Here is a 70228-nt window from a genome sequence, read left to right as displayed (position 1 = left end):
TCTTGTTCAGGTTTGCAGCTCATGAAATACTGCATGATCAGCTGTGTTGTGTTCATAACACTTATCACAAGACTGGTGAGCAGTGCAGGATCCATGCTTTCAGGCAGAGATGTTGGGTGTACAGTTTACAGGGGCTGTTGAAAAACAGCACAAAATGTAGTCGGAACCAATGGAATGATGGGACAGAAAAAATTGCATCATGGGAGGGTCAGCCTACATCCGTGATGCACTGCAATCCATTCCCACAACTCCTAGCAGCAGAAGGTGAAGAGTTGCACAGTTGGATAGCTACCCATTGTTCACTGCTCTCTCTCTTGATGCTAGATCAACAACTGTGCACACGCTCCACCAACATGAGGAGTGTTGTGTGACCATGCACAAGCGATGCAATTATATCCATTGATGAATGTTGGCGTAACTTGCATTATTTAACTCTGTGGTGTAGACATAGCCTCAGCGGGACTTGGGAGTGGGGTCAGTGGCCTCTGATGAACTTTCAAGTGGGGCGTAGTAGAAACCCTTGACAGTTCCACATCATTGTGACGGGTTGGAACACAGAAACCCCCTGGGAGCTGTCACCTGATGTGCCAAGACTACTTCTGCTCCTCCTTTCCCTGACAGCTCGAGACTCCGGCACCCTGTCTTGCTGAGCCAGACACTCCTGTCTGCTCCAACAAAGACCCAGGGTCTGAATTACTTGCCCCAAAGCTGCAGGTTTACCTGAAAGCAGCTCACAGAAGTGTGCTTGTCTTTAGCACTCAGATGTCCAACTCCCAATGGGGTCTAAACCCAAATAAATCCATTTTACCCTGTATAAAGCTTATGCAGGGTAATCTGTTTGCCCTCTATAACACTGATAAAGAGATATGCACAGTTGTTTGCTCCCCCAGGTATTAATACATACTCTGAGTTACTTAATAAGTAAAAAGTGATTTTATTAAATACAGAAAGTAGGATTTAAGTGCTTCCAAGCAGTAACAGACAGACCAAAGTAAGTCACCAAGCAAAATAAAATAAAATGCGCAAATTTATGTCTAATCAAACTGAATACAGATAATCTCACCCTCAGAGATGCTTCAGTAAGTTTTTTTCTCAGACTGGACACCTTCCAGGCCTGGGCACAATTCTTTCCCCTGGTACAGCTCTTGTTCCAGATCAGGTGGTAGCTAGGGGATTCTTCATGATGGCTCCTCTCCCTCCCTTTGTTCTGTTCCACTCCTTTATATATCTTTTGCATAAGGCGGGAATCCTTTGTCTCTCTTTGGGTTTCCTCCCCCCCCNAGAGCCCATGCTCCCCCCCAAAAAACTTTGGCATAGAGAGAGTGGTGGCCCCAGGTTGAGCAGAAGTCGCTGGGAAAGTTCTTGGGAGCAGGGTCCCTCTGTTCAGCTGGAGGTAGGGGCATTGCCTGCAGCCCTCCCCTGAGGAGGTGTCTGTGGAGGCGCAGGAGCTCCGGGAAGACACTGGTGCTGTGAATCTCCCCAGGCCAGGGCCAGCCCCATCCCCAGCCCAGCCCAGAGACATGTGCTCCCAGCACTTGTGGCCCCAGCCCCCCAGGAGCTGGCATGATTGGCTGCCCTGGCCCAGGGGAGGTGGGGCAGGAAGGTTCCTCCCAGATGTGACATATGTGGTGGTCACGGTGACCCCCCTTTACATTGTGCCCTCCCCCACCCCAGTATCAGCAGTCACGGGTCATCTCTGCAAGAGGGTAATTAACCATTGGCACAATCTACCAAGGGTTGTGGTGGATGCTCCATTGCTCACAATTTTTAACTCAAGATGGGATGTTTTTCTAAAAGCTCTGCTCCAGGAATTATTGGGGGGCAGGTCTCCTGCCTGTGTGATCCAGGAGGTCGGGCTAGATGGTCACAGTGGTCCCTTCTGGCCTTGGAATCGATGAATCTAGTGAGTACTGACTCCAATCCGGCCATAGAGCCTGCTGTGGGAGTTGGGGGTGATGGTCAGGAATGCGATATGGGGCGCTGCCCCTTTTGGGATGCCAGCTCCAGTCCTGCTCCATGGCATGGGTTCTTGCTGGCTATGAAGGGGATACAGGACCTTTCCCCTCTCGGTGACACCAATTTCTCTGTGGCCATAAGCTGGGTGGCTCAGTGGGGGTAGGGAAGGGGCTACAGTGTGTCACAGAGTGTGGGGGGACTCAGGGCCCTGCACCCCCGGCTTCCTGCGATTCACCATGACTCTCAGCCAGCAAGTAAAGCAGAAGGTTTATTTAGATGACAGGAATACAGTCCAGGACAGGTCTTGCAGGCACAGACAACAGGACCCCCCTCAGTTGGGTCCATCTTGGGGTCTCAGGACACCCCAGCCCCCTGGGAGGTCAGAGCCCCATCTGCCTCCCAGCCATGTCACCAGCCAGCTCCTGAAAACTCTCCCCTCAGCGACCCCCCCCCCCCACAGCCTTTGTTCAGTTTCCCGGGCAAATGTGTCACCTGGCCTCTAACCTCTTCCTGGGTTCTCATGTTACATGCTCAGGTATTCTCCGTTGGTCAGTCTCCCATCCCCCAATGCAGACTATCCTAGCCACACTCTCCTGTTAACATTCACAGACCACAGTAAGAACAGTCCCAGTTCATCACACAGGGATTTTTATCTCCGGAGTATCAGGTGCGATGTTGTAGGACAAAAGCCTAATGGGAAGAAATTGTCTCAAGTAAAATTGTGCTCCATTTTGTTTATTTTGCCTTATACTCCATTTTGCTAGCTTTGAATTAGCAAGAAGAAATTGTTCTGGGTTTATTCTTTACTGATTGTGTTAATGATTGTTTCTAGAAGGATAGAAGTTTTATGGCTGTAATTGCCTTATTTACTGTTCGTGTGAGTGAAGAACGTGTGGTGATTAACTGAGACAGGACAACTGGCCTGGATGGTCAAGGGAGTGGAATGATCCAGGATGGCAGACTGACGACCCTAAAGCAAAGGCACCCCCGAAGGACGAGATAAGGAGTTGAGCCAGAGGGACGAGATAAGAAACAGCTGCGGATCCTCCCGGTAACAACTCAAAATAATGCTAAACAGAGCAATCTTGAATCCCTCATGATTGACAGCTCCGGTGTGACACAGCAAGGTCCAGAGACTTGTATGGGAAGTTATCACTATAAAAGAAGGGTGTATGGCCATGGGACTTTGGGTTCGTTCTGAATCAACACCGGAGCTTCAAAAGCATTCGACAGAGCCCAGCTCCCCTCCCTGGTTGCAGTTTCAGCTGGCCACTGAAACTGAACAAGCAACACTAAGGATGTAACTATAAGATCCAGCTGCAGAACCTTTTTTTTTTTTTTTTGGGGGGGGGGGGGTTATGAATGGAAGCATATGCTGATTTCAGTGCTTAAATTGTACGCTCAGTAAATGTGGTGTGTTGCCTTATCCCCTTTTAAAAGACTCTGTGCTTCTTCTAAGCATAACAATGTGGCTGCAGCTCAGCAGGGTCTGCCTGGCTGCAGATGTGAGTCTGGGAGGGGATCTGGGAGCATAGAGGTTTCATCTGAGGTCTGGCTCATCTGCTTGCAGCCAAAGTTTCCATGGGGCTGGAAGGGTCCCCGTGCCCCACAGCCACCTCTGGGGCTTTGTCCAGACAGGTTTGCAGTGCAGAGGCAGAGCTGGATTCTCCTACCCCTGCTCCTTTCACCCCCTGCTCTGCAGCTCCCACAAACAGCAGGGCATTTATTCAGCCATCACCACAGCAGTGCCCCTTTGCCGTGATACAGCATCCGGCATCCATGCCAGGCACCTCCAAGCCCTTTACACAGACCGGGCCAGAATCTTCACCCCCTTCTCACAGGCGTGGGGAACCGAGGCAGAGACGGGAGATGGAAGAGGGCCCATGACGCTCAGTGCGGTCAACGTGAGAGGGAAATATTAATGGGGATGAGCCCTGTGACTCAGAGTGCTGAGCTGGTACATTGCGGGTTATGGGGACAGGGTGAAACGCCTCGGGATGGGGGTCACTTTTCACTGCCTTTGCCTGCGTGGACATCTAAAGGATTGCTGCAGGAGAACGGGGGGGATGCAAGTGGGGCAATTTGCCCCAGGCCCAGGGCCCGCAGGGGCCCCGCAAGCCCTGGCCCGGTGGCAGTCCGGGTCTTTGGCGGCATTTCGGCGGCAGGGGGCCCTTCAGTGCTGCTGAAGGGTCCCCCGACGCCGAAATGCCAACGAAGACCCGGACCGCCGCCGGGTGAGTACAAGCGCCACAGCTCTCCCGCTTTGCCCCAGGCCCCCTGAATCCTCTGGGAGGCCCTGCGATTGCCCCAGGCTGTATCATCTCTGGGGGGGCATCTCGCCCAGCTGAGATCTTCCTGTCGAGGTGCCCTGGTCCCTTCGCAGCTCTCACAGCCTCCTGGGCTGCAGAAAGGTGTGTAGTGCCCCTGCCCCTTTCACTAGCCCGGTTCTGGGGCAGAGGCTCTATGTCTCCCCTCTCCTGCCCCTTTCATGGGCTCCTGACTGCACCACCCCCAGTTCCCCAGGGCCCAGCCTGCTTTCCAGGGGCATGGAGTGGCTGAGAGGAGCGGAGAGTGGGTGTTCGGGGGGGTCAAAGCAACAGGGGGATGTGATGGACACTCAGCGCAATCAGCACAGTGGAAGGGGTGCTGGAGGAGCAGGGGTTGGGGAGTCACAGCAGCTGTGTGGACATGGGGGTCGGAGCAGAGCGGGCGAGTGTTGGAACAAAGCTGGGGTTAGCGGGGTGGAAAGGCCAGGGTGAGAGAGGTGCAGTGGGAGTTGTTGGAGGGGCTTCAGCTCTGTCCCCCACCCAATACCTCCACATCCGTCCATCTGAGGTTTCTGGCCATTAGCCACATTTCCCAGATGGGAAACTGAGTCACATAGTGTCAAAGGGCTTGTCTACATGGGACATTACACTGCCCCCTGTGCCCCTCCATGTTCTGCATGGCACACCCAGGGGAAGCTCTCACAACCCTGGGGCCAAGGGCTGAGGAAAGTGGAACGGGGAGGGGTGGGAAGGGGGGACTTGAAAAGCCTTCCAGCCAAGCCCTTTGAGAGATGGTGGATGAGACGGAATAATGGAACATCCCATCTGAGCCGAGAGCCTGCGGCAGGGAGTGACTGGGCCCAGTCAAACAAAACACTCCTGGGTTCTAGCCCCCGGCTCTGGCAGGGAAGTGGGGGTCTAGTGGTTAGAGCAGGGGGGCTGGGAGCCAGGACTCCTGGGTCCTCTCCAGGCTCTAGGAGGGGAGTAGGCCCTAGTGGATTAGACCAAGGGGGGGCTGGGAGGTGGGACTCCTGGGTTCTCTCCCCAGCTCTGAGAGGGAAGTGGGGTCTAGTGGTTAGAGCAGCAGGGGCTGGGCGCCAGGACAATGGACACCTTAAGGAAGCCTCATGAGAAAAGAAAGCTACTCCCAGCAGGAGCTGGCAAAGGGAGCAGAGGGTCCTGGGGAGAGGCAGAGCCCCTGGGAAATGGGCTGAGAAGGCTTCAAAGGGGAGGTCTCCTCAGGGGGCAGCTAGTGTGGGGGACCACCAGGAAAAGAAACTGAGTTAGGATGCTCCCAGGAGGGAGCTGCTTTGAAAGGGAGGCGCTATGCAACCCAAGTCCCAGGGGAACCTGCTCTTGCCACCGGCAGAAGGATATCACCAGGGAGCAGCGCCAGAGCAGAGGGAAGGTCCATGCAGTTTGATCCCAGCAGGAGGGTCTCTTCACCAGCTAGGGGCAAGAGGCCCTGACTTCAGAAGGGTATTCTTTGCCACTGGGGGCTGGCCAGTAAAGCACCTGGACATACGTGAGGTTAATGGACTAAGGTTAACTCGCCCCCTCACTCTCCCGCTGGAGATGCTGGGGCAAAGGCCTATTTGCAAAACGCCTTCGGGTTAAAGAAACTAGGCTCTGCTCAATATACGTAAGAATCATTGGACTTATTGAAAACCCACCAGAGCAAATGAGGCAGAGATGGAATGACAATGTTGCACTGGGCCACCAGGGGGAGCTCCAGGGGTGAAGGCCACCATTCTGCTTCTCTTTCCATAACTCCATGAAAAGAGGAAAACTACGGTTGCCAATTTTGGTCAGACGTATTCCCGGAGGTAGGAGCACCCTGCTCTGAGCTCCTCTGGGACAGGAAAGACGAGACTAGCTTAGTTATCCTGGGGCAGTGTCTTGTGCTGCAAGAGTCAGGACTTCTAGGTTCAATTCCTGACTCTGCACGTGGGGCAAGGCACGTCCCTTCTCTGTGCCTCGGTTTCCCATTCTGCACAATGGGGTTGCAGTAACAGTCTCTTTCCCAATGTAGGGCCTGATCCACAGCCAGGGAAAGACTCCAGTTGGTTGCAATGGGTCTGGGATAAGGCCCATAATTTGCAAAGCCAGGCAGTGTGGGCTAGAGGAGAGGGAATGGGGCTGGGATCCAGGACACGTGGGTTCTGTTCCCAGTTCTGGCCTGTTGTGTGACCTTAGCCCTGATGCTTTGCTGCCAATGCCTCAGTTTCCCCTCCCAACCTTTCTCTCTCTTCTCTGGAAGCTCTTCAGGGCAGGGGTTGTCTCTTACTCTGACTGTGCAGTGCCCTGTACAATGGGGGCCCTGATCTCAGTTGCAGCCCCTAGGTGTTCCCAGAGCACCAATGTGACGATGTGGTTCTGGCGGAATCCAACTGAGAGTGCCAACTTAGGACAAATTGCTCAAACAGGGCAGTTACAGCCCAAGGCTGGGGTTTTTCCACCTCTAAGGCAAACCAAACTAGCCAGACTAAGAGGACTTCGGTCTCACCCCACTGGCTAACCGCAAGTCTCACAAGCAATTTCCTTAGACACTCCAGTTTCCCAGTATCACCACCAGTACCACTCGTTATGGGGACAAATGGTTATGAAAACCAATACCCCAGTAAAAGAAAAAAAGGTTCTCCTGATCCCAAAGGACCAAGACCCAGACCCAGGTCAATATACAGATCAGATCTTACCCACAAATCACGCTGTTGCCAATCCTTTAGAATCTAAAATCTAAAGGTTTCTTGATAAAAGAAGAAAAATAGAGATGAGAGTTAGGATCAGTTAAATGGAATCAATTACATACAGTAATGGCAAAGTTCTTGGTTCAGACTTGCAGCAGCGATAAAATAAACTGCAGGTTCAAATCAAGTCTCTGGAATACATCCCCCGCTGGGATGGGTCCTCAGTCCTTTGTTCAAAGATTCAGCTTGTAGCAAAGTCTCTCCAGAGGTAAGAAGCAGGATTGAAGACAAAATGGAGATGAGGCATCAGCCTTATATAGTCTTTTCCAGGTGTAAGAACACCTCTTTGTTCTTACTGTGGAAAATTACAGCAAAATGGAGCCTGGAGTCACATGGGCCAGTTCCTGCATACTTTGCTGAGTCTGAAGGCATATTTGCCTTCTCTCAATGGGTCCATTGTATAGCTGATGGTCCTTAATGGGCCATCAAGCAGGCTAGGCAGAGCTAATCCCAGCTTGTCTGGGATGTCACCCAGAAGCATAGCGTAAATTTGTCATACGGACAGTATAGAGCCAATATTCATAACTTCAACTACAAAACTGATACACACATATAGACAGCATAATCATAACCAGCAAACCATAACCCTGTCGTAGACACCTCATTTGACCCCCTTTATACAAGATTTGGGTGCCACTACAGGACCTTGGTTGCAACAATGATCTATATGGTCCCAGTTTATGTCAATAACGTCACAACCAATAACCAATTCCTAGGAGACTAACAGGGTATCACAGGTGGCTCCATGTCTACAGGGGGGAGAGAGTTCATTGCTGTGCTAGAGTCCCAGCGTTGCCTGTCATGACTGGGTCCCATGTGCTCGGTGCTGAACAAACACAACGCCAGGGACAAGCCTGGCAGCAGAGACCCTACAGTGTAACAGCCACCGGCAGAGAAAGGGGTGGGGATGGGGACAGAACATGGAGGCCAGAGACCATGGTGATGGGTGTCCCTGGCATGTTAGAGACAGGCATTGTGGCTGCTGGGTTGAATGGGGGGTAGAGGAAGGATGTGGAGGAATGGGAGGGGGCCATCGGTCAGGACTGAAGGGTGCTGGTAAAGCTGTGTTGGGGGCAGAGCTGAGGTAGGAGGATGCTGTGGACAGGGACTGAGGGGCACTGGCAGGGCTGTGTTGGGGGCAGAGCTGAGGTAGGAGGATGCTGTGGGTAGGGACTGAGGGGCACCAGCAGATCTTTGACACTTGACAGCAAATATTTACCAAACCTGGTGCCCACTTTTTATGGCCATTGACTGGGAGTCTCTGCTCCCCAGCTGTGTTTGCTGAGTTGCTCATTGTGTGTCTCCCGCCCTCGGGCTCCATATAAGGGCCCCAGAGTGGGAGGAGGCTCAGATGCTTTCCGGATCCAGCTCCCAGACGAGCCCCAGGACAAGGTGAGGTGGCGACCCAGCTGGGGTCAGGTTCTGAGGTGTCTTCCTAGCTCTGGGGGTGCATTGGGGCTGGTGAGTCAGAGCAGGTGGGGGCCATGAGCCAGAACTCCTGGGCAGAGCTGGGCTAGAACCTTTCAGCCGATAGTCATTTGCTCTCCAAACAAACGCCCTTTTGGTCGACACGAAATGAGCTGCGAATTCCTGTGTCGGCTGAACCTGAGAGAACAAAACGTGGCAGAAATGGCCATGTGAGAGGCTCTGCGTCAGGTGGGAATTTTTCATTTTGAGGCTGGGTATTCTGATAAAAGCAGCGGAAGATGAGAGATACAGGATGGCTGAGGAGAAAATACCGGCCCTTTAGCCCCGAGGTTCGATCACTTACCAGGGATGTGGGAGATCTGCCTGATGAACAGAAAGGATTTGAATTTGAGTCTCTCTCTGGGTCTCTCCTCTTGCAGTTGTTTTTCTTGGACTCAATAATGAGCCATTGGAGCAGGGATTTGAACTTTACTCTGATAAATGGCACAGCGCTGAGTGAAGGTTGCTTGGCAGTGGGTCGTCCCCTGGCAGAACTTTGAGCTGAGCAAAACTCAAAGGTCTGTAAAGCGGGAAATGCACCTTTAAGGCTGCCCATATAACCTTAACTCAGCCCACTTTTAGCACTGCCCCGCTATGCCCTGTTAACACGTGTGTGCACCAAGCATGCCTGTTGTAAACTCCCTGTGCAGAGGGGCAGGTCTGCCCCAGACCCTGGTTCACATAGGGAGTAGAGTGGGGCTCGGACACCCCCCAGAAAGACGAGCCCCCTCCAGATTCTGGCTCACATGAAGGGGGCAGGGATAAGGGGTCAGACGCCCATAAATGTGCAGTTCCCTTTCCTAGATCCTGGCACACACACAAAGGACAGGGAATGGGGCTCAGACACCTCTGGGGGACAGGGACCTCCAGATCCTAGCTTACACACTGGGGTAGAGAAAAGGACTCAGATGCTCTGAGATAAACAAGCCCCCCGGAATCTGGTTCATGTGAGGGGGGCAGAGAAGGGGGAGGTCACACCCCTGTGGGGAGGCCGGGGGTCCCACAGAGGGTGGCACATATACAGGAGGGTAATGTGGGGCTGACAGGATCTCCTTCCCCAATGCTCCCCCAGTCTCCTTATAATTCCCCCCAATGTTCCCCTTTTCTGTGTCCCACCTCTCCTCTTCCCTTAATACCCATGAGCCCCCAACATCTCTTCCACTACTACTACCCCTCCCCATTTATCCCTCTCCCCTTGCTGCAGCCCCCCACCCTTCCTTCTCTCCCCCCATTCCTCTGCCCCCTACTTACTCCTCCCCTCCCAGGAAGTAAACATGTCACATTCCCACCCCCCAAAGACTTTGACCCCATACCCCTCACAATGCAATGGCCACCCAGCTTCAGCAGGAGAGAGACCCCATGACAGTATCCCACAGCCCCAATTCAACTCCTGCTCCTTGGCAGGCAGAGGGGGGACTTGAACCCAGCCCACTGGGCGACAGGTTAAAGGGGAGCCCGACTCCAGCCCTTCAGGAAATCTCCTCCTCCTCCGCTTTAATCCAAGTGCCGACACGGACGGGAAACCTGTCCCGCTGGGGCGCAGCGGCAGGTTTGGTTTCCACCTGACATGACTTGTTTTCACCTTGTCGGCTGATTGAAAGTTTAAAAATATTGTGTTCTCCCGCTGCCCCCAACCAAAGACACATACTGAGCTGTGTGTGACGGCCCCAACACCCATTATTCATCAAGTTCTGCTCCTGGGTTCTAGCCCGGCTTGGGGAGGGAAGTGGGGTCTAGTGGTTAGAGCGCGGGGGGCGGTGGCTGGGAGCCAGGACTCATGAATTTTCTCCCCAGCTCTGGGAGGGGAGTGGGGTCTAGTGGTTAGAGCAGGGCTCTTTGGGGTTGACGTGGGAGAGGCAGGGCTCTGGGGGCAGAGTGGGGGGGCCCATGGGAGGGGGCACAGGTTTGGAGGCAGAGTGGAGAGATAAGGGGAGGGCACATGGGAGGGGGCAGAGCTGTGGGGGCAGAGTGGGGGGATAATGGGATGGAGCAAAGATTTGGGGGCAGAGTGAGGAGACTAATGAGAGGGGGCAGACTGGGAGGATTATGGGAGGGGGCGGAGCTTTGGGATCGGGGGGGGGGGGGATTTGTTGCCAGGGTGCTCCACACTAGAAGCAGCTTCCCGTGGTGTCTCCGCTCTGCAGGCCCCTTTCTCTCCGCTGCAGACAAACCTAGGGCTGGCCCCGCCATGGCCCTGAAGGCACCACGCTCGGCTCTTCTGCCCCTGCTCTGCCTGGCGGCCTCCTGCCTAGCACTCTCAACAGCCGACGCCCAATACGATAAATTCCTGAAGCGGCATCTCGACTTCCCCAAGTCATGGGCTGAGAACGACCATCAGTACTGCACCACCATGATGGGGAGGCGGAGCATCCGCTGCCAGGGCAAGAACACCTTCGTCCATGCCAATGAGGCCCAGCTGAGAGCCGTCTGCAGCTCGGGGACAAGCCATGGGCGAGACACCCGCAACAGCCTGGGAACCTTCCGGCTGACCGTCTGCACCCGCCTGCCCAAGGGCCTATGCCTCTATCAGGGCAGCTCCACAACGGCCCGTATCCGCCTGGTCTGCCGCAATGGGTCGCCCGTCCAGTACTTGAGGCGTATCTAGTGCCGCCCTGCCAGTTGGTGAACTTTGCCCAGGCGCTGTACTGTTTTAAGTGTGGATTTCCCAAATACAATAAATAATCTGCACTCCAATGGCTTCTTGATTAGACCGCAGGCCAGTAAGGTCATTGGAGTCCATGGCACATAAAGCATCTCACCATTTGCATAGCCATGATATCAGAAGCTTTGCACTTAGGTGAAGTATTTGCAAACAGGCATCTCCCAAGAAGCTAGAGCCGTTTCAAGCATATAAGTAGTAATCAAAGCTTGCACCATTGGTGGAAACAGGCGTTAAAGAGAAGTCACCCATATCCTCTGCAAAACATTTTCCAAGCAGCAGCGTCTTTCTTCAAATTGCAGGGATACAGCCTTTGAGAGAGCTTATAGAAGGTTTTACTTTCAGTAAGACATTAGTAAGGGTTTAAATGGAGGTTTATTGCTATAAAGAGAGAAGGGAGAAGTTCCCGCTATTAGGGCTTCTGATAAGGATCTTCAGTGTCAGCCTCTTTGATACTGAATATAGAGCATTTAGACATTCCTTTCAAGTCAGGACTCTCTTTAAACCACAAAGATCCTCCTTGCTTTGTTCTCCAGATAATCTCATCCCTCTACTAGACTGCTGTCCTGGTCTTTGATATTTGCCTTTTGACCCTATTGGCTTTAACACCTGCCATTCCCAGTGTATTTACAACTTGCAACTAAAGACTTCAATTAATTATTGCTCATGACAAACAATGCTTATCTACCCATTCAAAAAATAACACAAAGGAAGACAGTCTACAGAGATAAAGGAAGATGCAAGTTATGTAAATTATGTTTTAGAGCCTGTGTAAACACACTTGAGTGTCATAAAGATGGTTTTATGGCTGGCCAGAGACATGCGGCCTTCCTTAGAAAGCTATCACTTCAAGTGCAAGGGGTTCCCCGATCCAGCTGACAAACTAGGGGGCTCTGGAGGGGAGCATTTGATCTGGGTCTTCAGCACCATCTGCAGACAGCCTGCCTGGAGTAAGTTGGGTGAATTGTGCCTTAGGGAGCGGCCTGTTTTCTCTCTCTCTCTGTGTTTTGGATTCTTGTGGGTTAAGGTTCTGGATTATAAGAAATAAAATTGCTTCTTTCTAGCAAGAGTATAGTGTGTTTTTATCTAACTTCTCGCTGTGTATGCAATGAATGTAACAGGCAGAAAGTAAAATCCTCCTTGAATGTATTTAATTCACATGAGCAATTAAAAATCTAGGCATGTCAGTTATTACATTCTCCAAACATCCTGGATAAAAATAATTGTGAGTATCTCTGTTGTTCAGTGAAGGCACAGGCAAGTTTGTAATGAGGTAACATTATTAAAAAAAATTGTTTTATGTCAAAACTGAGGTTTACCCTCCTCCTTCTGCTCAATATTCCTGCTGGGGTTTGGTTCAGAGGGAAATTTCCTGCTTTGGCTGCAATAAAAGGTTTTACTGCTGTTTCAAACTGGCGTTGAGTGTGTTTGGGGTGGGAGCGGGGCTAGGACGCCCAGGGCTGGACAAGTGGCCCATTTTGCTCAGTGCTGCACAAATACGGAACAAAAAGACTGACAAACTTCTTCTGAATTGCAAAACCAACACCATGGATGTGCCTGCCCTCTGCAGATTTCCCTTTCCAGAAAAAGTTGTATCTGAAACTAGGAATATGAAATATAACTCCTAGGTCCTATTGTAATTATGCAAATCCTATTGTAATTATGCAAAGTGTGGGCCATTAACGGTGGTTTGGAATCTTGATGGCTCCCATTCACTAGGACAATTGGCTGTACACTGCTCTGCTAACTTGCAAACCTTCCTATATACATGTGTGCCAGCCAGTGGGTAATGAAGTCTCACAGGACAATTCAGAGAAAGACAAAGGATTCCCGCCTTGTGCCAAAGATATAAAAGGGGATGGAACAGAACAAAGGGAGCTTCCAGTCATGAGAAAACCCCTAGTTTCTAAGATGCCTGCTGGAACTGACAAGGACTGTACCAGGGGAAAGGATTGGGCACAGACTAGGAAGAAGTCTAGTCTGTGAAAGAAGCTTATTGGAACATCTCTGAGGGTGAGATATTATCTGTAATCAGTTTCTTAATATATTAGGCTTAGACTTGCGTGTTTTGTCTTATTTTACTTGGTAACTTACTTTTTTCTGTCTGTTATTACTTGGAACCACTTAAATCCTATTTTTTATATTTAATAAAATCACTTTTGTCTATTGATAAATCCAGAGTAAGTGATTAATACCTGGGGGAGCAAACAGCTGTGCATATCTCTCTATCAGTGTTATAGAGGTCGGACAATTTATGAATTTACCCTGTATAAGCTTTTTACAGAGTAAAACTGATTTATTTGGGGTTTGGATCCTATTAGGAGCTGGGTGTCTGGGTGCTGGAGATAGGTGACCTGCTGAACAGTTTTTGGTTAAAGCCTGCAGCTTTGGGGGCGTGGTTTAGACCCTGAGTCTGTGTTGCAGCAGGCTAGCATGTCTGGCTCAAGAAGGCAGGGTTCTGGAGTCCCAAGCTGGCAGGGAAAATGGGGTCAGAGGTAATCTCAACACATCAGGTGACAGTCCCAAGGAGGTCTCTGTGACCGAACCCATCAAAGGATTAAAGGCTGCCATTCTTTCAGCATGTGCTGAGTCCATTGGCTATGTCACCCACCATCACCAAGATTGGTTTGATGAGAATGATGCTGAGATTCAAGGCCTGTTCGACTGGAAAAGAAAACCTCATTGCATTTGGCGAAATGATATATTACACCATCAGAAGAAAGAGAGAAAAGGGAGAGAGAAAGAAGGAAAAAGAAAGATTTTTTTCCCAGCAGGCAGCTGATCCATCAGGAAATGTTTGTACCTATGCGGGTGGATCTGTGATTCCAAGGTCGGACTCCTGAGTCATCTCAGGACCCATCTGTAAATCAGTGGTAGAGATCATCCTCGAATCTAGGGCTCGCCGACAAATAGGACAGTGTTAGAAATGTGCATCATGTCTACTAGGTTGAATGGGGAGTAGAGGGAGGGTGTGGAGGAATGGGAGGGGGCTACGTGTCAGGACAGAAGGGCACCAACAGGGGGTGGGGGGATTGCAGAACCCACGGCTGGGATAGCAGAGAGTTGTGGATTGGGATTGAGGGGCACTGGTAAAGCTGTGTTGAGGGCAGGCCAGTGCAAGGAAGTTTCGCGCCCTAGGCGAAACTTCCACCTTGCGCCCCCCCCGCTAACCCCCCCCCCCCCCCGCCGCCCCTCCCCCCCCCCCCCCCCGGGGCCCCCCGCCACCCCCCCCCCCGGGGCCCCCCCCCCCACGCCCACCCCCCCCCCCTCCCCCCCCCCCCCCCCGGGGGGGACCCCCCCCCCCCCCCCGTGGCAGCTAACCCCGCCCGGGGAGCCCTCCTCCACGGCAGCTAACCCCGCCTGGGGAGACTCTCCCCGCCCCCATGCAGAAGCTAACTCCACCTGGGGAGCCCCCCCGTAGCAGCTAACCCCGCCTGGGGAGACCCCTGCCACAGCAGCTAACCCCGCCCAGGGAACCCCCCTCCCGTGGCAGCTAATCCCACCTGGGGAGCCCGCCCCAGCTCACCTCGGCTTCATCTTCTCCGCTGAGCACACAGGCACTGGTCTAATTCTCCTCCCCTCCCAGGCTTGCAGCGCCGATTGGAGGAGAATTAGAGTGGGGGCTGTGTGCTCAGCGGAGGAGGCAGAGTGGAGGTGATCTGGGGCGGGGAGCGGTTCCCCTGTGTGCCACCCCCATTACTGCAGGCGGCCCTCCCCCCTCCCCCTCGCCCCAGTTCACCTCCACTCCACCTCCTCGCCTGAGTGGGCTTTTAGGCGCCCCCAACCACTAGGCGCCCTAGGCGGCTGCCTAGTTTGCCTAAATGGTTGCACTGGCCCTGGTTGAGGGGCAGACCTGGGATAGCAGGGGGCTGGAGGGTGGGATTGAGGGATGTCGGCAAAGCTGTGTTGGGGAGAAGGGCACGGATAGCAGGGTGCTGTGGGGTGGAATTGAGGGGCACTGGTAAAGCTTTGGTGGGGGGTGAGGCAGGGCACGGATAGCAGGGTGCTGTGGGGCGGGATTGAGGGATGCTGGCAAAGCTGTGTTGGGGGCAGAGCTGCTATAGCAGGGTACTATGGGGTGGGATTGAGGGGCACTGGTAAAGTTGTGGTGGGAGGTGAGGCAGGGCAGGGATAGCAGGGTGCTGGGGGGTGGGATTGAGGGGCACTGGCAGAACTGTGTTGGGGGCAGGGCTGGGATAGCAGGGGGCTGGGGGGCAGGATTGAGGGGCACTGGGAGATCATGGGCAGATACCAGATATCTGATAGCAAATATTTACAGAATGTGGTGTCTACTTTTTATGGCCATTGATTGGGAGTCTGTGCTCTCCAGCTGTGCTCGCTGAGACGCTCACTGTGTGTCTCCCGGACCTTGGGCCTGTCCAGGCTCCATCTAATGGGCACCAGAATGGGAGGGGGCTCAGTTGCTTTCACCTCAGCAGGGATCTGGATCCAGCTCTCAGACGAGAGCTGCAACCTCAGGACAAGGTGAGGTGACAACCCAGCTGGCGTCAGGTGCAGAGGGGTCTCCAGTATTCAGGCAGGAGATCGCAATTTCAGAGTCAGCTGGTGTCCGCCTGCTTCAAGTGGTGAGATTGGGGGGAGGGGTTAGAAGCCAGGAATCCTGGGTTCTCACCTTGATCTGTGGGGTCTAGTGGGTTAGATCAGGGCATGGTGGGAACCAGGAGGGGTGTGTTGCCGGCACAGAGGGCCCGAGGGGGAAACAGCGGGGTTCATTGCCCAGTGTGCTTCGCACCAATAAACACACCAGGGTGGAGAAGCAGACAAAGTTTATTCAAGAGCTCTGAATAGGCCCTAGGAGACCAGCATGTCTCAAATCAAGCGCGCTGATATAAGCAGTTTTTCCCTTTTTATCCTTTCCTTCCTCCCCCACTTTCTTCCCTAGCTCCCCCTGTAGCAGTTACATTAAACGACCTTGGCTGTGTAGCTTGTTCGCAATGTTCCCTTCTGCAAGTTATTTTGTCCTTCAGCTAGAAGCCTGTAGGTTCCTCTTATCCCTACCGCTTTCCAGCTGCTGGCCTGTGAGGTTAGTAAAGTTTAACATGGAGGGGCTTTGGTTCACTTTGGCCTAGAGCGGGGGGGCTTCATCAACTCTCGTGGTCTTCCACTCCCCCCCCCCCGAGTTACCTAGGGTGATTCCTAGTGACACCAACAGGTGGGTTCTAGTCCTGCCCTGCGATGGCTGCGGGGTCTAATGGGTTAGATCAGGGAGCTAGGACTCCTGGGTAGAGTGGGGCAAAATTTGTATGCATTTATTCACCCAAATTGTCCTGCATGGTGATGCTGAGTAGCCATTGGGCCTGGGACCGCCCGTGAGAATGACTCTGGTTAATGCCTGCACCTCAGATGTGAGCAACCCAGTTTCCAGGCCCTGCTCCAACAGTGATGCAGCAAAAGTGGAGCAGGGCAGCTCTAAGCAGAGTGAGTGAGGAGTCCCTAGCTGAGAAGTGGCAGATCGCTGGTCTAATCCCCTCCCCTTGGCAGGCAGAGGGGGGATTTGAACTGGGTTTTCCCACAGCCCTGGGTGAATGCTGTAACCACTGGGCTGAATGTTAACAAGGGAGCCCGTCCCCAGTGGCCATGTTGTGGCTTTAGTCCTCTGCTTTTGTCCAAATGGCCCAGACTGGAAAGAAACCGAAACCTTTCAAGTCAGGCCAAACAGAAACTTTTCCTGTCCAGGTGACGTGGAATTTTTTGACTTTTTATTTTGCCAAAAATTTTGAACAATTTGGGGTTTGGTTCAACCCGAGAGAAAACTAATTCTCGGTGGCTGGGAACTGAAAACTCCATAATTCACCCAGCTCTATGCCTGGATTGTGTGTCTCATTCTGGGAGGGAGTGGGGTCCAGCGGCAAGTCGGGAGGGACTCGTGGGTTCTATCCCCAGCTGTGGCAGGGGGGTGGGGTTGAGTGGGTTAAAGCAGGACGGGGGCTGGGAGCCAGGACTAGTGGTTTCTATCTCTGAATGAGGGAAAGGAATGGGCTGTAGTTGGTTAAATCAGGGAGAAACGACTTGTAGCTTCTATTCCCACCCCCAAGAGCAGAGGGACCTAGGTGTTACAGTAAAGGGTCTATCAGCCAGGTGATGGTAAATTGGAGCTGGGCAATGGTGCGTAGATGGGTGGGACACCCCACACTTATACACCTCCAGCACCCAAAAAGTTTTAGGAACTGTGTTCCAGGTTGGCCGTGAGACTCTGGCGGAAGATGAATGTCCCTATACCTTACCTGTTTCCTGTGTGGAGAATAGTGATAGTGAAGGAAATGTGCCTGTATCTGTCAGGGGTATTGACTTGCCTATGGAGGAAGCTACCTCAGTCTCCAAGCAGTTGTCTGTGAACAGCCCTGTGTGCTGGGACAAGGGACAAGGGAAATGAAATCCCTAGCTGTGTGTCTGGTAAAAAAGGTGTCTCCAGCTCTTCTTTGTCTGTGGAGCAGACAGAAGGTGCCTTTCAGCCTGTGATGGTTGAGGTTAGTGCAGTTGTCTCAGAATTGGTTCTGAATTCAACTAAAGCCCAGGAAGGGAATGGTCCTAAGTCTGTGTCTGCTGGGGAGAATGGCACTGTAACTAAGTCGCATCCAGTTAGTGTCTTAGCAAAATCCCAGAGACCAGACAATTCTGGTGCTTATATTTTGCCTATTGCTAGTGTGTGGTTGGTAAAGGGTGTAGCAACTCTGTCTAATCAGGGTAATACCCTAGCCAGGGCACAAGGAGAGCATGAAGGTGATTTGGTTGTGTTATCTACTGATGGTGTGGAAACTTGTAGCAAGAAGGAAAGGATTCCTGAACTTGTGTGTGGCAAAGGGAAGGGAAATGTTTCTAACCTTTTATCTAGGAAATCTATGGGTTTGCCTGAAAGGGGATTATGTAGAAATCTGCCTGATGGGCCAAAGGTGATCCTGGATGTAAGTAAGACCCAGAAAAAGTCTGTCATTTGTCAGGAAAGTGTTCCTTTAGAGCAGGCCCTAGATGAAGAGGGTAAGGGCAAAATTTCTGTGAGGGGTGATTTGCTGCTTAGAAAAGCTCCTGGGGAAAGAAATCCTCATGGTAATCTGTTCAAGCAGTTCCCTGCAACTGAAGGATGTGAGAGTGATTTAATCAAGGAAGTTTCAGTTCCTAACAGCCAGAAATTTTCTGTTGTGAATGGATCCACTGACTTTCCTTTCGAAAGATCCAGTGTGGGTAGCTTTGAAAAGGTCTCAGATGGAGTAAGAGCTGTTAAGAAAGTTAAGCAGCCCTATAACCAAGTGGCTGTGTGTGGCCAGCTTATTGGGAAGACAATGGTGTTGGAACAGGAATGTCTCCATGCTGATTCTGTGAGTGAGCAGTCTGTGCTTCAGGGTCTGAAGACAGATTCGGTTAATGGGGTTTCAAAGCAGAACAGTTTTATGGCTAAAGGCTTGAGGATGCAGGGTAGAGCAAGCAAACTCTCACCCTCAGACTCTTTGGATTTGTGTGGTATCTCTTTAAGACAGAGTCCAGCCTTGGAAATGATAACAGTTAAGGATATGAAAACTGGTGGACTGGCTTCTGTCTGTGGTAATGCAAATTACTTGTCTGGCTGGGAAAGGGAGGACTTGCTAATAGCTGTTAGCACAGAGAGCCCACCCCATCAGCCAGTGAATTCTGGTAAGCAAGAAAAATCAGGGTGTAATCCTGCAGGACAAGGAGGAAAGAGAAAACTGAATTTTGCAAAGGAAAGCCACAGGTTAACCCTAAAATGCCCAAACTCCAATGGTATTGAGCCAAAGGTGTGGCATGACAACCATGATTGTAGATGGACACTTGCAATGGATTTGTTGTTAATGCTAATGGTGATTTTGTAACTAATGTGTTGCTATTACCAAGAACTGTAAGAATGTACAACGTTCCTAATCTGTTGGAAAATCCCTTGAACATGTTAAAAGGAATACATGAGAACACACTTTATGTTAAAAGGCCTTGCTATACTAATGTTTCACAGTTGATGCCTGTAAACAGTATTGGAACTTTCACAGGAGAAAAGACATTCCAGACCTAATGTACTGTATGAGAAGGGAAACAGAGGCACACTACCACATTGCTTTCATGGCTAAATGCCAAGATTCCTGTACTATGAACATCATTAATATCTGCATTTATTTGATGTTAATTGGGTTCCAAACATTTGCCCGAGCTTGTATGGATAAAGTAGCTGTTTTCTTTAGCTCTTGGCAAGATCACATGACACATACAGGAACCATGCTGCAAGGGCAGATCCAATCCACTATTGTTCTAACCAAGTTTTACCTTGAGTTTGTAAAAAGGTTCAATCATGTTGTTGAACACAATTTTGATAAACCATTTCTGTTGTTCTTTAGCCAGCTAAGCCATAGTGCCTAACCCCGATATTAGCCATAGTGAGATGAAACCCAAGGATGGGGAGCTCTTGGGATGCAGTCAGTGATGTTTGTGTCATCCCTTCCTGCATCAATTTTGCGTTGGGGGTGTGACGTTATTGATATAATCTGGGACCATATAGATCATTGTTGCAACCAAGGTCCTGTAGTGGCACCAAATCTTGTATAAAGGGGGTCAAATGGGGTGTCTAAGACAAGGTTATAGTTTACTGGTTATGATTATGCTGTCTATATGTGTGTATCACTTTTGTAGTTGAAGTTATGAATATTGGCTCTATACTGTCTCTATTTCAAACTTATGCTATGCTGCTGGGTGACATCCCAGACAAACTGGTGTTAGCTCTGCCTAGCCTGCTTGATGGCCCATTAAGGACCATCAGCTATACAATGGACCCATTGAGAGAAGGCAGATAGCCTTGTAACTCAGCAAGGTATGCAGGGACTGGCCCATGTGACTCCAGACTCCATTTTGCTGTAATTTTCCACAGTAAGAACAAAGAGGTGTTCTTACACCTGGAAAAGACTATATAAGGCTGATGCCTCATCTCCATCTTGTCTTCAATCCTGCTTCATATCTCTGGAGGAACTTTGCTACAAGCTGAAGCTTTGAACAAAGGACTGAGGACCCATCCCAGTGGGGGATGTATTCCAGAGACTTGATTTGAACCTGCAGTTTATTCCATCGCTGCTGCAAGCCTGAACCAAGAACTTTGCCATTACTGTATGTAATTGATTCCATTTAACCAATTCTAACTCTCATCTCTATCTTTTTCCTTTTATGAATAAACCTTTAGATTTTAGATTCTAAAGGATTGGCAACAGCGTGATTTGTGGGTAAGACCTGATTTGTATATTGACCTGGGTCTGGGGCTTGGTCCTTTGGGATCAGGAGAACCTTTTTCTTTTACTGGGGTATTGGTTTTCATAACCATTTGCCCCATAACGAGTGGCACTGGTGGGAGTACTGGGAAACTGGAGTGTCTAAGGAGATTGCTTGTGAGACTTGCGGTTAGCCAGTGGGGTGAGACCGAAGTCCTCCTAGTCTGGCTGGTTTGGTTTGCCTTAGAGGTGGAAAAAACCCCAGCCTTGGGCTGTAACTGCCCTATTTGAGCAATTTGTCCTGAGTTGGCACTCTCAGTTGGGTTCCGCCAGAACCGCATTGTCACACTAGGATGAATGATTAAGACCATTTGGGGTATGATCAGAGACATGGGTTGATCCCGAAATCTGTTTTAAAAGAATTGGTAGAATCAGTCAACCTTAAAGAAGCTTTTTTCCCAGGGTTGTATCCCAGGAACCACAGCATCAAGTGACCTCAAATTTGGATTAATAATCTTACCCCATGTTCCCATGAAATGAAACACATTTCAAGTCCATCTAAATAATGGAGCAAGTTTTAGAAAAGTCATCAATGTAACAGAAAGGAGTTCTTAACAGCAGTTAGAACAGAACTGGTGCTGCATTAAAATCCAGGTTTCAGAGTAACAGCCGTGTTAGTCTGTATCCGCAAAAAGAAAAACAGGAGTACTTGTGGCACCTTAGAGACTAACAAATTTATTAGAGCATAAGCTTTCGTGGACTACAGCCCACTTCTTCGGATGCATATAGAATGGAACATATATTGAGGAGATATATATACACACATACAGAGAGCATGAACAGGTGGGAGTTGTCTTACCAACTCTGAGAGGCCAATTAATTAAGAGAAAAAAAACTTTTGAAGTGATAATCAAGCTAGCCCAGTACAGACAGTTTGATAATAAGTGTGAGAATACTTACAAGGGGAGATAGAGTCAATGTTTGTAATGGCTCAGCCATTCCCAGTCCTTATTCAAACCGGAGTTGATTGTGTCTAGTTTGCATATCAATTCTAGCTCTGCAGTCTCTCTTTGGAGTCTGTTTTTGAAGTTTTTCTGTTGTAATATAGCCACCCGCAGGTCTGTCACTGAATGACCAGACAGGTTAAAGTGTTCTCCCACTGGTTTTTGAGTATTTTGATTCCTGATTTGTGGACACAAATTTCTGCTCCAGGTCAGCCTGATTGACAGGATAGGCAGGCTAATGAGGGAGTCAGGAGCCGAGGAGGTTCCCATCCTGCAAGTGAGTTGGAATTGCCTGGAACAGAGTGGAGCCAAGCTCAGGAGAGAGTGGGGGCCCCGAGCTGAGCTGGGGAGCAGAGCTGTGCCAGCCAGCCAGAACCAGAGAAGCAGCCCAGGGGGAACAGGTCAGTGCTGGGAGCAGAGCAGAAGCAGCCCAGAGAGCAGACCTGTGCTGGGAGGAGAACTGCACCAACCAGAGCCAGGGGGGCGAGAAAAGCAGCCCAGGGAGCTGGAGGCAGAGTGGAGCTGGAGCTGGATAGGGTGATCAGGTGTCTGGTTTTCCACTAGAACACCCGGTCAAAAAGGGACCCTGGCGGCTCCAGTCAGCACCGCCGACCAGATCATTAAAAGTCCAGTCCGCCATGTTGTGGGTCTAAGGCAGGCTAGTCCCTACCTTTCCTGGTACCGCGCTGTGCCCCGGAAGTGGCCAGCAGCAGATAAGGCTCCTAGGCAAGGAGGCCACAGGGCTCTGCGCGCTGCCCCCACCCCAAGCATCGGCTCCACACTCCCATTGGCCGGGAACCGCAGGCAAGAGCAGAGCGCGGAGCCTTCTGGCCCTCCCCCGCCTAGGAGCCGGAACTGCCGGCCGCTTCCAGGGCGCAGCGCGGAGCCAGGACAGGCAGGAAGCCTGCCTTTGCCCCCCACTCCACCACTGTGCTGCTGACCAGGAGCCACCAGGGTAAGCCCATGCCCCAACTGTGAGCCCCAACCCTTGCCCCAGCCCTGAGCCCCCCCAAACCCGGAGCCCCTTCCTGCACCCCAAACCCCTCATCCCTGGCCCCACCACAGAGTCTGCACCACCAGATGGACCCCTCACCTCCCCTGCATCCCAACCTCCTGCCCCAGCCCAGAGCCTCCTCCCATATCCTAAACCCCTCTTCCCCACCCCACAGCCTGGCCCCCCTTCCTGCACCCCAACCCCCTCATCCCCAGCCCTACCCCAGAGCCCACACTGCTAGATGGAGCCCTCACCCTTTCCTGCACCCCAACCTGCTGCCCCAGCCCAGAGCCCTCTCCCACACCCTGAACCTCTCATTTCTGACCCCAGCCAGGAGCCTGCACCCCCAGTTGGAACCCTCACCCCCTCCCGCACCCCAAGTCCCTGCCCCAGCCCAATGAAAGTGAGTGAGGGTGGGGCAGAGCAAGCCACCGAGGGAGGGTGATTGTAGTGAGCAGGTGGCAGGGCCTTGGGTAAGGAGTGGGGCAGGGGCGTGGCCTCAGGGCAGGGGCGTGGCTAGAGTGTTCAGTTTTGTGCAATTAGAAAGTTGGCAACCCTAGACCTGTGATTCAAGTGCAGACAAGCCCTGGAAAAGACGAGAGCCTCCTCTCCAAAGATGGTGATGGAGAAGAGACAGTCGTGGCTATTCAAATGTAGTGGCTGTCTTTAAGATTTAATAACGTTTATGTAAGTGGGGGAATGGTCCAGTTATTGTGGGGAACTTTCCTGGCTTATACACTACACCGGTGAAATGGGCTAGCGAAAGGATCTGACTCCTCGCTTCCACTTCTTTACCCAGAGCCCTGGCTGTCCTCGAGGGCTCCCCTTCCAGTCTCCTGTGTGGCAGAGTCCTTGTAACCCCGACAAGGCTGGGCCCAGGATTTCTGGGGGGCTTGACCCCCAACCCTGCTGTGGTCACCCAGGACAGGGGCTAGGGTGTCCCCACTCTGGGGTGCTCTCTCTGCACTGGAGGCTTCCCTGAGCCATTGATCATCACATACAGCTCAAAGCAAATATAATTTATTAAACAGCAATCAATTTTTTGAAAAAATAAGGAAAAAATGGGAAAGGTTAAAGGAAAACACATAACACTGCTCGGTGGCACAGGGCCATCACAACCAGCATCTCTGGAATGTCAGGGCAGTTCACAGTCTGTCCCTCACATGTCCCAGGCCTCAGCTGTGCTGCAGGGATGCTGCGAGTCAGACACTTGCTCTGGCGGTGGCCACACGTCCTCAGGCTCTAGGGGGCAGGACCCTTCTTCCCAGAGTCAGCCTCTCCCCCTCCCCCCTTGGGGTTTTGAACCCCCTCCAGGTCTTGCCTACAAAGCATCTCTTGGCTGGGGGCATCTCCCTGCGCTGGACCTGCTACCCAGGGTTCCCTTTGCTCTCCCAAGCTGCTCACGCACCCAGCTCTGGACTGTTCCAGCTACAGGTCTAGGGTTGCCAACTTTCTAATTGCACAAAACTGAACACTCTAGCCACGCCCCTGCCCTGAGGCCACGCCCCTGCCCCACTCCTTACCCAAGGCCCTGCCACCCGCTCACTACAATCACCCTCCCTCGGTGGCTTGCTCTGCCCCACCCTCACTCACTTTCACTGAAGCTGCGCCACTGCATTGTTTTAAGGGTAGGTTCCCCAAGGATGATAAATAGTCTACACTCAGATGGCTTCTTGATTAGACCATAGGCCAATAAGGTGACTGGATTCCATGGCACATAAAGCATCTCACCATTTCCATAGCCATGATATCAGAAGCTTTGCACTTAGGTAAAGTATTTGCAAACACGCATCTCCAAAGAAGCTAGAGCCTTCTTCAAGCATATAAGTAGCAATCAAATTTTGCACCGTTGAGAGGAAACAGGAGGTGTAGCGAAGTCACCATATCCTCTGAAAAACATTTTCCAAGCAGCATGTCCTTCTTCAAATTGCAGGGATACATACCGCCTTTCAGAGCGCGTACAGAAGGTTTTACTTTCAATCAGTAATTAGTAAGGGTTTAAATGGAGGGTTATTGCTAGAAAGAGAGAAGGGAGAAACTCCCACTTTTACAGCTTCTTTTTATGGCTTCTGATAAGGATCCTTTCTGATGCTGAATACAGAGCACTTAGACATTCCTTTCAAGTCAGGACTCCCTTTAAACCACAAACATCCTCCTTGCTTGTTCTCCAGATAGTCTCATCCCTCTATCAGACTGCTGTCCTGATCTTTGATAAGGTCCAAGTGGTTTGTTTGCCTTTTGACCCATGTGGTTTTAACACCTGCCATTCACAGTGTATTTACAACTTTCCACTGAAGACTTCAAGTAATTATTGCAGATAACAAACAATGCTTATCTACCTTTACAAAACATAGCAGAAAAAAAAGATAATCTAAACGGCTAAAGGAAGATACAAGTTGTATAAGTTATGTCTTAGAGTCTGTGTAAACACACTTGAGTGTCATAAAGACGGTTTTATGACCAGAGCCATGCTGTCTTCCTCACACGCGACTTATCCCTGGGTGATGGTGTGGTGTGTAGAGAGCTGTCACTTCAAGTGCAAGGGGTTCCCCGATCCTGCTGACAGGCTAGGGGGCTCTGGAGGGGAGCATTTGATCTGGTTCTTCAGCACAGTCAGTCTGCAGAGAGCCTGCCTGGAGTAAGGTGGGGTGGATTGTGCCTTAGGGAGCAGCCTGTTTTCTCTCTCTGTGTGGTTTTGGATTCTTGTGTGTTAAGGTTCTGGATTCTAAGAAATAAAGTTGCTACCTTCCAACAATAGTATTGTATGTTTTTTATCTAACGTGTCTGTGTGCGTGCCATAAACGTGACAGAAAGCAAAATCCTCCTTGAATTTCTTTAATTACCCTGAGCAATTAAAAATCTAGGCATGTCAGTTGTTACATTCTCCAAATATCCTGGATAAAAATAACTGTGAGTGTCTCTTTAGTTCAGTGACGGTGCAGGCAAGTTTGTAATGAGCTACCATTCAAACAAAAAATAATGGTAACCATTTTTGCATCAGTACTGAGGTTTACATGCCCCCTCCTTCTACGCAATATTCCTACTGGGGTTTGGTTCAGAGGGAAATCTGCTGCTCTGGCTGCAATAAAATATTTTACTGCCATTGCAAACTGGTGTCGTGTGTGTTTGGGGTGGGAGAGGGGCTAGGATGTCCAGGGCTGGACAAGGGGCCCATTGTGCTCAGCACTGCACAAACACAGAACAAAAACACCATCTGGTTTCTGTCTCTCTGCAGAGCCAGGCACTATTTCCTCATTGGCAGCTGAGTTAGATCTCTCTGCTGTTCTCATTCACACACACGCTGGCATAGGTGGGGCAGGGGCACACTGCTCTGAGCTCTTTGGGAAAAGGAAGAATGCCACTAGCTTGGTTGTCCCAGGGCAGAGTCTTGTGGCAGGAGAGTCAGGACTCCTGTCCAGCGCCTGTCACAACAGGGGCCCTGATCTCTGTCGGGGTCTGTGCAGCACCTGGCAAAACGGTGCCCTGACTTCGGTTGCAGCCCCTAGGTGCTCCCAGAGCACCCATAACCAATTCCTAGGTGATTAACAGGGTGTGACAGTTGCAGTCTATATGTTTTTATAAAAATTTGATGATGAGTGAATATAATGTAACTGGAATATGCTTCATGCAAAAGGTCTCTTGTAAGGTATCATTACAAAGTTTATAATCTACTGAGTGTGATCATCCTATTTGTATAAATGTACCACTCTTGTATCTGGGACTAGAAATATGAAATATAACTCTGAGGGCCTATTGTAATTATGCAAAGTGTGGGCCATTAATGGTGGTTTGGAATCTTGATGACTCCCATTAACCAGGACAATTGTCTGCAGATGGGTGTGTTTTACCTGTAAGTCTTCCTGTATAAGTGTGTGTTGGCAAGTGGGCAATGAAGTCTTGCAGTGACATGTGATCATGTCACCTGAACTGGAATCCATCTTTAACCTGGTGTTTTTCCATTGAGAAGGAGGGGGTGGAAACCCAGAGAGGGACAAAGGATTCCCGCCTTATGCAAAAAATATATAAAGGGGTGGAACAGAACAAAAGAGAGGAGCCATTATGAGGAATCCCCTAGCGACCACCTGAGCTGGAACAAGAGCTGTACCAGGGGAAAGAATTGTGCCCAGGACTGGAGGGTGTCCAGTCTGAGGAAAAAACGTACTGAAGCATCTCTGAGGGTGAGATTTGTGCATTTTATTTTATTTTGCTTGGTAACTTACTTTGTTCTGTCTGTTACTACTTGGAACCACTTAAATCCTACTTTCTGTATTTAATAAAATCACTTTTTACTTATTAAAAAGTATGTATGTATTAATACCTGGAGGAGCAAACAGCTGTGCATCTCTCTCTATCTGTTATAGAGGGTGAACAATGTATGAGTTTACCCTGCATAAGCTTTATACGGGGTAAAAGGGATTTATTTGGGTTTAGACCCCATTGGGAGTTGGGCATCTAAGTGTTAAAGACAAGCACACTCCGGTTAGCTGCTTTCAGGTAAATCTGCAGCTTTGGGGCAAGTAATTCAGACCCTGGATCTGTGTTGGAGCAGATGGGAGTGTCTGACTCAGCAAGACAGGGTGCTGTTTCCTGGAGCTGGCAGGGAAGGCAGGGGTAAAAGTAGTCTTGGCACATCTGGTGGCAGCTCCTAAGGGGGATTCTGTGATCCAACCCGTCACACAGGGTATCGCGGGTGGCTTCATGTCTGCAGGGGGGAGAAATTTCATTGCTGTGCTGTAGTCCCATCATTGCCCATTATGACTGGATCCCACATGCTCGGTGCTGGACAAACACAGCGCCAGGGACAATCCTGGCAGCAGAGACCCTACAGTGTAACAGCCACCAGCAGAGAAAGGGGTGGGGATGGGGACAGAACATGGAGGCCAGAGACCATGGTGATGGGTGTCACAGGCGTGTTAGAGACGGGCTTTGTGGCTTCTGGGTTGAATGGGGGGTAGAGGGATGGTGTGGAGGAATGGGAGGGAGCTGTGGATCAGGGTATAGGGGCACCCAGAGAGCTGGTGGGGAATGCGGAGTCCAGGGCAGGAATAGCAGGGTTTGGGGGTCGGGATTGAGGGGCACTGGCAGAGCTGTGTTGGAGGCAGAGCAGGGATAGCCGGGTGCTGGGAGGTGGGATTGAGGGGCACTGGCTGATCACAGAATCATAGAAGATTAGGGTTGGAAGAGATCTCAGGAGGTCATCTAGTCCAACCCCCTGCTCAAAGCAGGACCAACACCAACTAAATCATCCCAGCCAGGGCTTTGTCAAGCTGGGCCTTAAAAACCTCTAAGGATGGAGATTTCACCACCTCCCTAGTTAACCCATTCCAGTGCTTCACCACCCTCCTAGTGAAAAAGTTTTTCCTAATATCCAACCTAAACCACCCACACTGTAACTTGAGACCATTGCTCCTTGTTCTGTCATCTGCCACCACTGAGAACAGCCAAGCTCAATCCTCTTTGGAACCCCCTTCAGGTAATTGAAAGCTGCTATTAAATCCCTCCTCATTCTTCTCTTCTGCAGACTAAACAATCCCAGTTCCCTCAGCCTCTCCTCATAAGTCATGTGCCCCAGCCCCCTAATCATTTTCGTTGCCCTCCGCTGGACTCTCTCCAAATTGTCCGCATCGTTTCTGTAGTGGGGCGCCCAAAACTGGCCACAATACTCCAGGTGTGGCCTCACCAGTGCCAAATAGAGGGGAATAATCACTTCCCTTGATCTGCTGGCAGTGCTCCTACTAATGCAGTCCAATATGCCATTAGCCTTCTTGGCAACAAGGGCAAACTGCTGATTCATATCCAGCTTCTCATCCACTGTAATCCAGGTCCTTTTCTGCAGAACTGCTGCTTAGCCAGTCGGTCCCCAGCCTGTAGTGGTGCATGGGATTCTTCCATCCTAAGTGCAGGACTCTGCTCTTGTCCTTGTTGAACCTTATCAGATTTCTTTTGGCCCAATCCTCCAATTTGTCTAGGTCACTCTGGACCCTATCCCTACCCTATCTATCTCTCCCCCTAGCTTAGTGTCATCTGCGAACTTGCTAAGGGTGCAATTCATCCCATCATCCAGATCATTAATAAAGATGTTGAACAAAACTGGCCCAAAGGCAGATCCCAGATATCTGACAGCAAATATTTACCGAATGTGGTTTCTACTTTTTATGGCCATTGATCAGGAGTCTGCTCCTCTAATCTCTGCTCGCTGAATCGCTCACTGTGTGTGTCCCAGACCATGGGCCTGGCCGGGCTCCATATAACAGGCACCAGAGTGGGAGGGGGTCCCTGGCTTTCATCTCAGCAGGGATCTCGATCCATCTCTGAGAAGGGAGCTGCAGCCCCAGGACAAGGTGAGGTGATGACCCAGCTGGTGTCAGGTGCAGAGGGGTCTCCAACATTCAAGCAGGAGAGCACAATTCCAGAGTCAGCTGGTGTCCGCCTGGCTTCAAGTGGTGAGGTCAGGGCAGGAGAGTTAGAAGTCAGGAGTCGGGAGTTCTGGCCTTGTTCTGGGGGGGGGGTCTAGTGTGGTAGAGCAGAGAGGGGTGGGAGCTAGGATTGGTGGGTTCTAGTCCTGCCCTGGGATGATTGTGGAGTCTAATGGGTTAGGCCAGGGCATGGTGGGAGCCAGGAGAGGTGGGTTATAACCCTGCTTTGGGGTGGCTGGGGGCTCTAGTGGGTTAGACCAGGGATCCAGGACTCCTGGGTAGAATAGGGCAAAATTTGTATCAATTTATTCACCTAAATTGTCAGGCAGGGTGATGCTGAGTAGCCACTGGACCTGGGACAGCCTGTGAGAATGACTCTGGTTAACGCCTGCCCCTCAGATGTGGGTGACCCAGTTTCTAGGCCCTGCTCCAACAGTGATTCAGACAAAGTGGAGCAGGGCAGCTCCAAGCAGAGCGAGTGAAGAGTTCCCAGCTGAGAGGAGGCAGATTGCGGGTCTAATCCCCTCACCTTGGCAGGCAGAGGGGGGATTTTAACTGGGTTTCCCCACAGCCCTGGGTAAATGCTGTAACCGCTGGGCTGAAAGTTATAAGGGAGCCCGTCCCCAGTGGCCATTTTGTGGCTTTAATCCTCTGCTTTTGTCCAAATGGCCCAAATTGAAAAGAAACCGAAACCTTTCACGTCAGGTCAAACAGAAACTTTTCCTGTCCAGGCGACGTGGAATTTTTTGATTTTTGATTTTGCCATAAATTTGGAAAACTATAGGGTTTGGTTCAACCCAAGGCAAAACCACAGTAGAGCCTCAGAGTTACAAACCCCTTGAGAAGGGAGGTTGTTCATAATTCTGAAATGTTTGTAACTCTGAACAAAGTGTTTTGGTGGCTCTTTCAAAAGTTTATAACTGAACATTGACTTAGTAAAGCTTTGAAACTTTACTATGAGGAAGAAAAATGCTGCTTTTAACCCCCTTAATTTAAACGAAACAAGCACAGAAATAATTTCTTAACCTTGTCAAATACTAATTTTAAAACTTTTCCTTTTTTTAAAGTCATTTACATTTAACACAGCACTAGATTTGTTTTTGTTTTTTGTCTCTGTGGCTACCTGATTGCGTATGTAACCCCTTTGGGGTTTAGAGAGCTTGGCCCTTTAAATCTTTTTCCTAAGTGGGAGGGGGAGAGTAAGAAAAAAGGAGGGAAACTCCAGGGGACAGCGCTGGAGCTCCAGGGAGAGGGAGAGGCAGCCTGAGACCCTGGAAAAGTGAAGCAACAGAGAACCTGCCTGAAGCCTGGGAAGGACAGGGCTGATCGGGGACCCCCCAGGACAGGAGCCAGGAGGAGCACTGTGCAAGGGAGGAATCGCCGGAGAAGGACAGGCCGGAGCTGGACCCAGTATCATGGCTGCCCAGAGCTGCATGGGGCTGTGAGTACTGGGGCTTGGGACTCTGCATTGGGAACAAGGAGGGAGGCTGTAGCTAGTTAAGTGGGGAGGTGGTCGCTCTGTGTGGCTTTGCAGAGAGCGGCAGAAGAGGGCACCAGAGGGGTTTGTTGGGGGAAAGTTCACTGGTGCCGAAGACAACCAGGAGCACCCAAGACTCACCCCTGGACTGGAACTTTGCTCAGGACTCCTGAACTCTGTGTGCAGACACATTGCTCGGTGTCTGCCCTTCCAGACTGTGCTACCACTGGGCCTGTGGGGCCTTGGTTTGAATGCAGCCCTGTCTTACTGCTTCCCCTATATTTCCCCTTGTTGTTTTTCTCCTCTCATCCCTCTGTAAATAAATATTTCCCTTGTTACATCCACTGTACTTTTCCTGTGGGTGTGTGTGTTCGTTCACTCTGGGGGGGTTGGAACAGGTGCCCCTGGGGTGGAAGGGATTTCTCCTGCTGCATTCCTGCGTGCGCCATTTCTTGGCCAGAGCTGCCTGCAAAGCAGATTCCATCTTGGCCATGAGGGCGCTAAAGTTACACTTGGTGGCCCATACGGGGACTTTGCAGTACACACACACACACACCCCTACGTTGTGCACCCTGGGCTCTTCTTCACAGAGCAAAGAAACTCCTGAGTGACTTTCATCTCAGTTAAAAAAAAATGGAGAGAGGATTATTAGAAGACTTGTGCCGAGGGGCATGAATCCCAGTAACCAAAGCTGTGCTGGTGGCGGGATTCCCAGAAGAGATGGAACCAAATGAAATTGAGGAGAGCTTAGATGCAGCTGAAATACTGGGGAGAGTAAAGGTCCACACCCGTATTTACAACCGTGAAGTGAAGGGCATGGTAGCACTATGTACTCACTCCAAGGAAACAGATCTTGATAAAGTGCCCAAAGAGGTGCAAGTAGAAGGTATTCCTTGGACAATTCTGGGGGCAGAGAAGTCCTCTCCTAGTGTGCGTGTGTCACTTGAGGTGGATTCTTTAGCGCAGAAATTGCAAGCTCTGATGGTGGATGAGAAGCGGAAAAGAGAATAATTAATTTTGGCATTAGGAGGGGCTCCAACACCTGCAGCACCCAGCCTGGTGGGATGGGCCAAAGAGCTGGGAAACGCTCTCAAAGATGCATTGAGGCCGGTACATGAAAGTGCTCCATACAAGGGTTACGTTCATGCTCGGGGGTGTCACCTGTACCCCCAGGGGAGGAGGATTACAAGACCTGGAGGGATTTTACGGTGCCACTTGTCCAAGAGTGGGAATGCTCTGATGCTGAGAAGCGGAAACGTGTGCTTGAGAGTCTGAGGGGACCTGCCATGCGAATTATCCGAGCCCTGAAAGACTCACAACCAGCTGCCACAATGCAAGACTATTTAACTGCTCTTGAGAGTGTCTACGGTACTACTGATAACAGTGAAGACCTGTATTATCATTTCCGCCATACCTATCAGGAGCCCCATGAATGATTGTCGGATTTCATCAGGAGACTAGAGGATTTGCTACAGCAAGTAGTGCGGAAGGAGGGCATCCCCACTAAGCGCATTGATTACGCTAGGTTGGACCAAATCCTTCGGGGCACCCGACAAGATGAGTTGATGTCGTGGCGACTGCAGCTGAGGGAGCGGGCCCAAAATCCACCCCCGTTCCACAAGCTCATTCGAGAGATATGAGAAGAGGAGGAGCGATTGTTGCAAGTGGATACAGTGGTGCAGTCGAAGATGGCAGGGAGTCGCACCACCAAAGTGCTTGGAGAGATGGAAGATGCCCTGTCAGTGGCAGCAGCACTGAGAGATTTGACCCAAGAAGTGGCCATGATGAAGGCTCAGGGACATATTGTGCCATCCTCAAGAGGGGAGAATAGCAGGGGGGGTGATAGCCAGCGAGAAGGTTTCTGTTATAACTGTGGAAGAGATGGTTACTATGCCTTGGACTGCCAAAACAAGACAGATCATGCAAGGGTATCTCAGAGATTGCAGCAGACCATTAGGAAGCTTCAGGGAAACACCAACAGGGCTTGGGGAAGGAGCAACCCAAGACCCTGAAATTCCAAGGCTCCCCAGAAAAAAACACAAACAAGGGTTACCCAGATGGGCTGATAGGCCCCCAGGCTATAGTACCAGTTCATATAGAAGGACGATCATGTGAGGCATTGCTGGACAGCGGATCACAGGTCACCATACTCTATGAATCTTACTACCGAGAACACCTGCAGCATTTACCCTTGCGTCCCCTGTCTGGCCTGACAGTCTGGGGAAAATTGGCTGTGACTCCTGCCCCTATCTGGGATATATCCTGTTAAATGTTCAGTTTCCAAAGAATGTTGCAGGGGTAAACCAGGAAATAGAAACATTGGCACTGGTCTGCCCAGATCCAAAGGGAAGAAAGTATGCACTTTTAATCCTAGGGACAAATGCAAACCTGTTCCAGAGATTGGCGTGGAAATGCCGTGAGATGGCAGGGAACAACTATCTGCAGGAGCTGCCAGTGCACGCTTTATGTAAAGCTGCATACCAGCAAGCAAGGAGGCCCCCATCCCAAGAGAAGACCAAGGCTAGACCTTTTGGGAGGGATAGTTTCCAGTTTGGGGATTCCCCCATTCCTGCTGAGTGGAAGGACCACCTGTGTGAGAAGTTAGTCAAGAGGAAGTCTGTTTTCTCTATGCACGAATGGGATGTTGGGTGTGCACATGATATGGAACACCATATCCAAATGCAGGATGGTAGGCCTTTTCGAGAGAGGTCAAGATGATTAGCCCCCGCTGATATTGAAGATGTGAGGCGGCACCTACAGGAACTGGTTCAAGCAGGTATCATTGAGGAATCCAGTAGCCCCTACGCATTGCCGATCGTTGTAGTACGAAAGAAAAGTGGAAAGGTGCGCATGTGCATCGACTATCGCACTCTGAACCGGTGGACGATCCCTGACCAATACACACTGCCCCGGGTGGATGATGCCTTGGATAGCCTGAATGGTAGCTGCTGGTTTTCTGTCCTTGACCTCCGCAGTGGATACTATCAAGTGCCCATGGCACCAAAGGACCGGGAGAAGACAGAATTCATCTGACCTTTAGGGTTTTACCAATTTAATCGCATGCCTCAGGGAGTATCTGGAGCTCCAGCCATGTTTCAGTGACTCATGGAGCGGGTGGTAGGGGACATGCACCTGTTGGATTGTCTGGTGTACCTGGATGACATTATAGTGTTCAGGCGCACTTTAGAAGAACACGAAACTCGGCTGTGCAAAGTCCTGGATCGTTTGGAACAGGCTGGCCTCAAGTTATCCTTAGACAAGTGCATCTTCTGCCAGACATCCATGCGGTATGTGGGACACATAGTGTCTGCAGATGGTATAGCTACAGATCCAGAGAAGGTGAAGGCAGTAACCACCTGGCCAAGGCCCACAACTCTCAAGGAATTATGGTAGTTTCTGGGATTCTGTGGCTATTACCGCAAGTTTATCAAGAATTTTTCGTACATCGTACATGCACTCACAGAGCTCACCAAGGGATACCCCCCCACACAAATAAGAAGAAGGGGAACTCACCTCGGCATCAATACTTTAATGTGGGTGCAGAATGGGATCGCCTATTGGTTCGGGATGGACAACTTTACCAAGGACAGAAGCATCCCCAGAAGCATCCCTCACCATAAGCAATTGGTGCTACCGTAGAAGTACCGGCGAGGCATGTTAGAGGCCTGCCACAATCGAATGGGGCATCTGGGAGTCGAGCGATTGGAGGCCCTAGTTAAGGCAAGATTCTATTGGCCCCGGATGGGGCCTGACATCACCCACCATATTCGCACCTGCACCAGATGTATCCAACGAAAGACTCTGCCTAAGCAAGCGGCTCCTCTTGTCAGTATCACGAGTTCTGCACCCATGGAGCTTGTCTTTATGGACTTTCTGTCATTAGAGCCTGACCGCCAGGGTACTGCAAATATCTTGGTGGTCACGGACCATTTTACTCGTTATGCCCAGGCTTATCCCACGAAAGATCAAAAAGCATCCATGGTTGCCAAGATCCTGTGGGAAAAGTTCTTCATCCACTATGGGTTGCCCGCCAGACTACACTCAGATCAGGGACGGGATTTTGAAAGTCGGTTAATAAAAGAACTTTGTAAGATCACGGGGATCAAAAAATCACGCACCACCCCTTATCATCCCCAAGGGGATCCACTACCAGAATGATTCAACCGCACACTACTGAACATGCTGGGAACTCTGGAGCCTCAGCAGAAAAAATACTGGAGCCAGCACATGAAGCATTTGGTACATGCGTATAACTGCACTCAACATGATGTAACTGGGTTCACACCATACATGTTAATGTTCGGTCGAGAGGCCCGGTTGCCAATTGATCTTTGTTTTGTAGTGTCTTCAGATGGGGCACTCCCAGAAACATACTTGGGGTATGTGACTCACTTAAGAGATCAACTGAAGGAGGCATATCGGATAGTGACGCAAGCAGCTGGTCACCAGAATCAAAAGAATAAAACCCGATATGATCAGCGAGTGAGGCAACAGGAGATTCAAGTTGGTGACCGAGTTTTGGCCCGAAATCTCAGACTACAGGGAAAACACAAAATTGCAGATCGTTGGGAGTCACACCCATACATTATAGAGAAGAAACTTGGGGTCTACCAGTGTATCGCATACGTCCTGAGGGCAGGCACGGCCCCACCAAAACTCTCCACCGGAATCATCTGTTACCTGTAGGACAAGTATTGTTTCCCCATGAGGATGTTTCCACAGATTCTGAGACTCCCGGCCCTGCGTGTCGGACACGGTCCCAACAATAGAAATATACCTGTCCTCTGCAAACACCTAGCTCCTCGAAGAGTGAGGATGAAATGGGGTCTGGCGAACATCCAGTTTGGAATGCCCCAACCCTAATGGATCCTCTTGTTGTCACACAAAGAGATGGTGAAGGAGAAGAACCCACACTGAGCACTCCCGAGGCCCCACTGTCCCAAGCTGTGGAGACCCCCCAAGAACATGTTGAGGAAGGTTCAGTGAAGGCAGAGAACCCTGTACCCCTGTCATAACTATGAAGGGAAGGGTAACAGCCCTCCTGTGTACAATACTATAAAATCCCTCCTGGCCAGAGACTCCAAAATCCTTTTACCTGTAAAGGGTTAAGAAGCTCAGGTAACCTGTCTGACACCTGACCCAAAGGACCAATAAGGGGACAAGATACTTTCAAATCTTGGTGGGGGGAAGGCTTTTGTTTGTGCTCTTTGTTTTGGGGGGAGTTCGCTCTTGGGACTAAGAGGGACCAGACATCAATCCATGCTCTCCAAATCTTTCTGAATAAGTCTCTCATATTTCAGATTAGTACAGCCAGGCAAGGCATGATAGTTTTATCTTTGTTTTCTCAACTTGTAAATGTACCTTTTGCTAGGGTGTTTACCTCTGTTTGCTGTAACTTTGAACCTAAGTTCAGAGTGGGGAAGGAGCCTTGACAACCCCAAACAGCCATTTTAAACCCAGATGCACTCGAATTTGTGCCTCAAGGACCCATCATCTTGCCTCCATGTCCAGTGGTATCACCTCAGCCAATACCCTACAGCCAGCCTAGACGTTCCTCTAGGGAAGGGAAGCCCAGGTGTGTGCTGACGTATGATCGTTTAGGGGAACCCAGTGACCTACAGATCCCTGGAGTGCCACGGGGGGCAAGCTGCCTCATGGGAAACCTGTTCCACCCCTCGGGGTCCTGTGGGATGGATGATGGGAACGCTCCTGACGAATGGGGGCCCTGGGTCTCCTGCTGGGGATCCATGGTTTAGAGTTGCCTACCTTGATGGAGATATCAAAGATTATTTATTTTTGGGGGGGGAGAGCGTAACCCCTTTGGGGTTTAGAGAGCATGGCCCTTTAAATCTTTTTCCTAAGGGGGAGGGGGAGAGTAAGAAAAAAGGGGGGAAACTCCAGGGGGCAGCGCTGGAGCTTTTTGGTTCCCTTTATAGTTATGACACCCCCATGCACCCCAAAAAATTGGGAACCCTTGTTCAATGTTGGCCCTGTGACTCTGGTGCCCCCTCGTGACCCCAGGGTCAATGGGTTAATAGAAGTTGCTCTGAATCAAACAGTTAAGCCCCATCTCACTGCCCTGGGCTGAGAGGAGTTGTGAGGGACGAGTGGGTTGGATGGGACGAGGTTGGGCCCAGGAGGTTCCATGGAGGAGGCAGATCCCCACCCCTCGCTGTCTCCATCCATCTCCCCCCTCTCCCCACTGCAGATCGATCCAGTGACAGACATGCAACGGGCCCGAGGGGGACCCTGCCCTTTGCTTTTCCGGACCCTCATCCTGCTGGCCATCTGCCTGGCTCAGCTCAGCGAAGGCGCCAGCAACCAGCAGTTTGTGAACCAGCACATTGACTTCCCCAGGTCCAGCGCCCACAATGACCAGGGCTACTGCAACCGCACGAAGCAGTGCCGGGGCCTGACCCGCTCTGCCTGCAAAGCCAGCAACATCTTCATCCATGCCCCCTTCAGTCAAATCCAAAACATCTGCAGCCGCGGAGGGAAACACATCTACGGCAAAGTCTATGCCAGTATTGCACGCTTCAACCACACTGAGTGCCAGCTGACATCCTCATTCCTAGGGCGCTGTAGATACAGGACCACAGTCCTCAACAGCGAGATCCATGTGACCTGTCTCTAATCACTGCCCGGAACTTCATCAGAGTCTTGTAGAGCCGAGGCGCTGGCCATGGACCCCCTGCACCTCCTATCGCTCCTAGGCAGCCCTCTGTCACTGGGGCTCTCCAGCCCTATCCCTGCCCCCTGGGCAACACCCGCCATGAGTCTCCACAGGGACAGACAGCATCTCCCCTTATCCCACAGGCCAGCAGCTTGGGGCGTGCGGGAGGGTTTCCCACGCTGGGTGCCCGGTTCCCATCCACACGAGTGGAAATCCAGGTGCCCAGCCCCCTGGTTGGCACTGAGACCCTCAGCCTGAGCCCAGCACCCGCCTCGCTGGGTGCCGATCATACAACACAGCCGCCCCCTCCCACCCCGCATCCATTGGGTATGTTGTGGGGAGAAGATTGTCCCGGGGGGAACTGGAATCTGTTCCTGAGTTTTGTTTCCTTACTGCTTCTTGCAATAAAACACTTTCCTGCCAATGCAGAACCAGTCGCTGTGTTGGAGGGCTGGGGTCAGAGTCACTGTGCATCTGAAGCAAACCCTCGGGCTGTTTTGGGAACATGGCTAAGTTATTTAAAGGGATGAGTGAAGGGGCAGATATGCCCCATTGCTGTGCAGTGACCATGATCAAACCCCAGGTCAGGGGTCCTGGCTTGCTCAGGGGTTTGGGGACTGGAATCTGGGGACTCTCCTCTTTAGAGGCCTCTGGCTCCAATCCAGATGCAGGTGAGGGAATGAGACGGGGAATGCAATACAGGGCCATTCCCCACAAGGGGGCACCAGTCCCCATGGGTTGCAGGCCCCAGGATTGGGCTTCTCAGTGGCAGCTGGGGAACGGGGCACAGGAAATGTTTATTTCGGAGCACCAGATACAGTCTGGGCCCAGCTCAGAAGGTCTCGTTGACTGTGGGTATGTGTCAGAGAGGGGGATCTGGAAGCAAAGAGGTTTCATCTGAGGTTTGCCAGTGAATGGCTCATCTGGTTGCAGCCATAGTCAGTATGGGGCTCGAAGGGTCCCTGGGACTCACGACCACCTCCGAGGCTCTGTCCCCAAGGGGTTTGCAGCACGGAGGCAGAGCTGGCATCTCCTACCCCTTCACCCACTGCCCTGCAGCTCCCCCAAACAGCAGGGCATGCAGAGCAGCCATAGAAGCACAGAAATGTGGGGCTGGAAGTGACCTTGAGAGGCCATCAAGCCCAGGCCAAGTAACCCTAGATCAGCCCTGACAAGGGGTTATCCAATGATGTGACCCCCTTTGGGAGCCTGGTCCAGAACTTCACCCCTCGGAGCTGTTAGAGGGCTTATTCCTTCACCCTCCACTTCCCTAGTCCTTCTCGTGTGAACAGAGAGCAACCAGACCCGAAGTCCGAAGGTGCGAACAATTCAGTGTTTATTGGGGTGAACTTCCAGCAGCTTAAATCCAAGTTCCTTATTTTCAAATCCCAACTTACTTCCTGTTTGCCCCTAATGTATATGGTAATATTCTCAGCTATACCTTAACCAATCATTCCACTGAAATTTACCTAACCAATCCCAATATATTGTAACATGATTAGCTAACCAATTATATCCCACCACCTTAATTAGTTTACACCCAGCAAATTTAATTATACAGAAGACAGAAACGATCACAGAACCCGACAGAGACCATGCAAATAAACAGTAGCAAAGTGGGACAAAATGACAAAACAATACAGTTGTGAGGATTTCACAGCTACATCTATAAAGACATAAGGGTTTCCCAACTGTGTCTATTGATAAGTGAGTTCTTACCAAACAGAAAACTATCAAACTAAATTTCCTTTTACATCTTCTAGGCTCTTCCCTTTCCCTGGAGGTGCTCACTTCCTAACAGCCCCAGATTGCCTTGTTTCAGTGTGGCTAGTCTGGAATGTGAGGATGTGGTCATACAGTTCCCAGGTTATGGCTGCCCCTGCAGCTAAGCCAAAGGCTTTAGCCTAAGAAAAGGGCCTAAGAGTGTCACAGTGAGAGAAGGCCCTTACACGGGCAGACAGTGATTTTGATTCTTTCTTTTATACCTCTCTAACTAGCTAAGTGATAAACATATACCTACATTCTTAAAGTATAGGCCTTTACAGACAGGCCTGAATATCTATATCCTAACATGACTGTTCGAAACTTTTCCCTAATATCCAACCTACATCTCCCTGGCTGCAGACTCAGCCCATTACTTCTTGTCCTATCCTCAGTGGACATGGAGAATAATGGATCTCTGTCCTCTTCAGAACAGCCCTTAACATATTTGAAAGCTGTTATCGGGTCTCCCCTCACTCTTCTTTTCTCAAGACTAAACCTGCCCAGTTTTTAACCTTTCCTCACAGGGCAGGTTTTCTAACCCTTTGACAGTTTGTGTTGCTCTCCACTGGACTCTCTCCAGTTTGTCCACATCTTTCCTAAAGTTTGGCGCACAGAACTGGGCACAGAACTCCAAGAAGGACCTCACCAATGTCGAGTAGAGCAGGACAATTCCTTCCCGTGTCTTGCATATGACCCTCCTGGTAATCCACCCCAGGCTAACACTAGCCTTTTCTGCCACTGCATCACGTTGTTAACCTGGCATCACTCCCTCCTCTGCCCTGCTCCCCACACCACGACACTCCACGTGGGAGCAGGGCTCTGCGGTTAACAGCGGGGACCGCGCAGCCATTGGCACATCCCACCAGCCTGTGGAGTCACTACCCGTTAGCCCATTGCCCCATCCCAGGTTTTGAAACTTCCTCTGTATGTGCAGGGTTTTGCCCCCAGTCCCGGGGAGAGCAGCCTGCCCCAGACCACAGGGAGGGATCCAGCAACGGCCCAACCACCAACCGACACACAGTGACCCAGCGGGACTGGGTAGTGCAGATTGGGCGGGGGCCAGTCCAGGCTGTCTGTTGGGCCAGATCTGGGCCAGCCCCAGGACTGGGGGGTGTCAAATACCCGAGCCTGTGAGCACCGTGAGACACTGCAGGGTGAATGGGACAGAAGCCGGAGCAGGGGGGCCTGACGGGACCCCTATAGCTGGTGCCAGTGGAGAGGGATCCCTCGTGGGCCCGGATCCCCTTGGGCCCAGCCTGCCCAGCGCAGCCTGCCCCAGTTCCCCGTGCGCCCAGCCAGCTCAGCCGTGGCCACAACAATCCCCCTGGAGCCCCACCCGGTGCAGTGTGGCAGGGCTGGTGAGCTCAGCCCTCTCTGCACATTCCATGTTATCCGTTTGGGGCGTGAGCATTAGGTGTGTTCGTTGCCTGTCATGAGAGCCAAACTCTCTGTCTCGTACCATTCTCAGTTTTGTCCCCCCAAAGGGCTAGTGTGTGGCCTGCCCTGTCAGGGGGCCTGAGACACTGGGGTGAAGGTCATGACCTGGGTTTGAGCCTCAGTGCTGCACAAAGTTGGACAATCCAGCCACCTTAAGCCAGGCTGTATTGTTCAGGGGTGGGGAATCCCTTCCTCAAATGACCCTAAGTTTGGGTCAGTCACCCCAGCTTCCCCATCTCCTCAGGGCTCACACCAATTTTCCTGGCAAGCCAAGTAACCATGTGGATTTTAGCTGCTCTGTGCTGGCAGCCACCATGCCGGCACAGAGGGCGATGAGCAGGTGACCCCAAAGGGACATTGTCTCATAACCTCCCAAACACACACTAGACCCCACTGCCCACCCAGGGCCGGGATAGAATCCAGGAGTCCTGACTCCCAACCCGCATCAGCGGTGGGCAGGACACAGACCCAGGAGAGACGACTCCAAGCCCCAAGGCCAGGCTGGTGCCGGGAGCCAGTCCCTGCCCCCTCCTTGTCCCGTCCAGCCCTCACCCTTTCCCCAGGCCCTGGGGCTCAGGTGGTGCTGGGGGTCAGGCCCTAGCTCTCACTGGCTCTGCTGGGCACGGGCATTTCCAGCAGCCAGGCCTGCCCCTCCCCTGTCTGGGTCGCTGACCATACCCAAACTCTCTCCTAGAGCCTGTACCCCAGCTCCCCCACTCCCCAACCCCGGCTCCACCCACAGCCCACACCCCCCAACCGGAGCCCTCACCTCCCCTGCATGCCAACCTCCTGCCCTAGCCCTGCCCTGTGACCCTAGACCCTGCTCCTCTCCCAGAGTGGGGAGAGAACCCAGGAGTCCTGGCTCCCAGCCTCCCTGCTGTAGCCCACTAGACCCCACTGCTCCCGCAGAGCCAGGAGAAAACCCAGGAGTCCTGGCTCCCAGCCCCCTCTGCTCCTCCCCCCTGCATCCTCCTGCACCCTGAACCCCTCATTTCTGGCCCCACCCAGAGACCTCACCCCCAGCCAGAGCCCTCATGCTCCCCCTGCACCCCAACCCCCTGCCCCAGCCTGGTGAAAGTGAGTGAGGGTGGGGGAGAGTGAGCGATGGAGGGAGTGGGGATGGCGGGAGTGGGGGGGGGGNCTCAAAGTCCCGTTCAGCCGCACATTTCTGTGATTTCCATAATCCCAAATTCCCAATGCCTCCATGTCAATAAAATAGAGACTGGGACTCTCAAGGGTGCTAAGGAGAAGACTAAAACAGGCTCAGATGTCCCTTCCGGCTCAGTCTGGTGGTGGATGCAATGTGTGTTCAGGCTACCAGCAGCTTAGCTGATCCCTGGGCGAAATGGACAAGTTGGGAATGCAGGGAAGAGAGAAATGGGGCTGTTCCTTTCCCCTCCCATCCCCCACCCACACACACACTGCGATGCAGAATCCAAGGCAGGAAAATACCTTGTTCTCCTCCTGCTATGAAGACAGGGATGGGTTCCACCTTAGCCATCACCCCAGGGATCTCCACAGGTAAAAGGAGCTCTCTCCAGTTTGAGCTGAAGAGTCAGGCTTGCTAGCTGGGCAGGGGCACACACATGCCCCCTGACCTTTGGTGTAACACACCCTTCCTGAGTGGGTTATAGAGACGCCCTGGAATGCAAGCTGATGCACTGCCCGGTGATGCCCCATGTTGGTGCTGGAGCTGGCAGGAAAACAACCCCTATCTTTGAAACTTTCTCCCTACAAATTTCATTAAAAAAAAGGTCTGATGAAAACCGTGACAGTGGGGTCAGAAACAAGGATTTCTCTGCCCAGAGCTGGGTGAACAATGAGCCAGAGCACAGCTGGCCTGGCACGTGTTCTCCAGCTGCTCGGAGAACAGATGGGCTGGAGATGCCCTTACATCTGACTCATTGGTCTCCATGTCAACTGAAGGCAGGACAAGCAGTAAAGGGCGTAAGCTGCAGCCAGGGAGATTCAGGTTAGATATTAGGGAAAACTTTCTAACTCCCAGGGGAGTGAAGCTCTGAAATAGGCTCCCAAAGGAGGTTGTGGAGTCCCCATCACTGGGGATTTTTGAGAACCTGCCAAGGCTGATCTAGGTCTAGATTTACTTGGTCTCTGCCTCAGCGCAGGGGGCTGGACTTGATGACCTCTCAAGTTCCCTTCCAGCCCCACATTTCTGTGCCTCTATAACCCCTTCCAGATGCCCTTAGCAGAACTGCCCCCGACCCCACACACCTTCTGTGGCCACGGAGAACCATTGATCTCTGTCCTCTGTATAACGGCCCGTCACAGCTTTGCAGTCTGTTCCCAAGGCCCCCCTCAGTCTTCCCTTCTCAAGACGAAACTTACCCAGTTTTTGTAACCTTTCCTTGCGGGTCAGGTTTTCTAAACCTTCCTCTCCTCTGGGCTCTTTCCTCTCCCGTCCTTCTGTCTGTCCCATTCTCCACCCCCGCCCCCCATCTCTGCCTTTCTCTCTCCCTCTCTCAGGGCCTCTCCAGCACAGGACTGGCAAATGGATTCTGAAAAGGGCTCGGAGTATCGCACCGTCCCAGTTGGAAGGACTCTGTCTCTGGGGTGAGACCAAACAGCTGCGCTCCTTGTTCATCCCATATTACCTCACCTTGGCCTTCTCACCTCTGCTTCCCCAGCTGCTCAACGCCCCTCCCTGAAGGCTCAAACCACTCCATGGGGACTAGGTCCCCAGGCAGAGGTTCCTGAAGCTGCCTAGGGGATTTGGATGCCGTTCGGTCATTTGCTCGTGTCAAGGCTACTTCCCCACTCTGAACTTTAGGGTACAGATGTGGGGGCCTGCATGAAAACTTCTAAGCTTAACTACCAGCTTAGATCTGGTCCGCTGCCACCACTCCCAATGTGCTAATTCCCTTCCCTGGGTAGCCTTGAGAGAATCTTCACCAATTCCCTGGTGAATACAGATCCAAACCACTTGGATCTTAAAACAAGGAGAAATTAACCATCCCCCTCCTTTCTCCCACCAACTCCTGGTGGATTAAGATCCAACCCCCTTGGATCTAAAAACAAGGAAAAATCAATCAGGTTCTTAAAAAGAAGGCTTTTAATTAAAGAAAAAGGTAAAAATCATCTCTGTAAAATCAGGATGGGAAATAACTTTACAGAGTAATCAAACTTAAAGAGCCCAGAGGACTCCCCTCTAGCCTTAGGTTCAAAGTTACAGCAAACAGAGGTAAACACCCTAGTAAAAGGTACATTTACAAGTTGAGAAAACAAAGATAAAACTAACACGCCTTGCCTGTCTGTTTACTTACAAGTTTAAAATATGAGAGACTTGTTCAGAAAGATTTGGAGAGCATGGATTGATGTCTGGTCCCTCTCAGTCCCAAGAGCGAACCCTTACCCAAAACAAAGAGCACAAACAAAAAACCTCCCCCCCCCCAAGATTTGAAAGTATCTTGTCCCCTTATTGGTCCTTTGGGTCAGGTGTCAGCCAGGTTACTTGAGCTTCTTAACCCTTTACAGGTAAAAGGATTTTGGAGTCTCTGGCCAGGAGGGATTTTATAGTATTGTACACAGGAGGGCTGTTGCCCTTCCCTTTATAGTTATGACAGCTCGTTACACAGTAACGACATGGAGAATGCACATGGGGCCAGCTGGGTCCCAAACAACAGTCTTAACTAACTACACAGCAACACACCAGGTCGGGGCTCACACACACATGTGCATATACACCCACACATGCACACGCACACACATGCACATGCACAGACACACACACATGCACATGGCTGCTCTTGCTGGGTTCTGCAGCTTCTCCAGAACAGGACGCGGTGAGCACCACTAAAGGGCTCGTCAGCCATTTAAAGGGCTACCACCCGATTCCTGTACACTGCACACGCCCCTTTCCCAAGGGGAATCAGGCATCCAAATCCCTTTGGAAATCTCATCCCAAGGCTCCAGCTCACCAGAGTCCTCGCACGTCTGCTGCCGGCATCAGGGATGGATCCGGCTCTGTGCCCCGGGGACGGAGCATTTATCAGTGCTCGGCTGGGCAGCTCCAGGTAGGGCAGAAAGGGAAAGGGAAACACTGGCTGGCATTAGCTCCAATGGAGTTATTTCTGGGAAGTTCTCCGGCCTGTTCTATGTGGGACATCAGACTAGCCGATCACACCAGTCCCTTCTGGCCTTGCACTCTGGCTCTGAGAGCTCTGCCCTAACCTCAGGAGATTGGAGAAGGAGCTCTCAGACCTGCAAAGGACAGAACAGAAGCAGAATCCATGAGAGACTTCACCACGTAGAGAGTATTCAGCGGCTCATGCTGCGCCTGACTGGCTGTTCTAGTCTAAGGTCTGAATCTGACTTTGGTGTAGGAACTCCATGATGAGCCCAAAGTTTTGGATGAAATTTACCATTTATCTCTTTTCTGGAGTGAAACAGGAGTCGTTCCGTGTTTGTGCGTCTGCACAGTTGGAGCTGACCGTAAGAACAGACATACTGGGTCAGACCAAAGGTCCATCTAGTCCACTATCCTGTCTTCTGACAGCGGCCAATGACAGGTGCTTCAGAGGCAATGAACAGAACAGGGAAATTATCAAGTGATTCATCCCTTTGCCCAATCCCAGCTTCTGTCGGAGGTTTAGGGGCAGCCAGAGCATGGGGTTCTGTCCCTGACCATCTTCGCTAATAGCCATTGATGGACCTGTCCTACCCCTGGTTCTTGTGTTATGTGAAGGGGTAAATACCACTGCCTTATTCATTTTCTCCACACCAGTCATGCTTTTATAGACCTCAATCATATCCCCCCTTAGTTGTTGCTTTACCAAGCTGAACAGTCCCAGTCTTTTTAATTTCTTGTAATATGGAAACTGCTCCATAATCTTAATCATTTTTGTTGCCTTTCTCTGTACCTTTTCCAATTCTAATAGATCTCTCTTGAGATGGGGTGACCAGAACTGCACGCAGTATTCAAGATATGGGTGTGATGTTGCACCCCATAATGCTTTATGGGAATATGCTTATTAATGTACATATGACATAACTGGAATATGTTTTATGCTACATATGCCATGTAACATATCTCTGTAAAGGTTATGATCTACTGAATATAGTCATCCTATGTGTATGCATGTATCATTTTTGTATTCAAAGTTATGAATATTGGCTATGTACTTGTTTAATTTTAAATAGCCTCAGTGAAGCAGTTGGTCAGCTTTCTGAGAAAAGACTATTCTCAGTAAGTGCCCAGTCAAGAAACACTTAAGGCAACAATGAACTTGGAGACACCAATCCACATCTGGGCTTTCCCAGGAATGTGGCCTGGCTGGTAAGGAACTCAGTCATGCATGGACATGTGACTTGCCCATGTGACTCCAAAACTCCATCTTGGAGCTGAATTCTGGATAGGAGAGAGGAGGGGGGTCTCCACCCACAAGAAAAAGTCTACTTAAGTCCCTGGGAGACCCCTCCATTTGATCTTCAGCTGGCTCAAGAGATAGCCTCTCCACCCCGAAAGGACACCTGAAAGAAACTGGAACAAAGGACAGTAACCATGGGGGTGTGAGTGATTGCTGGACCCAGACTAGAAGGAGGCTAGTCTGTAAAAGAAGCTTACTGGAACATCTCTGAGGGTGAGATTTCATCTGTAATCACTTTCTTACTGTATTAGGTTTAGACTTGTGTGTTTTATTTAATTTTGTTTGGTAATTTACTTTGTTCTGTCTGTTATTACTTGGAACCACTTAAATCCTACTTTTTTATTTAATAAATTCACATTTTACTTATTAATTAACCCAGTGTATGTATTAATACCTGGGGGGACAAACAGCTGTGCATATCTCGCTATCAGTGTTATAGAGGGTGAACAATTTATGAATTTACCTTGTATCAGCTTTATACAGGGTAAAACGGATTTATTTGGGGTTTGGACCCCATTGGGAGCTGGGCCTCTGAGTGTTAGAGACAGGAACACTTCTTAAGCCGTTTTCAGTTAAGTCTGCAGTTGTTGGGGGACATGGTTCAGACCTGGGGCTGTGTTTGTAGCTGGCTCGCGTGTCTGGCTCAAACTGGCAAGGTTCTGGAGTCCCAAGCTGGGAGGGAAAGTGGGCTTAGGGGTAGTCTCAGTCCATCAGTTGGCAGTTCCCAAGGGGTTTTCTGTGATCCAACCCGTCACAGTGGGCATACCATGGATTTATACAGCAGCATTTTGATATTTTCTGTCTTATCTATCCCTTTCCTAATGATTCCCAACATTGTTAGTTTTGCCTGCCGCTGCACATTGAGTGGATGTTTTCAGAGAACTATCCACACTGACTCCAAGATTTCATTCTTGAGTGGTAGCAGTTAATTTAGACCCCCTCACTGTGTATGTATAGTTGGGATTAAGTTTTCCCACATGCATTTATTTTGGTGCCCAGTCACCCAGTTTTATGAGATCCCTTTGTAACTTGTCCCCATCAGCTTTGGACTTACCTACCTTGAGTAATTTTGTATCATCTGCAAACTTTGCCACCTCACTGTTTACCCCTTTTCCCAGATCATTTATGAATATGTTGAACAGCCCTGGTCCCAGTGCAAATCCCTGGTGGACACCACTATTTACCTCTGAAAACTGATCATTTCTTCCTATTCTTTGTTTCCAATCTTTCAACTAGTTATTGATCCATGAGAGGACCTTCCCTCTCATTCTGTGACAGCTTACTTTGCTTAAGAGCCTTTGGTGAGGTACCTTGTCAAAGGCTTTCTGAAAGTCCAAGAACACTATGTCCACTGGATCCCCCTTGTCTACATGTTTGTTGACCCCCTCAAAGAATTCTAATAGATTAATGAGTCATGATTTCCCTTTACAAAAGCCATATTGACTCTTCCCCAACAAATCATGTTCACCTATGTGTCTGATAATTCTGTTCTTTACTATAGTTTCAATCAGTTTGTCTGATTCTGAAGTAAGGCTTATGTTTTTAAAAATTGATGTCACATTAGCTATCCTCCAGCCATTTGCTACAGAAGCTGATTAAAATGATAGGTTACAAACTACAGTTAGTAGTTCTGCAATTTCACATTTGAGTTCCTTCAGAATACCATCTGGTCCTGGTGACTTATTACTGTTTAGTTTATCGGTTTGTTCCAAAACCTCCTCTAATTACACCTCAATCTGGGACAGTTCCTCAGATTTGTCACTTAAAAAGAATGGGTCGGGTTTGGGAATCTCCCTCACATCCTCTGCAGTGAAGACTGATGCAAGGAATTAATTAATTTAGTTTCTCGGCAATAGCTTTATCTTCCTTGAGTGCGCCTTTAGCATCTCGATCGTACAGTGCCCCACTGATTGTTTATCAGGCTTCCTGCTTCTGATGTGCTTAAAAAAAATTTTGTTGTTACTTTTTGAGTCTTTGGCTAGTTGTTCTTGTATATATCCACTGGACCACCCTTATCTGCATGTTTGTTGGAATAAACTTAGCAGAAGTGGGATCACCATGACTGGGCCTATGATCTCCTCACCCACCTCCCCTGCTGCTGGGAACCAACTCTGTCGGAAGACAGGATACTGGGCTAGATGGACCTTTGGTCTGACCCAGTATGGCCATTCTTGTGTTCTTATCTGAATTCCCTTTTCTCCAAGCCAAAAAATGTCAGGCTGGAAGGGACCTTGAGAAGGCATCAAGTCCAGCCCCCTGTGCTGAGGTAAGAATAAGTAATGCTGGACCAGCCCTGACAGGTGTTTGTTCAACCAGTTCTTCAACACCTCCAATGATGAGGATTCCAAAACCTCTCTTGGAAGGATCAGAAAACCAATTCCAGAGCTTCACTAACCTTAGAGTTAGAAAGTTTTCCCTAATATCTCACCTAAATCTCCCTCGCTGCAGATTAAACCTGTTACTTCATTTCCTACTCGCAGTGGTTTACCATGCTTAATTTATATGGGAGCCAAGGTGGACAGGTGAATAAACAGCCTTGTCTGGCAGAAACGTGTTCTTCTCTTTGGTTGGTCACAGACTTTAACATATTTCCAGTCTATAGACACAGTCCTTAAATATCATCCGTATGCACAGCTGGCCCTGCTTCATGAAGGTCAATAGGACATAAGCCTTTATTAGAGACCTTGCATGTCCCCACCAGTGAAGGACTACTACAAGAGAAGGGTGGTAGGTGTAGTGAGTTTGTCAGGCCTGGCAGGAGCTGCTGTTACAGAACAGGGGGCCCCCCAATAGTTGGAATCCAGGTTCAGAACAAGGGCACGATGCTTCCTTGCAAAAAATCTGTGTCCCGGAAGGGGGTGAAGCAGTGAGCCAGGGCCCTGGTTTGGGTGGAGCTCTGAGAAGCACATGCATAACCCACGGGGGCATGGGCAACCACCAGTAGGCACTTGGACCTCGGAGTCCCACAGCCAGAGTGAGGGCACCACGCAGGGAGCCTGCACCCCAGGAGAGCGCTGGCCGCCAGGACTAGAGACTGGATGCTGCTCAGACCCAGTGAACTCAGCTGCATGAGGGGTTCTGCCGTTGGTTCCCCTCACATCGGAGCAGTGTCCCGTTAGAGCCGGACTGGGCCAGGCTGGAGACACGGGCCCTTGGCCGAGAGGAATCGATCTAGATACCCTGATCTAGGAGTACTTGTGCCACCTTAGAGACTAACAAATGTATTTGGGCATAAGCTTTTGTGGGCTAAAACCCACTTCATCGGAGGCATGCAGTGGAAAATACAGTAGGAAGATATATATACACAGAGGAAATGAAAAAATGTGTGTTGCCATATCAACTCTAACGAGACTAATCAATTAAGGTGGGCTATTATCAGCAGGAGAAAAAAAAAACCTTTGTAGTGATAATCAGAATGGCCCATTTCAAACAGTTGACAAGAAGGTGTGAGTAACGATAGGGGGAAATTAGCACGGGGAAATAGTTTTTACTTTGTGTAATGACCCATCCTCTCCCAGTCCTTATTCAAGCCTAATTTAAGGTGTCCAGTTTGCAAATTAATTCTAGTTCTCCAGTTTCTTGTTGGAGTCCATTTTTGAAGTTTTTTTGTTGGAGAATTGCGTCTTTTAGGTCTGTAATTAGGTCCGTAATACTCTGATTTGTTGGCTTTCAAAGGGAAAATGCCAAACCATCCATCCAAACTCTGCCTCACTCAGATCTCTCTCTCCAGCAGAACATTTTCAAAGGCACCTAGGGGAATTAGGTGCCCAGGCCACTGAGAGTTTGGCCCTTAACTCCCTAAGGCGCCTTTTATCAATGACCTGCAAAAATTCATAAAATCATCACTGATAAAGTTTGACGATGACACAGAACTGGAGGGAGCGGTGAACACTGACAAGGACAGGTCACTGATACACAGCCATCTGGGTTGCTTGGGAAAAGGATGCAAGCAAACAATACATGTGTTAATATGGCTCCATGTAAACACATACTTTTGGGAACAGAGAACATCGGCCGTACTTACAGGATGGAGACTCTATATCCCGGGAAGATTTGGGGATGTGGTGGATAATCAGCTGATCATAAGCTCCCAGTGCAACGCTGTGGCCAAAAGAGCTAACGCCATCCTGGGATGCAGAAACAGGGCAACCTCCAGTAGGAGCAGGGAGGTTATTTAACCTCTGTATTTGGCACTGGTGTGAGCACTGCTGGAATAGTGTGTCCAGTTCTTGTGCTCACATTTCAAGAGGGATGTTGATAAACTGAAGAGGGTTCAGAGAGATGCCACAAGAGGATCAGAAAACCTACCTCACAATCACAGACTCTCGGAGCTCAATCTGTTTAGCCTAAAAAAGAGAAGGTTCAGGGGTGACTTGGTCACCTTCTAAAACTACCTATATGGGGAACAAATATTGAATAATGGGCTCTTCAATCCAGCAAACGTCTAACATGATCCAATGGGTGGAAGTTGAAGCTATAGAAATTCAGACTGGAAAGAAGGTTTACATTTTTACAAGTGAGGGTAACTAGCCATTGGGACACCTTGCCAAGGGTCATGCCGGATTCTCCACGGCTGACAAGTTTTACATCGAGAGTGGCTGTTTTTTTTAACAGCTCTGTATTAGGAATCATAGAATCATAGACTATCAGGGTTGAAAGGGACCTCAGTAGGTTATCTAGTCCAACCCCCTGCTCAAAGCAGACCAATCCCCAACTAAATCATCTCAGCCAGGGCTTTGTCAAGCCTGACCTTAAAAACCTCTAAGGAAGGGGATTCCACCTCCCTAGGTAACCCATTCCACTGCTTCACCACCCTCCTAGTGAAATAGTATTTCCTAATATCCAACCGAGACCTCCCCCACTGCAACTTGAGACCATTGCTTCTTGTTCTGTCATGTACTACCACTGAGAACACTCTAGATCAGGGATCAGCAACCTTTGGCACGTGGCTCACCCAGGGTAAGCACCCTGGCAGGCCGGGCTGGTTTGTTTACCTGCCGCGTCCGCAGGTTCAGCCGATCTTGGCTCCCACTCACCGCTCCAGGCCAATGGGGGCTGCGGGAAGTGGCGGCCAGCACATCCCTCCTCCTGTGCCGCTTACCCTGGTGAGCCACGTGCCAAAGGTTGCCAATCCCTGGTCTAGATCCATCCTCTTTGGAACCCCCTTTCAAGTAGTTGAAAGCAGCTATCAAATCCCCCCTCATTCTTCTCTTCTGCAGACTAAACAACCCCAGTTCCCTCAGCCTCTCCTCATAAGTCATGTGCTCCAGCCCCCTAATCATTTTTGTTGCCCTCCACTGGACTCTTTCCAATTTTTTCCACATCCTTCTTGTAGTGTGGGGCCCAAAACTGGACACAGTACTCCAGATGAGGCCTCACCAATGTCAAATAGAGGGGAATGATCACGTCCCTCGATCTGCTGGCAATGCTCCTACTTATACAGCCCAAAATGCCATTAGCCTTCTTGGCAACAAGGGCACACTGTTGACCTTTCTATCCATCTTATAGTCCATTCATCCAGCCCATACTTTTTAACTTGCTGGCAAGAATACTGTGGGAGACCATATCAAAAGCTTTGCTAAAGTCAAGGAATAACACGTCCACTGCTTTCCCCTTATCCACAGAGCCAGTTATCTCGTCATAGAAGGCAATTAGGTTAGTCAGGCATGACTTGCCCTTGGTGAATCCATGCTGACTGTTCCTGATCACTTTCCTATAAGTGCTACAGAATTGATTCCTTGAGGACCTGCTCCATGATTTTTCCAGGGACTGAGGTGAGCCTGACTGGCCTGTAGTTCCGTGGATCCTCCTTCTTCCCTTTTTTAAAGATGGGCACTACATTAGCCTTTTTCCAGTCATCTGGGACCTCCCCCGACTGCCATGAGTTTTCAAAGATAATGGCCAGTAGTTCTGCAACCACATCCGCCAACTTCTTTAGCACCCTCGGATGCAGCACATCCGGACCCATGGACTTGTGCTCATCAGCTTTTCTAAATAGTCCCAAACCACTTTTTTCTCCACAGAGGGCTGGTCACCTCCTCCCCATACTGTGCTGCCCAGTGCAGCAGTCTGAGAGCTGACCTTGTTCGTGAAGACAGAGGCAAAAAAAGCATTGAGTACATTAGCTTTTTCTACATCCTCTGTCACTAGGTTGCCTCCCTCATCCAGTAAGGGGCCCACACTTTCCTTGACTTTCTTCTTGTTGCTAAAATACCCAAAGAAACCCTTCTTGTTACTCTTAACATCTCTTGCTAGCTGCAACTCCAAGTGTGATTTGGCCTTCCTGATTTCACTCCTGCATGCCTGAGCAATATTTTTATATTCCTCCCTGGTCATTTGTCCAATCTTCAACTTCTTGTAAGCTTCTTTTTTGGGTTTAAGGTCAACAAGGATTTCACTGTTAAGCCAAGCTGGTCGCCTGCCATATTTACCATTCTTTCTACCTTCGGGATGGTTTGTTCCTGCAACCTCAATAAGGATTCTTTAAAATACAGCCAACTCTCCTGGACTCCTTTGCCCCTCATGTTATTCTCCCAGGGGATCCTGCCCATCAGTTCTCTGAAGGAGTCAAAGTCTGCTTTTCTGAAGTCCAGGGTACATATTCTGCTGCTCTCCTTTCTTCCTTGTGTCAGGATCCTGAACTTGACCATCTCATGGTCACTGCCTCCCAGGTTCCCATCCATTTTTGCTTCCCCTATTAATTCTTCCCGGTTTGTGAGCAGCAGGTCAAGAAGAGCTCTGCCCCAGTTGATTCCTCCAGCACTTGCACCAGGAAATTGTCCCCTACACTTTCCAAAAACTTCCTGGATTGTCTGTCCACCGCTGTATTGTTCTCCCAGCAGATATCAGGGTGATTGAAGTCTCCCATGAGAACCAGATCCTGTGATCTAGTAACTTCTGTTAGTTACTGGAAGAAAGCCTTGTCCACCTCATCCCCCTGGTCTGGTGGTCTATAGCAGACTCCCACCACATCTATAGCAGACTCCCACCACGATGACCTTGGGGCAGTTCCCCTGCCTGTGTTACCCTGGAGGTCAGACCATGGGGGGTGTGACGAACTGGGATTGTTCTTAATGTGGTCTTTGAATGCTGAGTGGGGAGTGCTGGCTGGGAAGACAGGGGAGTGTGGCTAGGATGGTCTGCATGGGGGGATGGGAGACTGGCCGTGAGGGAGAATACCTGAGCATGTAACTTGAGAACCCAGGAAGGGGTTAGAGGCCAGGTGACACCTTTGCCCGGGAAACTGAACAAAGGGTGTGGGAGGGGATGCTGGGGAGAGAGTTTCAGAGCTGGCTGGTGTAGGGCTGGGAGGGAGACGGGGCTCTGACTTCCCAAGGGGGCTGTGGTGCCCTGGGACCCCAAGATGGACCTAACTGGGGGGGATCCTGTTATCTGTGCCTGCAAGACTTGTCTTGGACTGTGTTCCTGTCGTCTAAATAAACCTTCTGCTTTACTGGCTGGCTGAGAGTCATGGTGACTTGCAGGAAGCTGGAGGTGCAGGACCTTGTGTCAACCCACACTCCGTGAGAGGGGGTCACTATGGTCCCATCTGGACATGGAATCGAGGAATCTCACCAGGCAGATCTGGAGGGACACATGGATGGGAGCCCTAGAGCTCAGCGAAGGGTGGGCACTAGTTCCCCCACAGGGGAGGGACTATCCCATGGGCCAATGCCCCTGGTGCTCCCACCCCACTGCATCCCTGTGGATGCCTCCCATCTCTTCCAGTGCCTCTCACTCCCGACCTGCAGCCCCCTGCTAGCCCAGCCCCAGGCTCCCCCAGTGCCCCTCACTCCTGACCCGCAGCCCTCTGCTAGCCTAGCCCTGAGCTCCCCTAGCTCTGCCAGTGTCCCTCACTCCCAACCTGCAGCCCCTGCTAGCCCAGCCCTATTTCACGTTCCCCAGCACCCTGGCGCATGAGGAAACCTTGCAGGGAGGAGGGGGGCTTTAGTGCCAGCCCCATCTTCCCATGGCTAGGGAGAGCTCTGCTTCCAAACCGGATGCACATCCAAGCCTAGGCAATGGGGGAAACGCGCAGCCACATTAGCACTGCAATTAACCCCTCGCTTAATTGCTGTCCCCAGCCACCCAGCCACCCCACACCCGGCCCCTGCAGCGCGCTCCACTCACCCACTAGCACGTGCATGGCCAGAGCTGGGCGCACATACACGTAGGATTCTCCAGCCCATGACTCTACAGGCCCAGGGAAGTGAGGGGAGGAGAGGAGCACGGCTGGGATTTAAAGGGCCCTTGCCCCATTCCCGGGACATCGACACAGCCCCTGGTTAACCCCTTCATGGATAGTGGCCAGTCTCAGAGCCCCATGGCCAGTGCAGAGGGTGGGCCCGGGGGGCAGGGATGGGAGAGAGGGAGGGAGAGGAGGCAGGGGGAGGGCTAGGGAGATGGGGAGCAGAGGATGGGGCAGGAACAGGGAGAGTGAAAGGGGCAGGGGAGAGAGGGATTAATGGGGGCAGGGACGGGGTGGGGTGCAGTGAGGTGGGGGGTAGAGGGGTCAGGTGGGGTGGCAGGAATGGTGCTGGGTGGGAATGGGGGGAGGCTAAGGGACAGGGTCAATCCAGAGTCACCCCTGAGCACAATGGGGTCCAGGCTGGATTCTGCTCTGAACTCCTCCAAGGTCAATCCAGAGTCACACCTGATTGCAATGGATTTGGAGCCGGTTCTGGTTCCCATCCTCTGTGAATGCAGCATTCCCCCCACCCCATATCTGCAGCAGCAGGAGGTCCTTGGTGCATGGCTGGGGGGTGCGGGCCAGACAGCAACTCCCCCAGTGCCCTTGGATCCGTGGGCAGCTCCGTTCCCACCAATCGGCCTTGCGAGCACCAGGGACAAGAGGCAGAGGCTCATAAGGGTGCCATGGGGGAGGGGAGCACAGCCCCCCCCCATTCCAGACCCTCTCCCCAGCCTGCTGCCCATCCCCCATCTGCCCCTGTGAAGGCGTGTTTGCCCCACACCAGCCCTGATATTAGGAATGAAGATGGGCCCAGAAGAGGACAATTAACCTGCAGAGCTGCAACTGATGGGGGCCCAGGGATTGATAAACATTAATTGCTGGTGAAGCCCCACTGGGGGCGGAGCTGGAGCAGGATTATAAAAGGAGGAAATTCCCAGACGGGGAAGAGAACAAGCTCTGGGAGAAGGGTCAAGCCCAGAGGCATTGCATGTAAACAAAGCCTGAGAAAGCAGGGTAGGAAGAAGCCCAGGGTAACAGCAGCAAGGAGGAAGCCTGGGTAGACCTCGGTTACTGGTTATAGGGTCCCCAGGCTGGATCCCATTGTGGATGGAGGGTGGGCAGGACGTGGCACAGAAGGGTTGGAGGTACCACCTGGAAGGGGGCACCCTATAGTGACCTAGCCAGAGGATTGAGTTGGGAAGAGAGACCACTGCAGTGATGGGAGGGGGCGCTATATGAGAGAGAGCTGCTGTTCTGAGCCTGGGCAGGAGGAGGCGCTCTTGCAGCAAGTGAAACCTGTCACAGTCCCATTCTCGACCCGGGGCTCTGCGCTGATCCAGGCAGGCGTATGCTCAGGTACAGGACGCTCTATGCACGGCCGATTGCCTGTACAAAATAGTGTGTCTGCCTCCCCCTCCCCCACTCCTCCCTCCCTGTCTTGTCCATCCGCTCTCTGCCTCTGGGCGTCACACCGCACCCTCGTCTGTTCCTGCGCCGCGCCCATCCCCATGGTGTCTGACGCCTTCTGGCCGGGCATTAAAGGACCTGACTCCACATTTCTCTCATGGTGTGTGTTTGGGAGATGGCAGTTCCTGGTTATTCAGAGCAGGGCTTCCCCCCTACCCCCCAAACACAGAGCCAGGGAACAGCCTGTAGGGGTCTCGCTGAATCTCTCCTTATCCACAGTGAAACAGCTTCAAACAGGAAAATGGACACTAGAGCAGGCGGCACTGGACTCTGGGTCCCCCCTCCCAGGCGGGAACACTAACCTCTGAGCTACAGTCATTCGCTCTCGCTTTGGCTCTGTTACTGTGTAATTAGACACAATGGAGCAGTGTCAACAGAGGAGACTGAGCCTACAGCCACCCCGCTCTCCCCAGCTCAGTGGGTCAGGCTGGAAACTCTATTTTCTGACTAAAAGTGAATTTATTGGAGGAAATGCAGACGTTCTCCCCCACCCTGCGATTTTGATGAGTTGACGCTTTTTTTTCAATGCACTGAAGAAAGCTGGGACGGAGAAGCTTTGACCACCCCCCAACCCGGGAGTTTGCTGTCTGCCTGAATCTGTTTAACCAGACTCAGTTCTTAAGGCAGAGCTGGGCTTTCTGGCCCAGGGACATTTCCTGCCTGCTGTTGTAACCCCACTGCTCCAGGACTTGAGTGTCCAGTGTAAATTAGGAAGTTCCACTAAGAAAACACCTGGATGCCCTGTCGCTGATTCCTCCTGCCAAAGCAGAGTGGAGTTCAGCTGGAAGAAGGGGCAGGATCTAGGGAACGGCCCAGGGACTTTAAGGGTCTTCTATTCCCTGGCATCCACCATCACACTATGGCATAAGAATTGCCCACAATGCAGCGGGGCCCGCTCCAGAAATGCTGGCATACCTTCCCCAGAGGGCAACATCTATCCTACCTGCAGCATCTATCCACTGATAGATACCAAGTCACGGGGCTGAGGTGCTCAGTCCTGGGTGGTGGGGGAGGGGAAGAGGCGGCGACCCTGGTGAGCCCTGCACGGGGGGCTCGGGCGAATCCCGGGCTGTCCCGTTTTTACTTCAGGAAATGTGGTCCCCTTACTCTAGAGCAGACCTTTCAGAAAAATTTCCAGCCTCCATTTAAAAATAGCCAGTGACAGAGAATCCACCAGGACCCTTGGTAACTGGTTCCAATGGGTAATTACTCACTGGCAAAAGTTTATGCCTTACTTCCAGTTTGAAATTGTCTAGCTTCAACTTCCAGCCACTGGACAGTGTTAGACCTTTCCCTGCTGGATTGAAGAGCCCGTTAACAAATACTTGTTCCCTAGTCCCCCAAATGTGGGGCCAGATCAGAAGCAGCACCCCGGACAGGGGACAGACTCTATAGCTCAGGTGCTGCCAAACTGCCAGCCAGGTCCCCTACATGGGGGCCACATCAAAGCAGGGCATCTCTGAGGACTGGAGAATGCACTTGCAAATCATTTTCCAACACCTCCTAGCCATGCTCTCTTCAGCAGTGGTCATGGTAGGGAGCGGCTGAGAGAGAGAGAGAGAAAAGTCTGAATTCTCTGCATCACGTTCAGCACAAAAGCAGACCCAGCCATACTGCATTTGCAATCATGCATTTTACTGCAGGAAGCAGCAAGAGAAACCGGCTCATTAACAGCATCCAGGGCTCAGCCTGGTACAATCTTTATCCCACACTCCCTTACCAACCCAGAAAGTCCTGGATTGATTATTTATTAATGGTAACCCCGTAGCATCTCAGGGTCCTGCTCATAGATGAGGATCACAGTGTTACATAATGGGCCACAGAGGGTGGGGGGTGGGGAAGGGGCGGCTATACTATATAATGGGCACTAGGGGCAGCAGTGGGTGGGGGTGGGGAAGGGGTGGCTATATTGTATAATGGGCGCTAAGGGTAGCCGGGGGGTTCCCCGTTGGGGCAGGTCGCTTGTGCTGGCGGGGGCCATACAGGTTTGATTCTGTTGTTTGTTCCCCCTTGTGCTTAGCTCTCTGTCCCCACCTGAGGTTTCAGAGCCGCTCCCTGCTTGCGCTCCTTGTGGGGGCGGGGCAGCCCAGTCGAGGTGCGACCCAGTTGGGTTTGGATCTTCTCTAGAGACATAGAAGTTGCTTGCATAGATTTTTCGAAGTGCACGGGCAGGTGCTCTTCGTTACAAGCCACGCGGATCTTGGAAGTCTTTTCTTGTTTCTCGTATGTACAGTTTTTAGGATTCCGCCGGCATATGGTGAGGTTGAAGATTGCCGTACTCTGGTAGATGTTGCTGTTGTTGCTTATCCTTTCACAGCAGCAGATGGCTTGGATCTCTTGTTCACAGGCATGGATAAAGGTGTTGATGGGTTTGCAGTTGGGGGCATCTTTGTTTATGTTGCGTTTTTTCATCATGTAGTTGCAATAGTTCTGGTTGTCGGGGGCATTGGTCTTAGGGTAATCAATGTGCTGCCTCTTGAACTGCGTGTACCCGTCACGTTCCCCAATCAGGCCCAAGGAACCAGACAGCAGGATGTGGGACAGCAGGAGCACAGGGCGGGGTCCCCTCAGGGCCATGGCCGTGTCTATCACTGGATCAACCTGCAGTGGGGAGAGGGGGGAGATGAATGGAGACAGCGCGGGGTGGGGATCTGCCTCCTCCATAGCACCTCATGGGCCTGAACCCCTCCCCCTGCCAGCCCATTCTACCCCTAAAGCCCTGCCATTCTCATTACCCCCACTGAGATCAGGGCCCCATTGTGCCAGGCGCTGCACAGATCCAGAGGGGAATCGTTACACTTGAAATGGGAAAAGCAGACCGAGAAAGGGTTCTTATCCCCATGTTATAGATGCGGAAACCGAGGCACAGAGATTCACCCTCAGCTTTTCAACTCCCACTGTGATGCTCGAATCCCATGGTAATACAGCAGGGTTTGATCTCAAGGCTCTTGTAGGGGGATTGAAAATTTCCATGCTAAGAGACAGAGAATGAAACCCAGGTCTCCTAAACACCCGTGGAGAGCCTTGGCCACAACCTCAGTCTGCACATAATGTCAATTTGACTAGTTTGGCAATGATGGCCTGACTCCCAGCCCCCCTGCTCTAACCACTAGACCCCACTCCCCCCCTACAGCCAGGGCTAGAACGTGGGACTCCAGAGCGCAGATCTCACCTAAACTTCCTTTCACTCTTTTGCTGAGATTCTGCTCCCAGCTCCTCAGGGTCAATCCGGAGTCACCCCTGACTGCAGGGGGGTCGGGGCCGGTTCTGGCTCCCATCTGCTGTGAATGCAGCTTCCCCACTATCCCCCCGGTACCTGCAGCAGCAGGTCCTTGGCCTTGGTGCATAGCCTATTGGTACAGACCTGATTGTGACTCTTCAGACGCACTTCGATCCGTGGGCGGCTCCAGTCCCGCCGATTGGCCTTGCGGGCGCTGAGCAGGGGGGCGATGTGGCTGAAGGGCAGAGGCTGATTGCGGTGACATGGGGGACGGAGCACAGCCCCCATTCCAGACCCTCTCCCCACCTGGCTGCCCGTCCCCCACCTGCCCCATTCTCGGCTGCTGGCCCAGGGCTCTGCGCTGATCCAGGCGGGCGTATGCTCAGCTGCATGACGCTCTGTGTGAATTGGTGTGTCGCCCCTCCCTTGCCCACTCCTTCCTCCCCTCCATGCCCATCTGCTCTCTGCCTCTGGGTGTCACACTGAACCCTGGTCTGTTCCTGTGCCATGCCCATCCCTGTGCTGTCTGACGCCTTTTGGACGGGCATTAAGGGACTGACTCGACATCTGTCCCCTGGTGTGTTTGGGAAACCCTAGTTCCTGGTTATTCCGAGCTGGGCTCCCCCAACCCAATCACAGAGCCAGGGGACAGCCTGTGCGGGTCTTGCTGAATCTCTCCTGCTGAAGCTGTTCCACTGTGGATAAGGTCACGGGTCACTGGAGCAGGGGGCTGGACTCTGGGTCTCCCCCTCCCAGGCGGGTGCACTAACCACTGGGCTGCAGAGTCATTCGCGCTCGCTTTGGCCCAGTGACAAGCTAATTATTTGTACACAGTGGAGCAGCTTCAATAGGGGAGACTGAATCTCCCTCCCCCCATAGCTCAGTGGATCTGGCCCTTACTAGGGAGATGCCAGTTGTGGGTTCCAGTCCTTGTTCCCCATGCGGGGAGGAGGTTAAAACAGGTCTGCTACCTCCCAGAGGACTGCTCCAACCCTTGGGGTAATGGGGGGAGGGGTATCTCTACCCACACACGTGGTTTCATCTTGACACAGAAGGGGGAAATGTTGGAAGTCCTGAAGAAGTTTTTGGGCTGGGAACCCCCTTTCCCTTCCCGGGACATATTCTCCCCTTCCCCCCCCCCGCCGCCGCAGGGCTCCAGGGGGAGGGACTTACCCAGAGTCAGAGTGGGTGGCAGGCGGCACAAAGTCCTCTGAGATCAGGACCCCCCCATCCATTCCATCCTGTGTCTCTGGAAGGGTCACATAGGGGTTGGTGTGGGGCTGAGCTTCCCATCCCCCGCTGGTTTCCCCTGGCAGACACCCCCTCCCGGGAGAGTTAGGCTGAAGAGAGGTTGAGGGTCTAGTGGAGAGCACGGTTAGCTGCCCCCGGTGATACCAGCTGTAGCCTCTGTAACCCCAAGGCCACCAGCGATGGCTCCGGGCTGTGGTGGGACCCACTGGCCTGTGGCTAAGAGGGAACCATCCCTCGCTGTATCTGTCCTAGGGGATTTCTCCTGGGACCTGGTGCCCCCAGACTTCCCTGCCCCTGGGGAGCCGCTGGTGCCTTATCCGAGCCTCCTGCCCTTAGGAAGGGCCCCCTCCAGTGTGACTGAGCTGCCCGGCCTGGCTTGGTGGGTTCAAACTGTTCCCCGGGAGGCTGATGCTCTCCCCAAACTCACCAGCAGGAGCCCCGGGGGACAGGAGAACTGCCATGGGGAGCAGGAGCAGCAGAAGCATCCTTAGCGTCTGTCGAGGGACAGGGACGGTGCTTCTGATAGAGCCCCGGGGTATTTATAGACCTGGCTAGTGGGCAGGAAACCTTAGCGTCAGAACCTTCCTGTGGGGAGCTGGTGTCAAGCAGGGGCCCTTGGGTGTCCTGGACCTATGGTGAGGGGCTCTGGTGTCTGCAAACCAACTCCCTCCCCCAACTCCTCCGACCAACATACAGAGGACAAGGTCCCTGTGAGGAGAGGTGTCCCCTCTGCAGCTGTGCACAGCTGGCGCTGCAGAACAGCTGGGAGCTGGCCCCCCTTGGGCCAGCACACCTGTAGCAGAGCTGAGCTCTGGCAGGAGCTTGCACGGACCCCTCCCCCTCTCCATCAGCGTGGGTGGAGGCAAGTGTGGCTAACACTGAGTCATTACAGACCAGGCTCTCTAGCCACTCTGCTCTCCTCCTCCTCCTCTCACCTGGGTGTTGTTGTAGAGAAGGGGACTGGGTCCTGCTGTGGCCTCAGTCAGAGGGCGGCCATCAGTTGATTCCCAGCAAGGGGATGCTTTATATTTTTGTCCCTTCGGTTTTATTCATTGCAGGGTTACAAAGCAGGGAGTGACATTAACCAGCAGGGGTAGGAAGGAGGGGTTAGCAAGGAACAAGGATACGAGCAGGGGGCATTTGGGTAATTCCTCAGGACACAAACTAACTCTTGGCTCAGCTGAGCCCTGTGACATTGCCCCGCTCAATTCTCCAGCCTGGGGTGCCTTTTAAACTGTTTTGCTGTGAGAGCAACTATTCCTGGTCTGCCCACACACACCATGTAAATCACTCCCAGCTATACTATATGAGTGCTATAGCCAGCCAGCCATGAATTACACTGCAGGGAAACATCAGGAAACTCCCAGTCCCAGACTTTCCCCCAGAAATGTGTGTCTTGTACTGCCCAGCACCCACTGGACAGTACAAGCTCAGAGCAAGTCGTCATTTTAGTAATCGAAAATGATATGAACAAACCCTGTTACTACAAATGGAGTTCCCCAAACACTTCAATCCAAACACACTGGTTTAATTAAAACAATAAAACAAATTTATTTACAATAAAAACATAGATTGTAAGTGGGGAAAGATTTTTAGGTAAAAAATAAGTTACAAATTACTTAGACAAGTTAGATGTCTTCAAGTCAACAGGGCCTGATGAAACACATCCTAGAATACTCAAGGAGCTGACTGAGGAGTTATCTGAGCCATATGCATTTATCTTTGAAAAGTCATGGAAGACAAGAGAGATTCCAGAAGACTGGAAAAGGGCAAATCTAGTGCCCATCTATGAAAAGGGAAATAAGGACAACCCAGGGAATTACAGACCAGTCAGTTTAACTTCTGTACCCGGAAAGATAATAGAGCAAATAGTTAAGCAATTTGCAAACAGCTAGAAGATAATAAGGTGATAAATAACAGTCAACATGGATTTGTCAAGAACAAATTGTGTCAAACTAACCTAACAACTTTTTTTTCACAGGATAACAAGCCTTGTGGTTGGAGGGAAATGGTAGTCATGGTGTATCTTGACTTTAGTAAGACTTTTGATACTCCCTCGCATGACCTTCTCATAAACAAACTAGGGAAATACAACCTAGATGGAGCTACTATAAGGTGGGTGCATAACTGGTTGGAAAACTGTTCCCAGAGAATAGTTATCCGTGGTTCACAGCCAAGTTGGAAAGGCATATCGAGTGGGGTCCCGCAGGGATCGGTCCTGGGTCTGGTTCTGTTCAATATCTTCATAAACGATATAGATAATTGCCTAGAGAGTACACTTATAAAGTTTGCCGACAATACCAATCTGGGAGGGGTTGCAAGTGCTTTGGAGGATAGGACTAAAATTCAAAATGATCTGGACAAACTGGAGAAATAGTCTGAAGTAAATAGGATGAAATTCAATAAGGACAAATGCAAAGTACTCCACTTAGGAAAGAACAATCAGTTGCACACATACGAAATGGGAAATGAGTGCCTAGGAAGGAGCACTACAGAAAGGGATTTGGGAGTCATAGTGGACCACAAGCTAAATATGAGTCAACAATGTAACACTGTTTGGGGAAAAAAGCAAACATTATTCTGGGATGTGTTAGCAGGAGTGTTGTAAGCAAGACACGAGAAGTAATTCTTCTGCTCTACTCTGTGCTGATTAGGCCTAAACTGGAAAATTCTGTCCAGTTCTGGGTGCCACATTTTAGGAAAGATGTATACAAATTGGAGAAAGTCCAGAGAAGAGTAACAAAAATGATTAACGGTCTATAAAACATGACCTATGAGGGAAGATTGAAAGAATTGGGTTTGTTTAGCCTGGAGAGGAAAAGATTGATGGGGGGAACATAACAGTTTTGAAGTACATAAATGGTTGTTATAAGGAGGAGGTAGAAAAATTGAGGGGTGGGGGAGGGATAGCTCAGTGGTTTGAGCATTGGCTTGTTAAACCTAGGGTTATGAATTCAATCCTTGAGGGGGCCATTTAAGGAAGTGGGGTAAAAATCTGCCTGGAGATTGGTCCTGCTTTGAGCAGGGAGTGGGACTAGATGACCTCCTGAGGTCCCTTATAACCCTGATATTCTATGATGATTGATTCTCATTAATCTTTGAGGATAGGACAAGAAGCAATGGGCTTAAATTGCAGCAAGGGAGGCTTAGGTTGGATATTAGGAAAAACTTCCTAACAGTCAGGGTGATTAAGCACTGGAATAAATTACCTAGGGAGGTTGTGGAAACTCCATAATTTGACAATTTTAAGAGCAGGTTAAAGAAACACCCATCAGGGATGGTGTGGTGGGGCGGCTGCCCCACGCCCAGAGAGTGTGGGCTGCGGCAGGCCTGGGCGCCTGCGTATTCCGGCAGCCAATGAAAGAAGGGCTTGTTGCAAGCCAATCAGAGAACAGATTGGGGCCAGCCAATCAGGGCCCAGCTCAGCCCTATAAAAGACTGCTCAGGGAGAGAGCAATCAGTCTGTCCCAGGCCTTCGGAGGAGAAGGTCTGTCTCCAGAGCTGGGAGGCCAGCACCACGGACAGCGCAGTGCAGGCCAGCCTTGGAGAGTGGGAGAAGGTCCTACTCCGTTGCCTGCCAGGTGGCAAGCCTTGTAGGAAAGGACCTAGCGGGAAGAAGGACCGTTGGGGAAGCGGTCCAGAGGAACAGACAGAGGAGGAAGGAGAAGGAGGACAGCGAGGCTGTCGCTAGAGGGCCTCTGGACCGGGACTCAGAGTAGTGGGCGGGCCTGGGTCCCCCCCCCTTCCGTTTGTTCCCCTTGGCAGTACACCCAGCCATTGGCTGCAGGGAGCGGCCAGCTGAAACTACACCAGATCCTTGACTGTAGGGATTGGACTTGAAGGTGGAGGACTGTGGGTCATCTAGCCCCCGGAAGGGGGTGTGAATGGAGAAAGGGACACTGTCGGAGGACAGAGTTCCAGAAGAGGACGCTGTGCGTTGGGAGCAACGCTAGTCCGCACGCCAACCAAAGGCGAGACGACAGGCGGGACGCCACCAGAAGGGGGCGCTCTACTGGATCGAACCAATTCCCCGAGACGACCAGCAGGAGTGAGTCCCAACCCTGTCACAGATGGTCTAGATAATACTTAATCCTGCCATGAGTGCAGGGGACTAAATGAACTCTTGAGGTCCCTTCCAATCCTATCATTCTGTGATGGTGCATAAAAGTCAGAATTGGTTACAAGAAAATAAAAGCAAAACACAACTAATGCCTAACTGAACAAGCTAAGTGAATTCAAAGCAAAGGTCTCTCTCACCACACATTACTGCTGTCTTACTGGCTGAATTTGTTTCAGTCAAGATCTCTCCCCAGTCCAATGCTACTTTCTTTGTTCTTCAGGTGTTGTCAATGCTGTAGGTAAAGAACAAGGGAGAGATAATCTGGGTGTCTGCTCTCCCTTTTTATGGTTTATTCTCATCTTTGAGAATCATCTGCAGCTGAGATTCAGGAGACAGAAAGTCTTTTTGGATGGGAATTCTAAGCTGTTTCTTTGTCAAGTTGTAGATTTTCCCCCCACACCCTCTTTCCCGCCAAAAATGGCCACTTAACCAGGTGATGGTCCACTTGACTTTGTTGGCACTTGGCTGAATGTCGGCTTTCCTTTTTTCTCAGAGGAACTTGTTTATAGCTGTTCCCCAGACTTGGAACATGTCTTAGGCCTTTTCTACACTACAGAGTTTTGTCAACAAAACTCATGTCGACAATGAAAAAGCACTATAATTACATTGCTATTGCATCTTCACACTACACTCCCTCTGTCGGCAGAGCGCATCCACACCTGGTGCTCTAGCATCAGCAGTGAGAGCAGTTCACTGTGGGTAGCTATCCCACTGTGCTACTGGCCATCTTCTGCAGGTAGGATTTGTGGGAAGGTGGAGTGGATCACAGTGCATCATGGTTGTGTGCTCAATATCCCATGATGCATTATTTTCTGTCCTAGCATTCCATGGTTTTCCAGATGCTTTTTGCAGCATTTTTAAACAGCCCCAGTTTACCATGTACCTACCATCTATGGATGGATGGATGGATGGATCCTACACTGCTCTCTACTGTTGTGGTCACTGTCATTAACACATGGTGGATGGTCATGAAGTATATCATGATCGCCCAGTCTGAACAAGAATCAGCGTTTCCTGACCTGCTGTGTGCCCTGGAAAGAAACAACACCAGATGACTTTTGGCATTCATGGAGCAGCTGCACATGGTGAACTCATTTTTGAGCTTGGGAAACTAGCTCTGTGTGGTGTGGCTGTAGAACTTTTGGATGCAGAAAGTCACCTTCCTGGAACTATGCGCGGAGCTCATCCCAGCCCTGAGGCACAAGAACATCAAAACGAGTGCTGTTGTCTTGGTGGAGAAGCATGTGGCGATCGCAATGTGGAAGCTGGTGACTCCAGACTACTACTGCTCAGTCATTAATTAGTTTGGAGTTGGGAAGTTGACCATAGAGGCAGCGTTAATGCAAGTGTGAAGGACCATTAATCACATCCTGCTACGAAGGACTGTGACTTTTGGCAGTGTACGTGAAATAGTGGATGGCTTTGCAGAAATGGGATTCCCTAACTGTGGCGGGGCAATAGATGGCATACATATCCCAGTTTTGGTCCCAGACCATCTTGTGATGGAGTACATCAATAAAAAGGGGTACTTCTCTATGGTATTGCAGGCAGCTTTTTGATCACCGGGTTCATTTCACTGACATCAACGCGGGGTGGTCCGGGAAGGTGCATAATGCACACATCTTCAGGAACATTGGCCTGTACAGAAAGCTTCAAGCAGGGACTTTCTTTCCAGACCAAAAGATTCCAGTGGGGGAGGTTGAAATGCCCATAGTGATCCTTGGAGTCCCAGTGTACCCCTTTCTCCCATGGCACATGAAGCCTTACATGGGGAACCTGGATAGAAGTAAGGAGCGCTTCAACAACAGGCTGAGTAGGTGCAGAATTACTGTTGAATGTGTGTTTGGCAGTTTAAAAATGCTCTGGCACTGCCTTTATGACAGGTTAGAGTAAATCAGGAAAACATTCCAATGGTTATAGCTGCCTGCTGCATGCTCCATAATCTTTGTGAGGCTAAGGGTGAAAAGTTTGCCCACGGTGGAGTGCTGAGGCAGATCGCCTGTCTGCTGATTTTGAGCAGCCAGATACCAGGGCTATTATGGGGGACAATTCGAATCTGGGAGGCTTTGAGGCAACATTTTGAGAATGAGAACCTGCAATGTGTATTTCTAAGCAGCAATCTGCCATGCTTCATTAATCTGAATTTTATTTTTTTGCCTAACACTTGTCGTGATTCCTGCGTGGGATTAGCAGTATGCAAATGATTAAACTGAATGTATATGTTTTACTACCAGCTGCAATCAAGACATGTAGGACACAAAGATTGGTTATCTTTCAAAGACTTTGTTTTTATTAAACCCCAATTAACACACACAAAAGTCTTGGTGGGAACGGAGGTAGCAGTGCTGGGCATTGGAGGCTATCACAGGTGCACCTAAGTCCAGCTATCATTTTGGAAGCTGTCTGAAGGGGCAAAGTGAAAGGGATAATGACATGTTCCGGAAAGTTAAAAGGAATGTGTGGAAGAAGTTTGGGGAGGGCAGGGAGAGCAGTTCTGTATCAGTTGCGGGGGGCATGCGTCTGTTCTGACTGTTGTGTGATTAGAGACTTCAGCATCTCTTTGCTCCTCCATGACTTTTATCATCTGGTCATGGGTCATTTGAACTCACTACTGACTCTCCTTTTTCTCCCACCTTTCCATTTCTCTCCACTCCCTGCAGTCTCTTTTTTTCTGCCTCAGAGGATTCGAGCACCTCTTGGAACATGTCCTCCTTGCTATTCTTCCTTATCTGGCGGAGGTGCTCCGCCAGTGTGTAGGGGTTTCCCCTGTAGGCCACATCTGCCGAAGCACAAGAAACAATACACAGAAGCATACATGAACAACATTGAATCATTAAAGTAAAATACAGCACACATCTCGGAGAACTCCCTAAACATGGCGTTCAAGCTGGGGCAGAGTATAGGTGATGTTTCAAGGGGATCAGTACAGGCAACTAGGGACAATATTGTAAATTCTGCCACCATTTTCCACAGGCAGGAGTTATGGTAGCCAATATCTCACTACTGAGAGTAAGCAAGGTTGCAAGGGTGCATCTAGTGCACACGTGCGGCTTCAGGCTCAGGCCCTATGCTGCTCGCCTGTGTGCCCCTTTGGTCCCTGCACAAGTGATTGCCGAGGGGCGAGGGAAAGTTTCCTACAATGGGGGAAGGCGCAAAGCAGCCCTGCCAAGGAACCTTTGGCAGGGGATTGCCGAGTACCTGCAGGAAAGTTTCCTAGAGATCTCTCTGGAGGAGTCCCGTGAAATCTTGGTGTGCATCAACACACTGTGCTGCCACACTGCTTAGCTGCACAGGGTAATTTGGAGCACACGTAAACACAGCTAGTCTTATACATTTCTATCCCTTCTACAGTATACAGAGTAAAGGAAAGCTGAACATCATATAACCGGGCAGGATCAGCTCCAAAAGATCACTTACCAGGGGTCTCCTCTCCTGCTTCTTCCTCACTGGAGTGGGGCTGCTGGGACTGGATAGACACCTCCGGACTGGAGAACAGTTCCTGACTCACTGTCGCACCAGACAACCCTGCCATGGGCTCCGCATCCTCGTCCAACTCCACCTCCCTGTATACGACTTTGTCCTTGGGGTTAGGTCCACTGACCGCCACCTCCAGCCTCGCCGAAATATCCTCAAGGCTCTTAGTGGTGGAGGTGGGATCGCCACCAAGAATGGTCACAGGGCTTCAGAGAAGCCCCGGAGTGATGATTTGCCTCCTTGTGTGCCTGCCTCAGCTCCTTTATCTTCGCTCGGCACTGCACCATGTCCCGTTTGAAGCCCTTATCACATAAGCCACAAGAAATCTGCCTGTAGGTATCAAAGTTCCTACGGCTGGAGCACAGCTGGGACTGCACAGCCTCCTCTCCCCATCTACTCAGCAGATCCAACAGCTCCACAGCGCTCCAAGTGGGAGAGTGTTTGCCATGTAGAGCCGCCATGGTCAGCTGGGAAAATGTCATGTGAGTTCTCCATGCTGAGCAAACAGGAAGTGGAATTTCAAAAATTCATGGGGCTTTAAAGGGGGATGCTTGCTTACCTGGTGGCAAAGCAGCGGAGTCTGAACTGCTGACCAGAGAGGTCAGGATGGGCATTGTGGGACACCTCTTGGAGGCTATTTATAGTGACAAAACCAAGCATGGTGTCTACACTGACACTTTGTCAATAAAACTTTGGCTTAAAAATCTCTATGCCTCTCATCAAGGTGGTTTTATTTTGTCACCAAAACAGGAGAGTTTGGTCTACAAAAGTAGCATTGTAGTGTGTACACCTCCACTGTTTTGTTGGGAAAAGCTGCCTTTTGCTGACAAAACTGTGTACACAAGGCCTTAATAACACCATACGGGTGAATCTTATAACTTTACATACAACATTGCCACCCGTATTTTACCAGGACCGTAATGATCAGCAAATTATGATTTTTTTCAAATGGTACCTCACAAGGCATACTTTGTATGAAATTTATCATAGACCTGTAAAAGGGGTGAACATAGGGGTACAGACTGTCACAAGCCCGGACAAGCACTGTCCAGGGACCTCACAGTAACTGGGTCTGATCAGAAAGGTTCACATTGAGTGGCTTCCTTTTGGAAACAGCAACTTTGGCTAAACTACAATTTTCAGTGCACTAATGTTGATTTTGACAAAGTTTTTCCATTTTAAGTCAAAATGTTGCTTTGAAACCCAGCCCTCTGAGATATCCCCAACAACTTGTCACAGACAGTTTGACATTTCTGTGATGCCGAGATGCTCAGGCAGGTGCGTTACCCCTGTGTCTGACCCTCTCTTCAATAGTTCGGCAAAGAAGGGGTGGTGCAGGTGCTCTTTTTTTTCTGAAAACACCAGCTCCTGAAGTCACACGATCAGGTGTAAATTTTTAGCACCAAGGGCAATTAACCACTGGAACAACTTATCAAGGGTCCTGGTGGATTCCCCATCCTTGCCAAGTTTTAAATCAAGACTAGATATTTTCCTAAAAGCTCTGCTCTGGTTCAACCAGAAGTGAGTTGAGGGCACTATCATGACCTGGGTTATGCAGGAGATCAGAGGAGATGATCAGGGGGCCCCTTCATGCCTTGGTATCTATAAATAATGAGCGAATCTCACCTTTCTTTGTTTTGTTTTAAAGAGGAAGGTTTTAGTCCTTGTGGTTGCAGAAATTGAAAGTTTAACAATTACAAACCCCTGAAGTCAGGTAAAAAGAACCCCATGTTTATTATTTTTAACAATCTCTGTTTTTTTAAGCCAATCTGTGAATCTGGGGGGCACAGCTCAGGATTTCTGACAGTTTGAGGCTGACAGACTTGTCCACCCCCGGTGTCGACCCATGAATGATTTCAGACCAGCTGCTTCTTGTCTCCAGCATAGGTCAGTTCCTGGCAGGTCCATCCCCGTGTTCTTAAGCCAATGCCATCGTCAGCTTCAATAGATTTCTGGAGTCTTGCCCCCTCCCCCTGATGTCTCTAGAGCCCCCCAGGTCCCCTCCCAGGCTGAGTGTTAGGCCAAACAAGCCCAGCTCCTTCCGTCGCCTCCTCCAGGGTGGGCTCTCTGCACCCCCCACATCCTACTAGCCCTTCCCTGCCCCGCTCCAGTCTGAATCCCTCTGTCTGGCACACGGGGTGAGGTCCCTGCTGGAACCTGGGAAAAGCAGCTCCCAAAGAGGGACGGGAGGAGCTCGCTGAGGTCTCAGCCCTGGTCTCACAGGCTGGGCAGGCGGAGGGCTGCGTCCCATATCCCCAGGAGGCCTGGCCCCAGGAGTGTGTGGGAGCCCCAAAGCTAGGGACAGTGGCTGGGCTTGGCCCCAACCCGGCTGGCTCAGAAGCACGTGAGGTCCGGCCTTTGAGTCTGCATGGGACAGCCTGGGGCCTGCCACTGGGGCTGGGTCAGGTGGAACTGGGCCGGGGTCGCCGCCTGCAGAGACCCAGCCAGGGGGTAGCAAATGGAGAGACCAAGCTCTGCAGAAAGCCCAAGGGAGCACATAGAGGCCTGGGAAGGGGATGTGGCTTCAGCCTGGCATCACCCTATCTGTGGACCATGCCTCGCCCCATGGGCGGCCTTCGCCCCAGCATATTGAGTGGGGTATAGAATCATAGAAACATAGGGCTGGAAGGGACCTCAAGAAGTCATGAAGTCCAGCCCCTGCACGGAGGCAGGATGAAGCAAATCTACATCATCCCTGACAGCTGTTTGTACAACTTCTTCTTAAAAACCTCAAATGATGGGGATTCCGCAACCTCCCTTGGAAACCTGTTCCAGAGCTTAACTACCCCGAGAGTTAGAAAGTATTTCCTAATAAATAACCTGAATCTCCCTTGTTGCAGATTAAGCCCATTACTTCTTGTCCTGCCTTCACTGGACATGGAGAATAATTGATCCCCGTCCATTTTATAACAGGCCTTCACAGATTTACAGACTGGTATCAGGTCCTCCCCTCTCATCTTTTCTCCAGATTAACATGCCTAGTTTTTTTAACCTGCCCTCACAATTTATCCACAGCTTTCCTAAAGTGTGCTGTAGAGGAGGGCA

The 70228-nt window shown here is 50.8% G+C and overlaps 3 protein-coding genes across 4 annotated transcripts; 2 read left to right on the top strand and 1 right to left on the bottom strand.

Moving 5' to 3' along the window:
* Nucleotides 1-8336: 8336 nt before the first annotated feature.
* Nucleotides 8337-12752, top strand: LOC117886149 (ribonuclease-like). 2 transcript variants are annotated; one of them, XM_034787798.1, is made up of 2 exons: nt 8337-8362; nt 10603-12752. In XM_034787798.1, the coding sequence occupies exon 2, from the start codon at nt 10626-10628 to the stop codon at nt 11040-11042; it is 417 nt and encodes a 138-aa protein (XP_034643689.1). In that variant the 5' UTR covers nt 8337-8362; nt 10603-10625; the 3' UTR covers nt 11043-12752. The 2 variants fall into 2 exon arrangements, with proteins under 2 accessions (XP_034643689.1, XP_034643688.1); XM_034787797.1 differs by having other exon boundaries at nt 10582-12752.
* A 17380-nt stretch (nt 12753-30132) lies between these two features.
* Nucleotides 30133-37290, top strand: LOC117886017 (ribonuclease-like). The gene is made up of 2 exons (XM_034787651.1): nt 30133-30166; nt 36411-37290. Exon 2 carries the CDS (start codon nt 36429-36431, stop codon nt 36834-36836), a length of 408 nt encoding a protein of 135 aa, XP_034643542.1. The 5' UTR covers nt 30133-30166; nt 36411-36428; the 3' UTR covers nt 36837-37290.
* Nucleotides 37291-57134: 19844 nt separating this feature from the next.
* Nucleotides 57135-60086, bottom strand: LOC117885370 (ribonuclease pancreatic-like). Its single transcript, XM_034786684.1, has 4 exons — nt 60017-60086; nt 59512-59587; nt 58483-58573; nt 57135-57719 (listed from the first exon to the last, which is right to left on the bottom strand). The coding sequence occupies exons 1-4, from the start codon at nt 60072-60074 to the stop codon at nt 57135-57137; spliced, it is 810 nt and encodes a 269-aa protein (XP_034642575.1). The 5' UTR covers nt 60075-60086.
* Between the last annotated feature and the right edge of the window lie 10142 nt (nt 60087-70228).

Source organism: Trachemys scripta, chromosome 12 (genome assembly GCF_013100865.1).
Source record: "Trachemys scripta elegans isolate TJP31775 chromosome 12, CAS_Tse_1.0, whole genome shotgun sequence".
In the NCBI taxonomy this organism is placed as follows: domain Eukaryota; kingdom Metazoa; phylum Chordata; order Testudines; family Emydidae; genus Trachemys; species Trachemys scripta.
The sequence above is the reverse complement of the archived record's forward strand: the minus strand, read 5'-3'. Positions and strand labels throughout refer to the sequence as shown.

Bases quoted from the DNA above. Each gene is read 5' to 3' on its own strand.
- LOC117886149 (XM_034787798.1), top strand. From the start codon at position 10,626: ATGGCCCTGAAGGCACCACGCTCGGCTCTTCTGCCCCTGCTCTGCCTG.
- LOC117886017 (XM_034787651.1), top strand. From the start codon at position 36,429: ATGCAACGGGCCCGAGGGGGACCCTGCCCTTTGCTTTTCCGGACCCTC.
- LOC117885370 (XM_034786684.1), bottom strand. From the start codon at position 60,074: ATGCTTCTGCTGCTCCTGCTCCCCATGGCAGTTCTCCTGTCCCCCGGG. The intron at 58,574-59,511 runs GTAAGTCCCTCC...TCTGCCCTTCAG, and splicing joins GCCACCCACTCTGACTCTGG to CCACATCGCCCCCCTGCTCA. The intron at 57,720-58,482 runs GTCTGTACCAAT...TCCCCACTGCAG, and splicing joins GTCTGAAGAGTCACAATCAG to GTTGATCCAGTGATAGACAC.